A 72,089-nucleotide genomic window follows, 5' to 3' on the forward strand; every position below is an offset into this window, starting at 1 on the left:
GGTTAAGAAAGTTTCCAGATTCAGCATCATTGACAAAGCAGATTTTAAAAAATTGGAATTGAATGTTTCCATAGGCTACATGGATTACCTTGGGAAAAAAAGGGGGAGGAGGGGAAAAAAACTATCGACTGGTGGTCAAGAGGACTGGATTTGGATCCTCACTCCATCTGTAATGTGACCTTACTCAAGTTACTGGACTTCTCTGAGCCAGTTCCACAGTATAAAATGGAGGTAACAGCACTTTTGCTGTTATATTATTGTAGGATTAAAAGAGATTATGCCTGAAAAGCACTGTAAGAGCGTCTGGACACAATAAGTGCTAAATAAATGTAAGCTATTAATAAGAAATTAGAATTGAAATATTGCGTCAAGATGTTATTCTGCATAATTTGAGAGAGTAAAGACTCTTGGATCTTGTCCTGTCTCTGTCAAGCGCTAGCTCTAAGAGCCTGCAGAAATCACTTCACTGGAGCAGTAGCTAGAAAGACTTGTATCATCAGCAAGTCCTGCCTCATTGGCTTCGAGGTGGATAAAAACCCTATGGTACAAACTGGGGAGGCTGAGGCCAAGGTCAAGTTCCAGGACAAGTGTGGGTGGCACAGTGATGAGTGAGGGGTCCACTTCACGAGAACATGCAAGAGCAGGCGGCTGTGGAAGAGTGCGTGATGTTCTGTGCCTCCAGGCCCGAATCACCCCATTCCCACCTCCAACGAAGCAAAGCCAGCCATGTGGGAACCCTGGGCACAGAGAAAGGAGTAAGTGTTAAGGAGGGGGTCCGGAAGGGGCAGGAGAACGACAAGAGAGAACAGAAGCAGGGGCATCACAGGAGGGGCAGGGCCTGCATCGTTGTTAGGAGTTCACGCTCTGACAACACAAACCTAAAAATTAGTCTCAGCCTCACCACTTAAGAGCTATAAGGAGCAAGTCTGTTAACTTCTCTGAGCCTCCATTTTTTTAAGTATAAAATGAGGATAATAGTACTACCCACCTCAAAGGTTTGGGATGATGATTAAATGAGGTCACGTGTATAAAGAAGGAAGCAGGGTACTGACTATGTGGTAAATGCTCAGTAAATGGTACCCATTACTATCCATCATAAGCATCTGCAACACAGCAATAATATACATCCTTCCTGTAGGTTTAATGCCTGGGGTCAAGGAATTTCATGTGAATTTCAGATCAACCAAGGACTGAGTCTCTTTTGGACACCAAGATCATGGGAAGCCTTTGTTATTATCGTTGCAAAAGCCTAGTCATTCTCCTTAGCAACAAAACGGGAAAGAACAGGTATTAGAAGCTGGCTTAAAAAAACACTATCATTTAGGATTCATCAGAACTAGTTGAAATGCAGGAAAAGGCAAGATAATCTCCAGTGCAGTAAAAAGACTGTAAGAAATTTAATGTCTGATATGAGCAGGATGAGAGACCTCATGGCACCAGGCTGTACTAGGGGCTAGTACATACACCATGTAAAAACGATAAACTCATAAAACAGGGCTGAGAAAGAACAAGCAGTTGATTTTGGGGTGGAATGGGATTACAGGTGACTTTTAGATTACTTAGTTATTTTTTCCAAAATCAGGTATTTTTGAAACCCCTGTAAGATCAAGGGGAAAGCATGTACGATGGCCTACCAGCTTCAGGCACAGCGAGAGATGAGTTAGGGCAGTGATTTCCAAACTTTTTTTTTAGCTGCACAACCTTTTTTGTAAACAAAATCTTATTGAGACCCCAATCTAGAAATCAGAGAAAAATACTGCTTTCATTGAGTCAGTTCATTTCTATGTTCAATTTTAATCCTTGGGCCACTTAGGTCTGTCAATGAGAGAACAAATAACTACACAGGTTGAACACACATTTGAGTGAAGACATTTTATTGTATTTTTAATGGTTAAAGATATTTTTAGAAGATGAAATTCCAATTAAAAGCTTACAGAAGCCTAGTGTTTCTTGGAAGATAGTTCAGAAACATCAAGAGGATTATGAAAACTGGCGCTAGCCAACTGCCAGGTGCTTGTCCACACAGACCCAAAGCTGGCCGTGGACTCATGCAGAAGTCATTTATTTGTGTTCATGTAAAGTGAGGAAGAACATGGGCAGAGGACACCCCAGTATCTTCTAATGACCAAACCAAACTAACAAACTAAGAGCGGCACGGAGAAGAGGCAAGCCTGTGGACACTGTGACAAAGGCCACATCTGTGAAAAGCTCCCCAGGTCCCAAATAAAAGGAGAAAACAAGTAGGTGGTACCTAGGCAGGCCTGGACTTGGGGGGAGGAGACCCAGACACAGGCTGGGAACATCCATTCAGGGTCGCTCACTGGAGGGCTTCGGGAAGGAAAATAAGGCAGGCGGTTTTCTTGTTGGGTGAGGCTAAGCGGATGGTAAAGGAAGGCAGAGAGTAACTGGGGTTGACACAGCGAGATGCAGAGAAAGGAAAGGGAAAGGCGGCCACGGAGAAAATGGCCCGCTCTACAGTCATAGAAAAGAGCCGTGTCAGAATGTAGGATAGGAAAAGGCAAAGAGAAGTCGCTGATAGGGGAGGTGCAGAGAGGCAGGCCAAGAGGATGCATGAAGAGCAGAGAGAACAGCCAAGAACTTCAGGCAAGTGCAGAAAGAACAAGGCGGAGGGTGAGAGGTTCAACGGGCACTTTGAAGACCTACATACACACAAAGACAGAGCATGGCCAGTCTTGGAATAGAACACAAACGGCCCAAGGAAACAGGAGGCCGGAACTACAGCCTATAGAACTTGGGAAAGGAAATGAGAATCAGAGTTGACTGGATTTGTAGAGTGTCTTGGTGTGACCGAGTGTTGAAAAATCATTTGCCAGGGGGAGGGAGACTCTGGCTGCTTGGTGGTAAAGAACGCATAATAAGCCCTTTTATAGTAATCTGTGAGGATCAAGTGAATGTGTATATAAATAAAAGGTCCTAGGCAAACACACCACAGTATGACCAGAAAAGCAAGAGGAAGTCCTATTCTCATCTGGGCTGCAGGAATTCAGGAGGAAGAGTGGTCTGACTTATTGGGGATGGTCTAATGACAGCCTTTAGGAAAGAAGGAATGAGGAAAGGCAGAATTTATGAAAGCTATGTGGTCCTGAGAAGGAAATGAATGCCCTTGGTTTGAATTACAGGTTTGGGCTTTTAATGTCCTGCCCTTGGATCCAGCACTGTTGCTGGTTGGCGAGCTGCAGAGAGCTGTCTTCTGTGTGCCAGGCTCTTTACTTCCATTCTCCTGTTTAGAACTCAAAGCAGCCCTGTGAGAAAATATTCTGGGACACAGATTAGGAAACCAAAGCTTGGACGGGCAAGTGAATGATCCAAATCCCACAGCTGCTAACACGGAACGAGGGTGCAAGCCCTGGCCTGGTGGCCTCATGCTCGCCTCTCCGCATGCAGCTGGTTCGCCAGGTCCCAGACGCACAGCGCCCTGACACACGCCCTCCGTCCTCTGGGCCCCTGGGGGCTGGCCCCCCAGTGGCAGTAATCTCTCCTTCTTTGGAGGGTATTTTGTTTTATGAAGATCTTTAGTCCCTTCTGGTGAAGACTAAATTAGAGGAGATAATCATAACTTGAAAAGTGTAAAAAGCTTCTTCCACCACTACACAAATAAGGCAGAGAAAATTATGATGTGTTCAGGTTTCTTGGACAGGAAAATACTTTTGTTTTATGTCCTGCCCAAGCCTCTCCCTAGACCAGAATCTCCCTGTGGTCAGGGGCTATCTTGTACAAATCTTGCATACACTGTATCTAGCACAACGTCATACACATCATTATCAGCTAACACAAATTAATATTTATCAGATGAAGGCCTAAAGCAACAATATTCAAGAAGCCAGAGCATTTCAGTTATGCAAAATAAGTTCTAGTGATCTACTGCATGGCAGAGCACCCATAGTTAATACTGCATAGTAACTTAAGAATTTGCTAAGAGGGTAAATCTTATGTTGTGTTCTCATCACCAAAAAAGTGGTAAGAATAATAAAAATCTAAAGAAGGTGGGAGGAACCTTTTGGAGGTGATGGATACGTTTACAGCACAGATTGTGGTGATGGTTTCACAGATGTGTACTTATCTCCAAACTCATCAAGTTGTATACATTAAATATGTACAGCTTTTTCTGTCAATCACATCTTTTTACAAATTTATTTTTAGGTAACCTTTTTTTGGTGAGGAAGATTGGCCCTGAGCTAACATCTGTTGGAATCTTCCTTTTTTTCCCTCCTCCCCAAAGCCCCAGTACCTTGTTGTGTATCCTAGTTGTAAGTCATTCTAGTTCTTCCACGTGGGATGCTGCCACACCATGGCTTGATGACCAGTGTGTAGGTCTGCGCCCAGGATCCAAACCAGCACACTCCAGGTGTCCGAAGCAGAGCACACAAACTTAACCACTCGGCCAAGGGGCCAGCCCCCAATCACATCTTAACAAAGTGCTTTAAAACAAATAAAAATTTTAAAAAGCCAGAGCACAAGTGTTTATCACATAGAGAAACTATATTTTTCAAAAGTAGAACTTCATCACTTCTAACACAGGTGATTTTCCAAATTTCATGTATAACACTTTCCAAGGAAATAAAATACTATAGAGGGAGGTGAAACCAAGGCCACGTGGAATCTGAAGACGCAGGGAGGTGTCTTGGCTTCTCCTCAGCTGTCTGAAGTCGCCACAGCAGTGCTGCGGAGCCCTCGCCTGGATAAACTGATGACCTCTGTTCGGCCCTATGTTCCTAAAAACTTTATGGGAAGGTCACCAATAAACTAAGCATGTAAATGCTCCACCATCTAGTTAAAAAACAGTAAACTGCTACTGGAGCTGACTTACATATTTTCTGCAAAACACATTTATTTACCTTTCCTTCTAATAAAATACACCCAGCAATAAATTAAAGGCAGTAAAAGTATCCATGGCTTGCTATTAAAACTTGATATGTTTTAACGACAATTTTTAGTGTACTGTTTTTGGATGGATCAGGTATGATTTGAAAATAAGCACCCAGTGAGGACACGATTGAGATTGGCAGTAAGGTACAAACAGTAATTTGTCCTCAGTACAGTGTCTGTACTCAGAGAATTAAATGCCTCCCCTGAAAGCTCAGATTGCACTTTAAAATGGTCGATAGACTTCTACCCATGAGTCACTTGTATAAAAATGCCACCATAAAACACATTAGTCTCCTTGGTTTTTTTTTTTTAAGTTTAAACCACAGTCTAGTGAGTTTAGCTAGCACACTCTTACATAAATGCTGCAGCAGAGGGGGAAAACGTCTCCGGAATTTCAGGGATTTTTTTCCTTTCTTTTTTGTTAAGGAAAACCTCTCCGGAGGGTATCCAACTACTTCTTGAAGACATAATCATATGTAAAGAAAAGTGACCCGGATAAAGGAGGAATTAAAAAAAATCCTTAGTCACTCTTTAAATTTATTCTTCAATTTAAGCCAATCCTCTTTTATGGGGGGCTCCTAGCAATTAGCTGGCAATCTTCTTCTGGAAGTGCAAAGGATTAAAGCAGGAGAAGGAACAAAGGCCCCAATTTGCTCCACTCTCCCGTCAGTCCTCCTTTCTTAACAAATCAGACTTCATTTCCTGTGGGCCTCCTTCCCCACCTAATCTTCTTTCTCCCACCCGTGGTCCCTTAGGGGAAGGGTCCGTGAAGGTAACGTTAGGGAATGCCACCTAGACAAAACCCCTCGGAGCACACAGAACTTCAAACGTGCCTTCAGAAACTAGAGAGTAGGTGTCATTTTCTCTTTTTGGAATTCTGAGCAAACTGCAAGTTTTTTTGATCATCAGGTCTTTAAAAAATTGTTGCAGTGCGTAATAAGCCACCCAAGTTAGGCTTTCCAGAAGTTTCGACACACTCCTTCCTCTCTCAGGGACTACTTAGGACAGTGCTCCCAGAAGGTCACATTGAAGGGAGCACAGCCTGGGAATGGCACACGTGACATCTGTCGAACTTACTGTTCCATCTGCAACTGACATGGGCCACATGCAAACCTCTCAAGCTCTTGAGGACTTTAAGGGGCCTGCTAATCCACTCCTCCTTTTCCTCTACCCTTTTAAACCATTCCAAACAGAGGAGGGTCTACTCTCTTTTTTAATGACCTCTAAGGAAGAGTCCACAATAACTCTTAGCCAAATATTCAGGAATTAATTTCCCTATGGTCTTTTCCCATTGCTCTGCATACACACTCTTTCCCATAGTTCTGCCATAAAGAAGAGGAAAATATGGTAACCGTGAGCTTTGAGAAGACCAACATGAAGACAAAATAATTCTTTTTTTTTTTGAAGAAGAAGATCAGCCTTGAGCTAACATCTGCTGCCAATCCTCCTCTTTTTGCTGAGGAAGACTGGCCCTGAGCTAACATCTGTGCCCATCTTCCTCTACTTTATAGGCGGGATGCCTACCACAGCATGGCTTGCCAAGCGGTACCATGTCCTCACCCAGGATCAGAGCCGGAGAACCCCAGGCCACCGAAGTGGAACGTGCGCACTTAACCGCTACACCACCGGGCCGGCCCCCAAGACAAAATAATTCTTAATTTTACCCAACAATCAATGCCATGAAAATATTCCAATGAAAGAGTAACTTGTAATTTTAAGTGTAGGTATACACGCTCTGCAGTTTCTCCTATTCGCCCTTCTTGGATGGAGAGTGAAGATTCGAGCTGAGTGCTTACTCATTACCCTTATTTGGAAGCTCTGAGGAACCACGGCAGGAACCCAATCTGCCCCCTGTAATTCTACAGGATGGATGCTGGAAAAACATAAAAAGTTTGATTTCTATACCTAAATCCAGGGAACGGATAAATCACACAAGGGCTTAGGGCCAAAAACAGGTGGGAGACCTAGCGCAAATTAAACCCCATTTCACACACACACAGCCTTGGGGACAACATACAATATAATGACCCAAACACAGCTTTTCCCGTCCCCATGACCACGGGGACACAGATCTAGGGCTTGAGAGTCACTAAGACCTAGAAAAAAATGAACTGCTAACTTTGCTTCTTTAGGCCACTAGTGCCCACTTTTTTAAAACAACTATATACTACCAAATGATGCCACTAATAAAGAGGCTGGTGAAATTAGTGATCCATCCAGCAGCTCGATCAATAAATTATCTGCCATCCCAGTTAAAGCATGCACTGGAATAAATCATGGACGCAAAAATCTTCAATGTTGACAACCAGAGAAAAAAATAACATACCAAATTGAGAGGAATGACATCTAAACCCAGCGACTGCCAAATACAACCTGTGAAATGTTCTGTCAAAATAAAGATGTGGAGTCAGGAAGCAGATGGTGAAATTCTTTCTAAAACCTCACTTAAGGGAACATTTTAGGCATTTCTGACCGTTGTGCAAAAGAAAAGAAGGATGTTTCATCAAGTGTAACTCTAGCTGAGTTATGATAATAGGTTGCTCCAATCCTCCCCACTTGGCTCAGGAAGTAACCGGCTTAAACAGGGGAAGCCGCTCTCAGCGGGGGACGTGAATGCAAACCCTAACGACGCAACGTGAAAACTCTCTGCAGCTCTGGAAGGATTTCAGGAAAGAGCTGGGCTGGGTTTTACAGTCAGAAGGCAGCACTTCCTTAGTTCCAGTTTAGCCGATAATGCTTGGTGTCAAGAAGTCACCTTCTTTATTTGAGAGATTTCTTTTAGGTTTTTGACCCATTTTCTTGTTTCCCAGGCTGTATACAGCACTCACGAACCTTCTAGACAACTAATGAATAAGCGTGAATACTGTTGTCTTCTCATAGCTCCAGCACTAATCTTTGTAACACTTAAAGGAAATAACTCTTCTGGGTTTGGGGTCTATAAACCTGCAATCACACAAATGATAAAAACTAACCACCCTGGGAGCAGGAGGAACAACACACGAGGCAGGGCTGGGAGATGCATCTCAGTTTCTGACCTGGGTGAAATCCTGCAGAAATGCAAAAAGATCTTCCACATTTCATGCAGTCTACACTCTCAGGTTTAAGAGCTTTTAAGTTTACATCTCACTAATTCTCCAACTGACCAACTTAGGAATTACAACTCTCAAAGTCAGAAAATAGTGCTTTTCGGTAAAGAAAGAAAAGATACGTAAGTAAAAACAGGCATCAACCCAAAACTTGTGTAATATATCTATTCTACAAGTGACAAATTCTGAGAATAACTGGGGGGGCTGAGGGGATCAAAATGCCACGCAGTAGAGGGACTATTTCAGATTTTACAGGCAGCGACACTGTCCTCGGGAGCACAGCTCTCTCTATTCAGACTTCCCACGAGAGCAGGTCTTTCTGTAGGCCACATAGCTTGGGCGATACAACGAACTGGAATATAAAATAGCCTCTTTTTAGAATGGAGATGATACAAAATCAGTTTCTGTCCCTATCTTTTCCTCCTGAAAACCGTTTACTCTCAATCTAAACTTACCCTTTGGGAATTCCTGGCGTATTTCTTTGACGTGTCCTCCACTTTAGTACCAGCCTCCAAAGACCCAATATTCAGAGGCTACCCGTCAAAGAGCACTTTTTGTGGGTGCTCTAAATGAGTACAACACATCTGCAACGGTGTACAGGAATTTGCAAACAGGAAAGTTAAACCACGAGCACCTCAGTATTGGTGTAACAGATGCTCTCACTCAATCTACCCTACAGTCTACAAATACTATTTAGGCTTAAAAATATGCAAAAGAAGATTTTTAAAAATGCACAAACCATCTACGGAAACATATTGTGCATTTTTGTTGTGCCCTTCATCATCCCTTCAATCATCTTCGGAAAGCCTGAAAGGCAAAAATCTACATAGCTGAAAGACACCACCAGAACCTGAAAACTGTTCAACTACACCTTGCACATGGCTGACCTGGACGCATCACTGAGGTTTTGCCAAGAACCAGACTCAGGTGGTAAGAACCATACTTACTTTTTCATAAAATATTCCCTCATACTTTACATTAACGTCCAGTTCTACGTGTATTCTTGGCATGTTTTAAGCTAAAATTTGATTACTGGTGTTTACTGGACTCAGAGCCGGGTGATTTTTCACTATCCACTATGCCAACCCTCAAGAAGGCCGGAGAGCAGGAAGAGGTGGGAGGCTGGAGTCAGAGCCGAGGCCAGAGCTCCCCTCGTGGGGTATATTTTTGTTACTTCTCACCCCAGAACCTCGCCACCTCAGGTGACCACTTAAACTAAACTGTCACTTCCACATAAACGATATAGCGAAGTGGAGTACATCACACTGAACAAGAAACAAACGAAAATAGAGTATCATTTACTTCACTAAAAATCTTGTTCTTTCTTTGAAACTCTAAACAAAATTGATCTCATTAGCAAAGGTATTCATTCTTATTTTTTAACAGGTAAATTTTAATAACAGCTTTTATTCCCACACAAAGCAATCTAACTTTCTCAAAAACAGAAATGGCTGCACAGAACCCTTTAAATGTAGTTTGTATCATTCCAAATAGTAACAAGAAGTAAGAGACATGGGGGACCTCTGTGGTCATGGGTGACCCTAGCTGTCCCTTAGCCGAGGGTCAAAGCCAGTTTACTCCCTAACCTTAGGCAAATAACAGTAGTTCCTCAGGATCCCCGTTCAAATAATTTGTTTTAAAGACCTACCCTTTGGCTGAACGGGTTATTCTTAGCTAACAACCATTGCCAATCTTCCTCTATCTTATGTGTGGGATGCAGCCACGGCTTGATGAGTGGTATGTAGGTCCGCGCCTGGGATGCAAACCACCGAACTCTGGGCTGCCAAAGCTGAGTGCACGAACTGAACCACTACGCCACCGGGCTGGCCTCCTGAAAGGGTTATTACAATGAAGAGGAGACAGAAAAGAATGAGACAAAAATGAAAACTAACAGTATAGCACGAACATTTCCACCGTAAATAGTAAGGACTCTAGGCGACACATGGTACCAAGTTTATGTATCTGAAAAGACTTTAATTTTTAGGACATTTAAAAGAAAATCCTCCTCCTAAGTACTTTTAAAGCATATCAAACTATAGGTTTACATTTGACAAAGTCTTACGGACCACCAGATATGTAGAAATAGGAATTCCAAATATTTCGGTTCTCTGAATATACAAAACCAAATAAGGCACAAGGACCTAGAGAATAAACAAAGCAAGTCTACAGTGCTTGAGTTCATGTGATTTGGGGCCATTCTATTTTGTCCTGTAGGATGATTTAAATAGCTCTGTTACAGATATCTACATTTATTCAGCTTGTTAGAGATCCAGTAATTCTGAAACTTATAACATTATATATATAGGCTATAAACTTTTCCAAACTCTAGTGTTGGTATAATCTAATTCAAAATTTAAAAATCTTCAAAAAGACTTTCATAAAACCCTCTGCTTACCTACTGCAAAATATAACTTTAAAACAAGACGATACTATACTATTACTTATAATAATCAATAAACTAGTTAGAATAATCATTGTAATGTCACGCTAGGAGGCTCTCCATTTTCCTGTTTGGCTTTCAAACAACCTTCACTTCTGTGCATCACACAATGACACCCCTAAACAGACGTCCTAAGCTGATCCTGGATGTTCAAATGCAGCAGAAAAATGAACATTTGCAGCCATCATAACATGCTAGTGCTGGTGTGTGTAGTTGTCTGACCATCTTGCTGCATTTTTTTCTTTATGTTTTATTTGAGTAAGTGGAAGAGGGAAACAATCAAATGGCTGATATTATAAGAACTACTAGTCTCTACATTTAACACAACTGAGATAAGAATAGAAATCAGGAGGAATGAAGACATCTTTCGCCTCAACTGGGTGCTCACAGGACTTAAACTATTTGGCTGTGCTCAACTGAGAAAAAAGGCAAATGCAGAGAATGCGCAGAAAATATTGGAAATAAATTATCTAAGACTATGTCTAAAACACGAAGCGTAATTGGGAATTCCAGAATGATTTAAGATCTCTACAACTCCTCCCTATTTTAGCCCATTATCTTTTGCAGAACCAATTTTCACATGTATTTTTAGGAATGTATTGAGTATGATATGAAAGAAGAAAACTTCCTGTGCTAAAAAAGAAGAAAAAATTGGCCTAAGACCAATTTTTTATATTTCCTGAATAATTCTGTATGAATCTGTTTGAATGAAGATCAGAAAAAATTGCCTTAGCAATCAACAGATGCAAACCAAGAAATTAAACACTGATCTACAGCAAAAGTTGCTACACAAGAGACGTTTATTAATGTTCTGTTGTATTTACAGTTTTAACATAGCAAACCAAGGTGAATTACCACTTGGCAGAAAGCACATCATCCTACATTTATAACACATCAGTTTCTGCTAACACATTGTAAAAGCAAGTAATACAGTATGTTAGGGATCATCTCAAAAGTTCCATGCTAATTCTTTCTTTGCTCCTAGTACCTAATCCCCTCTCTACTCCCAGCCCTGGGCCTAATCATCAGGAGACAAAAGAAAAAGAAAAAAAGAGGTAGGGACTCTAATCACACAGAAAGTGTCAAGAATTGCATTTTAATAATTAAGGTGCATTTGTCCTTGTCCTTTCTATTTTATACAGTGACAACACCTCTGCAATCCCTTAGGTACACAACACAGAACAACAAGGTACTGCAAAATTTAGAATACAGACTATAAAAAATCAATGATTATTATTGACCAATTAAGAACACATTCTTGACCACACTTTAAATGTACTTTGCACTACGACTTTGCTTCCAGGTGTTCACAGTACAACTGAATAAATTTCTAGATTAATTTTAACAGCAAATATGGATTATGTGCAGAAATGCAATCATAACGAAAGTTTTAACTTTTGAGAAAATCCCTTTAAAATGGCCAGCATTATACATATCTTACACTAAAATATTTAATTCCAAATTCATTTTGAGATGGAGGATGAATAAAGCAAGACTGCCCCCTACTGACTACGGGGACAAGGCTCATGCTATTAAAATGACTACAAACAATAGATAAGGCATTATTAATACATCACAGACTTGATTGCGAGAGCTTTTACAAACATTAACCACTAATGATTCAATGATTACAGAATTCTGCATTAACTATTAAAATTTTACACCTAGGAACAAATAGAAAGAAATGATCTTTTTCAACAGTACTTTATTTTTTTAAAGCAGGTGATTATTCCTCTGTTCTGCATCTTGATTCACTTCCTGCAGGTGTTCTCTTGCTTCTTGAGAGAGAATTCATAAACGCAGGAAGGCCTTTGCCAGAAAACATCTGCCAGAGAAGGATATTGAATATTGAAACTTGAGTTAGCTTGTTATTTTGGCTGAGAGGAGGATGTAGTCACAAAAGGAGGCAGGATGTTTGGAGACACAAGAAGTACATTTTAACATAGCTTTAAGATTACTATACACTGACATCATAGTATTCAATAAACATTAAAATTTCAGCTCTTAAAGTTATCAAAGACTCTAGAACTAGAAAGAACTTGAAGGCTTTCTCTAAAACCCATGAGGTCAGGGGTTTCTCTCTCCAAACTTCTAACAAAAGAACCCTGCAAGTAGCACTTCCTTCACCCCACACTTAACCTCGACAGCAATGACTGAAACTAGGGGACAAAGACACAGGAGAATCCAGGCACAGCGGTAATCTTCCTAATACACCTAAAGCTACTGTTTACCCTGCCAGTTCTGCCCAATCTCATGCAAGGAAGACTTCCAATAAGGATGCCATGACGTCATGCTATACTTAGAGCACGGCAAACTAAAAAATGACCGTAAACTCATAGCTATCACAAATACTTTTTTTAATCAATTAGAAAAAACGTCAGTGTATTTTTGGGCATGTATCTCTGAAAAAAACCAAAAGATATATGAAGCCCCAAAGCTAATTTTTAAAAAGAAATCTATATGACTGAAATAAATGCTCTTAAAATAATGTCTACACATTTTGTTAAATGCAGTTTTCATCTAACACTTTGAGGCATTTCTGTGTTAGTATAATAAATTGTTTTGGTTCTCATGGAAACAATGGGAAAAGGTACAAGCAACTCCCTATATTAATGCTAAAAGAAACACTAAAGAGATCTATTAATCACTTAAATATTTACTGAGAAAGTACTGTGCAGCACCGTGCACCAAGCGAGAGCTGGATGGGCTCACATATAGGCCCTTAGCTTACTTTTCCATCTTTCCAAACTACTGTAAAAGCCACAAGCAGCCCTTTTATATCTTTTCTGATTAGACTACTGTATAAATCTTTAAAAGGCTGACAAAATGCAGAGAAGCTACAACACTGGAGGAAATCAACAATCTTTTTAAACTGTTACTATTTGCCCAAACTCCAGATTCAGTTGGTGTTTTGATTTGAAGTAAACCAATGATATGGACACAAGAGCAACTTTTCTTTACATTGAGAGACCTCAAAATGTGCAGGAACAAAGACACAAGAATAAAGCAACTCCCAAAGTCAAGTAGAAGCAAAAAGAAAATGGGTAGACTGATATCGAATGGAGGTTAATGGATGAAAACTGATGTAATAATTACTATCATGTCAAAACACTAGAGATGCGAGAACATATGATACAGTCCAGATAACTACCTGGTCACTTCCCTTAGTTCATGCTGCTTCCACAGAGGTAAATCAGCTTTAATAGGTCCCTGCAAGTCAGAGCCACTCAACAAACATTAAAAATCCATTAACAGGACCTAGATAGGTTACTAATGAGTGATCTCAATTACCTTATAAACTCCAAATGAAAAAGATTGCTAGAGTGGCACTCACCGCTCTCTGTCTAAGACCTGGAGGCCTGATCAGATCAACTTGACTCACAAGTTGTTACAAAAACAATGATGGAACACGAACTGGAGGACAGACAGGTTTTAGGGACTGTGGACATCATTACTAAACTGTAGATAAGACTGCTTCAGAAACAAAAGGAATCCAACAGCCTAGAGATTGTTTAATTTCAAGAGGAAGACAATCATTATTTTTGGACATTATGTGAATATTTTAGGAAAAATTCCATGGAAACATTTCTGTCTTGCTACTTTATAACACAGTCCAACATATCAAACTTTAACTTGAGATGAATTTCCTTTAATAAAATAACAGAAGTATTAAGGAGGAGGGGGAAACTTATAAAAAAGGAGAAATGAAAGAATTTATCATCACACGAAAAAACAAAATATCTGATGCCTAATAGGCATAGCTCACCAGGTGACAGCAATCACTCATTAGGAAGGGCTCTATCACATTAATGCCAGGGCTTACAGACGCTCTCTCCTCCTATTTGAGACGTGGTTAAAATAACAGAATTTAAGATCTATTATGCTTCCTATGTTCAAGTGCTCTTGGAGTAGCAGTAACATACCAGTTAACTGTGTGACCACCTTTCAGCTACTGTAGCAAGCCCCTCAATTACCTGGTGGCATCATAGGAAGTCGTAGTCCATAAAAATTTATTTTCCAGTTAACTGGCAAATAAGAAAAACTATGAACACTTTCCATTTTTGCCCTTTTCAGATAAAGATATTTCTAAAAGGTATCTTTTCTTTTTAAACAACACAGAAGGAACATTTTATTTTTCTGCTTCCTCACAGTCAGGCACCCCTGATGCCCCTGTGCCCGCCTCCAGCAGTTCCTTCTGGCTTTTCTCGCTACGGGGTAGGAAACTAGATTTCCTTTCCTAAGCTTAAATGAGCTCCAAAAGAGAATCTCGGAGCTGCTGCTGTTACCGCAGTGCATGAGCTTAGTTCAGCTTTTGTAACGTCTACTTTGGCTGATTACAAAGAGGCTTTCTGGGGTCATTTCAAGGTTGGTTTGTTTGTGTACACTACATTTTGAGTAGCCTGAATAGAAAAGTGACTATTTTTATACCTTTCTCCAGTAAAATGCCAGATCTTAGTACAGCATGGGAATTAAGTTATTTTTCTGTCATAGCAAGTTATTTAAAAAATACCCTACCTGTGTCTTTCTGGCAAAAAGTAAGCCTACAGCTGGCTTTTCCCTAGTGATATTTCCATTAAATAAAGTAAGAGGTCACAATGAAAGAAAATAAAACCTTCACACTTTACATGATGGTTTTCTGGCACATCTTCAGACTAAATTAAACTGTATTTCCTCCGAACTAAAGAAAAAGACATCCTACATTTGGATCTGGATGGACAGTTCTTACCCTGTCAACGGACAAAAGAAATTCTGTCCCACAGGATATTACGGCTTTCCAGGTTCCCTCTGGGGATACTGAAAATCAGTAAGGAAGTCATTAGGATTCTAAATGCTGCTCCAAGTCCCCAAACCCTTAATTTGGAGCTCTGAGTTCTCTGGACACGTCAGGAACAATTTCAAATCAAGGAGAATGTCAAAGTCAGACAGGAAAGCAAAGCAATCCTACTCTGCCCTCCAACGGGAATGCTCACAGACCTCTAAGTTCCTGACAACTCCTGAAGCATGATAAGCTTCTGACTCCAAAATACAGAGAACAGCAGGCCTATAACCTCCCTTCACAGCTCCAACAGCGTTATTACCGACGACTGCCTATTTCAGATCAGAACCCTTATGATGCTTTGTTTTAGAATACTCCCATAAAACAGTCCAGAAATTTCAGAAAATAAAAAAAAACAACAAATTTTATAAAGAAAAAACCCTCAATAACGTCCCTAACGATACAGGAAAACTGAGAAGTTCAGGCTTTCTCTCAACCTGGTTATTTGTTATGTTCTAGAAGCAAGATGAAGGTGTGCGATTCCAAATAAAGATCGAAATTTCCTTCTAAGGGAAGAAGGAAGGGAACAGACAGAGGCATGATCTCAGTCCACTTAGAAATTCAAAGCTATCATTAGACCAAACCTACAGAATCTATTATTTAAAAAGAAAGAAAGAAAGAAATCTGTCCCCTGAGGACACTCTGGGCGCTGATGGATTAGGGGAACTCTGTCTTGACCTCAGGGCCCTCAGTAAGAAGGAGAACGGCCCCCGCTAAAGAATTATCTTGAGTCTTTGGTAGGTAAGGGTTAAACCTAAGGCTAGGAAGTAACTATAAATTATAACCAGTCAAGGAGGGGAAAGAAAAGAGATGACAATGGTAATTACATAAAACTGCACAGAACACCCGATAAGCCTCTTCAAGTCAGGATGTTCACAAAGAGACACCACAGGGCCTAGGACAGTAGTGTCAATGTCCATCCATGTTCAGACTTTGTAACCTAATTCAGATTCAGGACATGCCACCCACTTTTAAACATGCAATAAAACATTCCCTTTCTTAAAAAAAATATTATAAACACAGGTGGTATGCTTAATGACTAAAATTTTCTTTCAAATAAAAGTATATACTCCCTTGAAGAAACTGACTTTAGCCAACACAAGCGTAAGTTTTTTATATGCTTTAACTTTCATAAGACATGCCTTCAGAATATACTCCACCATGCAAGTACATGAGCTTATCTATCATTATAAGCTTGTTACTTACATAAGCACATTTAATTATACATGTAAAGTGCTTAATACAGTATGTAATACATGGAAAAGTTGACAAATGTTATCATTATACCATGCTTGAAAAAAATTGTTACATCCAAGAAGTTCTCATCATATTACTCTGTTGCCTGAAAACTTTCAATGCTGTCCCACCACCTGGCAAATTAAATATGGTGGATACTTTCTTTTCTAGAAGCAAACATCCTGAGACCACCACGAATCTTCAAAATTGGGAACTCCACTCGTAGCATACGATTCCCTATATAAACTATGATAACCCAACAAAGAATACAGAACAAATTGACGTTCATATAGCCTGAGACCTGCACTGAGCCAACATGTCACTGGGTTTAAAGGGCTGCTCTATGAATTCCTTGGTTCCACTGCAAATGGGCTTAGTACTCAAGACATCTGAGAACACTGTCCCAAGCTGGCTTTCCAGCCTCCACCCTCAACACCCCCTTGTGCTACAATCACACTGCTGTCCCTTGAGGGAGCTCCACCCCTCCCTGCTTCTATTTCTGCTCTTCACTTTGCTTCCGCTGATCCTGAAATTCTTCCCCACTCTATGCAACTTCCACTAGTAGAAATTCTACCTTTCATTTAAGGATTCTATCAACTGCTACACCCCTTACAAAGCCTTTCCTGGGGCCTTCAACTGGGCTGGCCCCTAGATGTCGCTCAAGGCCCCCCTCCACAATCCACCCTTCCTCAACAGTCTTAAGGAACAAAGAGTAAGGTCCAAGAAGGCCTATTAGATCTTGCAGGGGGGCTTCTCTCTGGTGTCCTCTTTCCTAAGATTCCCCATCTCTTCCTTTTAGCGGCCACTAATGTAAGACGCAGTCAGCCTCTGGGGAAAACCATGAGTGAATCAAAGAGGAGCCTGAGCAGGGCTTAGTCCTCCTGTGCTGGGCTCGGGAAAAGGCCTCCTCTCCTCTTCCTTTCCTTGGGCTTGACCCTCCTCACCGCGAGAGGGGGAACATCAGGCTGTGAACTGAAGAAAGGCAGCAGGAAAGCCTCCTCGACTAATTTTAAGAGCTAGAGGCCTTGGTGGGCGTGTTGGGAGCTGGGTAAAAGGAGTTCCTAACACATCCCATGGTCTCTCCCAGCCCCGGGGTTTAGGGGCGGCACACAGTTAGAGCTGAGCAATCAGGCCTGAAAGGCTTTCTCGATACCATCCTCTGGAACTGGTATGACAGTAAGCAGAGGCTTCAGGATTCAAGATTCAAAGACTGAAGACCACGAGTCCCAGCCAAATATCCTAGCTACTTGATGACTACTAAGACGCTGACTCTTCTCCATTGTCAGAATCTGAGATAACGTTTTCTCCTATGGCAGTTTTTCTAACTTACCTTTTTCAACAGCTTTTTGTAGAAACATCCCTTACTAAACTAGAAACTACTACAAGGCAAGGACTGTGGCCTCCTTACCTCCTCTATACCCCCTACCACAGGGGGTATACCCTACTCTAAACCTCAAGAGAAATCTATAATGTATCACATGATGACACTGGGACTAGAAGAAAGTTTTTTTTCTTTAATACCTTTAATAAATAAAGAGAACTCTGGTCCTGGGGAGATTTGAGAAAGTTTCTGGCATCTTCCGAACTTTTGCATAATTGATAAATCCTCTGAGAAACAGGAGAAAGCCTAATTCAAAAAAGAAAAGTCAAGAATGAACTCATAATTTCCATATTAAGTCCCCTCCCCAGACATACCCCTCGATAGCGCTATTTCATTGTTTTTCTGCTAAAAGCTATCAAATCGTGAGCAAGTTCCCCAAAATTTCCAAAGGATTTCCACACCACACTTTCCATTTCTCAATGAGAAGACGTAATCTCAAGAGCCAAATAAAAGTCTCCTTTGCGCATTCAGAATCTAATTGGTCTAAAAAGGAAACAAAAAATAAGATGGGGCCAAACATTTACATTTGGAAGTCCTACTGAGAAGCATTATCAAAACCCACCTTCTGAGTTCCGAAAAAGTATTCCTAGATAATTAACTCCCGAAAGAAGAGGTTATAAACTGTTCTTCTCAAGTAAAAAAAATTCCATCCTTTCTTGCCATAGGATTTTCTTTCTCTGTCGATAACATATAATGCTGTCCACTAGATGTCAGGATCCCCTTACCTATACAGCAATTCTTATCTTCTCAACTCTACTCTTTTTCTGTATTTTTTTTTTTTTTTTTTTGCTGAGGAAAATTCACCCTGAGCTAACGTATAGCCAATGTTCCTCTTTTTGCATGTGAGCCACTGCAACAGCAAGGTCACTGACAGACGAGTGGTATAGGTCTGTGCCTGGGAACTGAACCCAGGCCACTGGTGCAGTGTGTGTCGAACTCAACCACTAGGCCACCGGGGCTGGGCCTTCTATTTCTCTATTCTTAAAAAATATATACAAATAGGGTACTTCGCCATTTATTTACCAGGCAGTAAAGGAGTAAGAATGATTTTGTATGGCCACACCAGAATTTATATGTTCACAGAAGTCTGCACCTCGTGGAGGAGTCAGCGGGAAAGCGATGGGCCCCCTCCAATGGCAACTCAGACGCTCCTGGCCCTTCTCCTTCAGAGACAGATGGTCCCTGAGTCTTAGACACATTTTTTTTTAACACCTTTATGGAGATATAATTTACACACCATAAAGTTCACCCGTTTAATGTGTATAATTCACTGGCTTCTAGTATAGTTATGAAGTTGTACAACCAAAGCCATAATCTAATTTTAGAATGTTTTTATCACCCCTAAAAAAATCTGTACTCATAAGCAGTCACTCCCCATTCGCCTGCTCGCTCCCTTCCTCCCCTCAGCCCTAGGCAACCACTTTATTTTGGATACATTTTAAAATACACTCAGTGGTGAAAAACTCTTTTTACTCAGAATTGAATTTGGCAATAACCAAGAGTCATAAGGACTGAGCTCAGTGAACACCATTCTGTTTGGCACCAAAAGCAACAAGTGACTACAGAGCAAGGGTCACCCCCTCAAATGCTGGGTGGGGGGCTCCTAGTGAACTGGAGAGCATATAACCTGTCTGGAGGAGACACCTACAACTCAGCTCCAGTCAAACAGTGGGTGCCAATTTTGCTAGATATTCCAATTTTTAAGAAAAGTAAAAAAAAATTCAGATGTTTAAGTGAAAACTCTTGATTTTAAAATGATAGCAACTAATAAAAAAACTTCTGAAAATCACTGTGGAACAAACAAACCACAACACGCTAGATGCAGCTTATGAGCTGCCAGCTCAAGAGCTCTGTGTAGACCTGGCCCACACAGGAAAAACTCCAAAAAAATTGGTTCTCTCTGTAAGAGAAGCACGAAAAATGACCCAAACATTGGATCCAAATGCACTAAGTACATCCAAAGTCACCATTTTTTGTCTACTAGTAAGCAGTAAGATAGCAAGAATGATCAATTATAAAGTAGTATAAATTCATCTCCCATGAAACCTTAATATAGGAAGGAAATCGGTCCATTAAATTTCTTTAGGGGCTGGCCCCGTGGCCGAGTGGTTAAGTTCGCGCGCTCCGCTGCAGGCGGCCCAGTGTTTCGTTGGTTCGAATCCTGGGCGCGGACATGGCACTGCTCATCAAACCACGCTGAGGCAGCGTCCCACATGCCACACCTAGAAGGACCCACAACGAAGAATATACAACTATGTACTGGGGGGCTTTGGGGAGAAAAAGGAAAAAATAAAATCTTTAAAAAAAATAAATAAATAAGTGCTATCTTTAAAAAAAATTTCTTTAAACTTTCGATACAGTCAAAAATCAACCTCAAAATATGTTTAATGGCCCTTCTTTGGTCCATTCAGGATTTGTGTGGACTTCAGACTTGAGGAACAAGGGGGAGTCAACCTTTCTCTTAAAGATGCAGTTTGCAGAATAAGCAAGCCAAGGAACCATTCCTCCAAAATAACTCTCCTTAGGTCATTTTTATTATTAAGCTTCTTGGTAATCAAGGGAGGGGGGAAAAATCACTATTTCTCTTTCCTTGGAATTCCAATGACTCTTAGTAGAGTAGATGTTATTGGGGAGATAGGGGGTGACGTGATGGGTGACTTGTATTTTCTAAGTAAAACTCAGCAATGTGTGGCTCTGTCAACCCAGGGGAAGCAGGTAGGTCCTGAATGTGTTAGGCGGCTGTTGGGCATGGGCTCTACGCTGTGCTAGCCAGACCTATCAGCAGCACTGCCACCACGGATTTTAATTAAGGAGGGAACAAGAAGGCCCAAAACAGGAGATAGGACAAAGTGATGTCACAGAAGCACAGTGAGGCAACTACGCCATCTTTAGCGGCCACAGGATGGCCCTGCTGTTGTTCTGTAGAAATGACAGCAGTGATGGTGGTCTGTTATTCTATCATATATATTTTTTTCACAAAGAATGAAGAAGTCAACAGTATTCACCTCAGTGTTCTTTGCTTTAAAATGTCTTGGGAGAAAATATTTTGAAATAAATGTTTAGAGTAAAAAATATAATCTTAAGACCAACAACCTGAAATGCCTGGTATGTTTAAAAAAAAAGGTCTCCTCATCACAAAATAATATTCTTATTCTCATCAACCGTGAACTAAAGAATTCTGGAAACCTAAAAGCAGTTCTTCCAGAAGCTATGTCTAGCAAGGCTATACATTTTCTGTTTACTACTGACAGATCCAACTGAAGATGGACCACGCACACTCATGAGCAATTCAACTGGATGCAATATGCCTATAAGCAATTTGAGGTTGAGGTCTACATACCCTTTGTGGCAATAACTCACAAGGGGAAAAAACCCACAGACTATAATGCCTACCACCACTAAAGGACATTTTATTAACAGGCATGTTATTCTGATGGTGACAATCTTTAAGAGAGAAATATTTTTTAAATTATACTTATTGATAATATATTACTGTATAGTAAGTGATATGAGGGTTTACTAAAAGTAATTTTTTAAGTTAATTTTTATTGAGATTATGATAGTTTACAACCTTGTGAAATTTTAGTTGTACATTATTATTTGTCAGTTGTGTTGTAGGTGCACCACTTCACCCTTTGTGCCCACCCCTCCAGCCCCCTTTCCCCTGGTAGCCACTAATCTGTTCTCTTTGTCTACATGTTTAAATTCCTCATATGAGTGGAGTCATACAGAGATTGTCCTTCTCCATCTGGCTTATTTCACGTAACATAATTCCCTCAAGGTCCATCCATGTTGATGTGAATGGGATGATTTTATTCTTTTTTATGGCTGAGTAGTATTCCATTGTACATATATACCTTATCTTCTTTATCCAATCATCAGTTGACGGGCACTTAGATTGCTTCCACATCTTGGCTATTGTAAATAATGCTGCAATGAACATAGGAGTGCATGGGACTTCTGGAATTGCTGACTTCAAGCTCTTTGGATAGATACCTAGTAGTGGGATAGCTGGCTCATAGGGTATTTCTATTGTTAATTTTTTGAGAAATCCCCATACTGTTTTCCATAGTGGCTGCACCAGTTTGCATTCCCACCAGCAGTGTATGAGAATTCCTTTTTCTCCACAACGTCTCCAACATCTGTCACTTTTTGTTTGGGTTATTTTTGCCATTCTAAAGGGTGTAAGGTGATATCTTAGTGTAGTTTTGATTTGCATTTCCCTGATGATCAGTGATGATGAATATCTTTTCATGTGCCTATTAAAAGTAATTTTATTTCTAAAATTTAATATAATCTTTTCTCTCCTTTGTCTATCTTAAAAGCACTTACCTAAAACCAGGAACACCCACCAGAGCCAGTACTGACCATCAAAATATCCAGGGAAATAGGTAGAAAACTGAAAAATAAAGCAAAACATTTTATAGCAGCTTAGCAGGCACAATTTCACATTTTAACTTAAGGGCACACGAAACACAAGACTTGGTTACGCTAATACTGTCATTTAGCTCTTACAATAATTTTTAAAATAAGCAAAAGTATTTTATATATTACTGATTTGAAATGGTTACCATATATGTAAATATATTTCCTTTCATGCAAAAGCAATGTTGAAATATCGACCTTCCAGACTCCCTGTTTTGAAAGTGCTCACATCTGTTTTTTTTTAAATCTTTTTTTTGCACACATAATATCTGCCCTTCTAGAAATAGGTTTTGATGAGACTTTTACTTTGCTTACCCAGGACCAAAACAAACTATTTAACCTCCTTTCTAAGGAGCCCTCACATTCTCCTGCTCCTCCAGCCATGCCTTGACCTCGAAGCTTTAGCACATGCATCATGACAATCCCATTCCTTTGCCAGGGACTGACACGTTATTCTGACCAATGGGAACTGCGGGCTGCTGAGAAGGTTTCCCTGCTCTTAAAGAGAAAAGGAAGGGAAGAGATAGTTCCCCTTCTTCTGTTGAGCACTGCTGTGTTTATGATGTGATGTCTGAAACTGCCACAGCCATCTTAACCCTGAGGGAGGAGCAGCCAGACCTGCATGCTGAGCAGGAGTGTCAGTTTTCCCTGATGATGTCAATGAAACACTGATTTAACTAACCTCCCACCATGGCAGGCCTTGTTTTCTTGGGAAATAAATTTTCCCCACTGTTTTCTGAGCCATTTTGAGCTAGGTTTTCTGCTACTTGCAGACAAAGCCATCCTAGGGTACTGATACAAGTTGATTTATTCAATTCAGTTTAAAAATTTAGTTAAAAGTTTAGTAAAAAAAAGATTGGTAACTAATTTTATCTGTTTTCTATTGGGGGCTTTGGTGTCCAAGAGATTAACATAATTTAAACATTAAAATATAGTATTTTAGGGGCTGGCCCTGTGGCGTGGTGGTTGAGTTCAGTACATTCACTTCAGTGGCCCAGGTGTGGACCTACACTACTTGTGAGCCGTGCTGTGGCAGCAACCCACATGCAAAGTGGAGGAAGATAGGCACAGATGTTAGCTCAGGGCTAATCTTCCTCAAGCAAAAAAAGAGGAAGAGTAGCAACAGATGTTAGCTCAGGGCTAATCATCCTCAGCAAAAAAATAAAAAATAAACATATATAGTATTTTATTTCTTAACAAAATAACAATTAAGACTTAGAGAAGGAATGAAAAGCCTCTTTAGAGCTTGGGTTCTTAACCTAAAGTCCATGTTTTAAATGAGTGTATACCAGCCATCTGGGGAAAAAGCCCGTAACTTTTATCAGTCTCAAAGGAACTTGGAATCTTAAAAATGTTAACAACTGCTTTAGAATAAATATGTTTGAAAAACCCCAGGGGTTAGTCAACAGGCATTAATTAATTAATAATGCCAATTTATGATGAATACATTGGTTTTATCTATAAAGTTGACAACAGCAATAAAGATCTGAAATCAGAGAACACTTTGTTAAGAGACTAGATTTTTTACAATTTTAAATTACTTCACGCAATTCTAACTAATTGGTAATTCCCAAATCACTAAAGATCTCTAATTTAGAGATAAGGCCCCCTAACAGAGTAGCACCTGTTAATCAGTTTTGACTCCCCAAACATTTTGGCATAACCAGTGATGCTACTGATAACCAATCCTGGACAGGAGGAGAGAAGAGAAGGAGGAAGGAGGGAGAAGCCAGAAGTAAGGAGGGAAGAAGACAGACTAAAGCTTTAGCAGAATTAATGAGATAAATGCCTGCTTTTGATAAGCCACCAAAGAGGTGACAGCCTTCCTTTTATTATAAAAATAACTAATTTCAGAACATACACATATATCATCCTATTATATACATTAAGAACAGAGAAAGCAGCTGGTGAGCAATCTGCAGGACAGACGCCAGTGGGCCACAAATATTCACTACAAAGCTTGTGCGCGTGAGCCAAGTGCAACTGATTGAGGTTCAGCTTCATAAAACCAGTAAAAAGACAAACCAAAAACAATTTTAAAGGTTGAGATAGTGCAAAAAAAGCAAATGAGATAAAATCAAATATTTGAAGTTACTCTACTTGTTACCTCTCTATGGAGTCTATCTTTTCTGGTGTGCAACTTACCCTGACAATCAGGATCCACTTAATTAGAGAGAGACCAAATCCTGAAATGGCCCCATACCTTCCTGCAGCTGAGGTGGTCAGGCAAAAAGACAGGAAAAACCCGATCCAGTTAAAGAGGAATGCCACTGTAAAAGCAGAGAGGGAGAAAGCGTCAGTCGTGTCCTGTTCCCAAGGAGCAAGAGTGCCCTCTACCTTTGCTTCTGCTTAAACGGCTTTTCCAGGGATGAAAGACAGCCCAGCCTGCCATTGGGAATCCTCACCCCACCTCCACAAAACATCTATCCTTCCGTCTTCCTCCCAAAAGCAAACAAGAAAACATCCTCTCTGTCAGGTGTCACACTGTTACATCTACTCCTATTCACTTTCAAAAATGCCTTAGCATCCACCAAACTGTATACTTATGACTTGTGCCCTTTACTGTGTGTGTTACACTTCAGCAAATAAATGCCTTGAACATTAAATTAGTGCCCCCAAATAATCTGATTCAAGTCATTCATCCTCCTGCTTCTATAAAGTTTGACAGCTTATATAACATCATCTCTAAAAGTGTTGCACTTCCTTCATATCTTTTTAACACAGCAAGTAAAAGAAATGGTTGCTTACTTCTAAGTGAGGCACATGGAAAGATAAATGAAAAATAACATCAAGTAGGAAAAAAATCAGGCTGACTTTAATCCATTAGAATATAAAAGTTTGCAAGACGGAATTCATCAGACAAAGGCATTTAATTCCTGTCCTCAGGTCAGGTACGAGTAGAAGCAACGCTAAGGGGCCCTGCAGGCCTGAAAGATGAGGCTTAGCTCACGTAAAAACGCAGCATCCCCATAACTGCTTTAATTATATTTTCCGCAGATATTCACAGAAATAGAACATGAAGAGAAAGGACGTTAAGATAAAAGTGTACTAAGCTCTGAATATCTCAGTAAAAGGGATCAAACAAATAGAATGTATTAAAATATTAGCTCAAATAGTTATTTTAATTCAGTCAGATTCACCCATAATCCAAAGCATTCTGGGTTGTGGAAAATGGCTCTGCTATGTGTAAATACTTACTGAAAAAAGTTAACATGAAAATCCCATCGTTTCCTATCCTCAGCTGGTCAGCATCATCAAAATCATCCCGACCCACAAAATCCTCATCCTAAATGAAAGGAAAAACAGTAAGGTAAATCACAATGTACTATTTCTAGGCAAAGGAAAGATATCAAAAAAAAAAGAGAAAGAGGGGCTGGTCCCATGGCCTAGCGGTTAAGTTTGCGGGCTCTGCTTCGGCGGCCCAGGGTTTCGCCGGTTCGGATCCTGGGCGTGGACACGGCACCACTCATCAGGCCACGTTGAGGTGGCACCCCACATGCCACAACTAGAAGGACCCACAACTAAAAATATACAACCATGTACCGGGGAGATTTAGGGAAGAAAAAGCAGGAAAAAAAAAAGAAAAAGATTGGCAACAGTTATTAGCTCACGTGCCAATCTTTAAAAAAAAGAGAAAAAAAGAGAAAGGGACAAAAGTGAGAACCAGGAGAAGATGTACTGCTTTGGCTCAATTCAAAATGTAGCATTAAGGCTCAGGATGTGCTAAAAATTTCATTTTGTCTTATAAGTAAAAGACATAATTAGAGAAAAAAACAAATCTTTCTCCTATCTCCATAGTTTTCTAAACAAAAGGAATTTTTCATATTATAACCAAGTTCTTTAACGAAACACTTCAAAAATTAGGAAGTTCACAAAACACTACTCACTCTTTCTTTTTTGTACCTAAAAAAAGGATCTTTTGTATCTTTTATTGCTAAAGAAAAGAAAAAGGAAGGGCCGGCCCCGTGGTCAAGTGGTTAAGTTCGAGCACTCTGCTTTGGCGGCCCAGGGTTTCGCAGGTTCAGATCCTGGACACGGACATGGCACCGCTCATCAGGCCACACTGAGGCGGCATCCCACATGCTACAACTAGAAGGACTCACAACTAAAAATACGCAACTGTGTACCAAGGAGCTTTGGGGAGAAAAAGGGAAAAAAATAAAATCTTTAAAAAAAAAAAAAGAAAGAAAGAAAAAGAAGAACATTTATTTACACATGCGGCTGAAGTTCTAGTAATCCATATCAGTAATCTAGGGCCTATTTAGGGCTCAGAATGTTAGTAATCCAGGGCTTATTAAGGAGATAGCTCAAGTGCTTTATGAAACTGACATGGGGAAAAAAGGACAGCATGGCCACACATGAAGAGTCTACAGGGCTGCCCACTGCCCAGCTCCATAACCATTGTTTACACTGGTATACGTCTGAAACAACCCCACCTCTAACCTTATTGGCGGATAGCATCCCTTCCATCCTAACTTGAAAACATAACATTGCAAGTCTAGAAGGAATATGATCTTGACACCAACTTATGTAGCCTACCTTTTCAACAGACGTAGGTATGTGTCAAGAAATTGAAAAATAAATGAATATACGCTTCAAAGTAAAAGTAGTAGACTTGTACACAGTCCAATGAGGGTTCCTCAAATGAAAAAAAAAACCCAAGGGGCTGGCCCCATGGCATAGTGGTTAACCTCGGCGTGCTCTACTTTGGTGGCCCAGGTTCAGTTCCTGGGCACAGTCCGACACCACTTGTTGGTGGTCATGCTGTGGCAGCAATTCACATAAAAAATGGAGGAAGACTGGCACAGATGTTAGCTCAGGGCAAATCTTCCTCAGAAAAACAAAAACAAAAACAAAAACTTTAGGGAAAATAAAACTTGCCCTACACAGAAAAGAGGCTGGAAAATCCCTAAGGAGCTGTTCCCAGTAGTTCCCCTGGGGAATGGGAACTAGAGAAAGGGGAAGTGTCAGTGGCAGCCTGCATTTCTGAATTAACACATTTCATCTATTGCTTGAAATTTTTATAACAATGTGTTTGTGATCTATTTTTTAAAAAACAAAATACCTAGTATTCTAACTTCATACCAGCAAGATAAAAAAGGCGTTGCCAAATTAGAAAGTAATTCTGTGTTTTGCATAAGTACTCAAAGATATACTACAAAAATACATGGAAGTAATTTCAAACAATATTGCAAATGCCTTCTAATAGTTCTTCCTGTCACTGGTGTCTCTACTACCGGGATTCCTCCTACAAATTGTTGCCAAGTTAATGTTTCTAAAACACACACCAGTCTTACCACACACCCGGCTCTAAACCTCTGAAGGATTCTGTGACCTACACCCAAGTCTAAATGCCTCAGCCTAGCATTCAGAAGATTCTACAACCTACAGTTCTGGTCACAAACTCTTTGCTCAAGCAAAACCAACTACTGCATGCAAAGAACCTGCTCTGCACCTGGCTGAATTCATGCCTACTTTGTGGGCTTTTCCCTCTAGAATGTTCTTATGCATCAAAACCTGGGGCCCATTTCAAATCCCATCTTCTCCACAATCACACAGTAAGAAGTCACAGTTCTTAATACTCACTGCTCTTCTGCTGCTCCTGAGATATGGGTATTTGTGGGCCTTTTCTCCAGTGCGATTTTAAGCTCTTGTACGGCAGGAAGATTGCCTTATACAAAGCTTTCTACCTATCCACTGCAAAATACACAGCACATTGTATAACAAAGTGCTCTACACATTTGCTAATAACAGAACCATGTAAGAGGTTCCTAGATATGCACACTTGTCAAATAAAAGTATTCTAAAGAGTTCTGTGATTAACCAGAACTAACCTCCTGGTCTATTTCCATGGGACAGTTACCATATATTCCAATAGGTTTACAGAGTACAGACAGTCTGCACTTTGGAGCCTAGAATATCTGGGTTTGACTCTCACCTATGCTACTTATTGGCTATATGACTTGGGGCAAATTACTTAATCTTTCTGGGCCTCAATTTTTGCATCTATAAAATGGGGATAACATAATCTCTACCTTGCGAGGTTATTGTGAGGACTGGAAACATTATTTAAAATATAGAAAAGCACCAAGCACAGTACCAAGCATGTCATTTGCTCCCAATACATGGTAATTATATTAAGACTGTTTGCCCTTAGACAATAAGCTCCATGAGGATTCTTAGCTTCTCCCTGGCCACTTACAGGGACTGAACGCATATCACCATGTAGCATGAGCCTAGTCTGAGCTTATAAACTATTATTTCTGCCAAGCAGTGGCTTTAGGAGCTCCACTCCGCATTGGAGGTGTGGTCTGTAAACAGTCCACTACCCTAAAGCCTGAACTTCTGGGGCCTGTGCCACTGCACTATGCAGACTGAGCTTCTATTCTTGTTCTTATCTTTCACTCTGGTTTCCTGCCAGAACTAGTGCCTGGAACCCTGATCGCCCCACATTCCTGGGGACTGGATCCGGTTCCCTATTCTCTCAACGTCTGGCCCAAGGCCCTACCTGCATCAGCTTCAACCTGGATGAATATTTATGAAACCACATCTATATCACTTACAGGTCTCACATCAAGAACCAAGAGTGCCCAAAAGTCTCCATCTGGCTTTCATCACCCCCATTCCCACTCCCATGAATCAGCATCAGGCCAGATGGGATCTGAATTCACTCTGCCCCCCAGATGGCATGATCTGGACTGCTGTGGCACAGGGTTCATCAAGGTGATTGCTGGGGCCCTTTTATGAGTTTAAGTCTTAGAAGGTGCACTTATTGACTCTCTCCATAGGTTTCTCTAGCAGCTATCTACCTAAGACCAAAATAGTAAGTGTGCAGAATGAAGGCAAAGTCAGTGTGTCTCCTAAATCAGCTCCTGCTCCAAGATGTTTCAGCCATGCCAGGAGACCTGAGAAAGTGGTGGGATAGTAGAGACAGAGGGAAAATGAGCTGGCTTGACTAGTGATTTTCTGTTCATTTGGAACTTTTACCCTATCATTTTCAGGAAGAGGTGAGTTTACTATCCCAAAAGAAAATGTACTTGTTTTTTAAAATTAGCTGTACTTTCACTAACCAATATAATCATAAATAATAAATCAAAAGTGGATAATGAAAAAGAACTTAATTCCCATAAAGCAGCCATTAAGTAACACGATAAACCGGACTTACTCTTCCAGGAACCAAAGGGATAGTAGCTTCAGCCTTGGTTCTCTCGGCTTCATCATAAGTGGGCAGTGTTGTGGCCACATTGTAAGATGGGGGCTTTGGAAACCCAGACTCATCTTTGTAGTCAAAATATGCTGCAGAATAAAAAGGCAGTCACAGACATCTGATGATTAGCTGAACGGAGGAAGACGAGGATTTCCACTAACTCTGGCAAACAAAAACCGGCCATCCCTTTAATTGTACATACAGAATAACTGAATCAAAAGGTTTACTGATGACTATGAGATGGGCAGTGATTTTCAAAGTGATCCACTTTTCAATTATTTAAATTCCAGGCTCACTTTGCGCCCCCTTCCAAGTGCTTTGAACACTTTTTCCCACTGTTATGTGGTGTGTTCATATTAACATAAGGAAATGTTCATATTGACATAAGGAAAACATTTAAGCTAAAAGGACTTCACGTATGTGTTTGTCAATCTGTACCATGGTTTCCTCTCATTAAAAACATAAAAAAATAAAATTCATTTCTCACAGGTTTGTTTTAGCACTTTGATTCTTTCACGTTATTTTTACTATATATTATTTTCTACGCTGTGCCTAAGGTAACTAATTCAGTTACAGAACCATTATTTATCTGTATTAAATCTTTCATTTCCTCTTTTTAACATTGCACTTCATTTCATTGACCTTTATTACAAAAGATTCAATAGTTATTATTAGAAAAGATCTATTTACAAATAAATTAAATTTCTAAGCAATTTTTGGAAAAACAAGAATTGTGAAAAAATTCCTGTAGTTCATCAAGATTAACATTTTTCTTTCTTCTTTCCCTCTTTGGTTAATTGTAATTAACTTCCAAAATTTTTACCATAATATATTCTCAAAATTATCAATCAATACTATTCACTTCATTAACAGAAAAAAGGAGAGTACTTCTACTGTCTTGATATGGGCACAAAAAGCAGTTGATAAAATTCAACAACTACTAAAAATAAAAACACTTAGCAAATTAAGAATGAAAGAAAACTTTCTTAATCTGATCACAAGTCCTAGGAAAAACCTAGAATAAACATAATTAATTTTAAATTATTAAAAGCTTTCTCCAAGATTAGAGAATTAGCTGAAAATGCCCACTATCACCACTTCTAATCAAACATTATCTTAGAGGTCCTATTAGTTGGTACAATATGTCAAAAAGAAAAAGAAATATAAGGATTGGGAAAGAAGAAATAATTGTCCTTAATCATGGATGACATGACTGTATATGTAGAAAATCCAAAAGTATCTATAAAGCTATTAGAATTACTATATGAATTTAGCAAAGTCTCTGGATACACAGTTAATGCAAGCTATCAACTGTATTTCCACATGCCAGCAACAAATAAAAATGAACTTATATATGGACTATTTACAAGAGCACCAAATTATACTGAATATATAATAAATATATACATATAAATCTAATTTTACATTATAAATCTAATTACTCTACATATAAACCTAATAAAAGATGTACAAGACCTATAAAATGAAAATTATAAAATATTATTGAGAGAAATTAAAGAAGACCTGAATATACGGAGGGATATATCATGTTTATAGACTGGAAGATGCAATATTATAAAGAGGTTAATTCTCTTCAAACTCACCCACAGATTCAGTGCAATCTCAACTAACATTCCAGCAGTGTTTTTGTTTGTTTTGTTCCATTTTATAGAAATTGGCAAGCTGATTCTAAAATGAATATGGCAATGCAAAAGGCCAAGAAGAACTAAAGGAACCTTGAACAACAAAAAGGCTAAGCGACCTACACCACCAGAAGTCAAGATCATGAAGCTCTAGACCAAACAACAGAACACTGAGTCCAGAACGTCTCCACACATACACGGGCACCTGATTTATGACACTGCAGTGCAGAAAAAATGGTCTTTTCAATAAATGGTGCTGGACCAAAAGGATATCCTTATGGAAAAACAAATTATCTTGACCACTACCTGACACTACACAGAACAAACAGCTCCAGGTGGAATACAGATCTAAATGGGAAAAATAAAATGTCAAAGCTTTTAGAAGAAAATACAGGAAAATGTGTCATCGAAACGAAAGCTGCGACTTAATGCAATTTAAGAAACTTCTGGGATTTTTTTCCATGTCAAAATAACTATTTAACATATGGATACACATATACATACATACATATACATTATAAAAATTCGATATATAATTCCCTTTAAATCAAACCTTACCAAGAAGGCATATTACAAATTGAAATGCACAGTTTGAATTAGCCTGTTGTCAAAGTAATTCTGAATACATGAATAAAACTGACAGCTACTACTTTAAGACCAGGAAAATCAAGAACATTTTTATTTCTCTACTTCAAAAGATTTTTCAAAAATGGGATCCATCAATATAGATATCTCATATAATTTAAGTTTCCATGAGAAGTTTAATGTGACAGTCTTTTCAAGTTTATTTAGTATATTTAAAACAAAAAAATTCAATATTTTTAAATGTACGCACCACAAATTAAAATAACCATAGGTAAAGTGAATACACAAAACAATGATTTGTGCTTTTTTCTCCCCACCGTTTCTAACCATTTTTCTCATAAATGAACTAACAGGTACACACAGTCAACATTTATGTAAAGAAATAAACAATGTTAATTTAACAAAGGGGAGAAGTGCCATTTTAGAGGTTTACTTAAAAAAGAAAGGTAAAGTAAAAATGGAAAACCCCAGTTCATAAATAATCAAAAATTAATGTTCGTGAGTAACTTACAATCTCTAAAAACATACTTCCCTGACACCTCATTTATGTGGAACTCAGAAAGCTCAGCAGAAACCCAGAAAGTTAAGGGTTTTTTTCATTTTTTTTTTTAAGGCCTCTGTGTAGTCAGATGAAATACCACAAAACCCAAAGTCTTTATTTAAGAGAGAGTTCTTCAGGCCTTATCCTAGAAACTGTGTATGTTTACTTTATACCCAATCTTAAGAAGTTCTGTTATTTGCTGTTGAGGTCCACAGCAAGATTAACAAAAACAAAAGAGAAAGAGGTAAAGGGACCTCAGGCCGACAGCAATGCCATCTGACGACCAGGGGGGAATTTAATTCTTGCAGCAAAAAGTTCTACAAATCTCAATGAATAAAAGCATCACTGTACTACAGAACGAAATATCTACCAGAGAAGGTTTCTGATTGTAATCCCTAAATCGTAAAGAAAAATTTAAACAAAGAACATGAGGTATAAATGAATAAGGTAGCGAGAAGCTGTTGGAGAAAGATTTCTATCTAAAATGATTAAGTTTCTATAATTACAGAAAGTAGAAACTCAAATATTCAGAAAAAATTAACTTCTAATGAATCTGGAAAGCTAAATTAAAGGGTTTTACCCTTAATAAAACGGGAATCCAACTTATTACTAATCAGTGGGGGTTTCCACTGGATGTAGTAAATGGAAGAGCAGAACGGACAGTCTGGGCAGGAGTGAGTGAAGAGAGCCTAGCACCGTGATTCTTCTCCAAGTCCTGGTCTTCTAGTCTGAACCTGATTCCACGAGGCACACTAGACTTCTTCCAAAACCTTAATTTAGCACTGTTAGTTTCAGATGCTTACAAATAAAAGAATCTTAACTAATACAAGGAGACAGGGTTCAGAATTTGAAGCCAGAGTGGAGGTGAGAACAGAGGTGAGGACCTATGTTCCTCCTAATTAGAACGGCAGTGTTAGGAGCACAGAGATTATCAATGGATTTAACCTCACACCAAACAACAGCTGCCTGGAGTGCTATATTGAAAAGGATTCTAAGGCTGCATTTGGGATGAATGCTGTCTTCAACTGTCTATCTACCCTGGTGTGGGTTGGGTTTAGTGGTGGCACCATGGGCCATGTACTTGCCACTCTGCCACAGTTCTGTTTTAGACAACATGGAAGAGGTTCCATCAAAACTCATCAACTTTCAGCAATTAAAGCAGAACTGATTATCAGGAGGCTCTAGTCCTTAACTACTAAGATTTTCTTTCTTCTCCTCCATCCCTTCTACAAATTTACGCAAAAATTAAAAAGAGAATCTGGCATACATGAGAAGACAAAAGGTTAATTAAGGAGGGTTTAAACTACGAGGAACGTTTAAACTATGAGGAACAGGCTGAAAGAGCTGGGAGACTTCTAGTTTCTTTATTAAGAATTTACTAGCATAAAAGAAATCTACCATACTATAGTACCAAGTCATAGGCACTAGAATTATAAAGAGGAAGACAGCTAATGAAAAAACTACAAAAAGAACAAAAATCAGGTGATCACCTGGTTTCTGAATTTCTACTTCCTTTATATGAAGAGTGTGTTGGAGTAAAATTGAGTTCCATAAAAAAGCCACACTGAAATGGGGTTTTATCTGTTTTTAGAATAGTAAGGCGTTTTTTCAGTTCAAGTTACAAAATAAAAATAACGTGAAAGACTTCTTAAGGAAAGCTGAGGCAAAGGCGAATACCAATAAACACTTACTAGACGAAAGTTTACAGCTCAGTGCATTTCAAGAGTTGAGCAGCCACCTGGTCCTGTGACCTACCTGCGCTCTCCGCAGAGATGCTGCTGTACGGTGGAGGAGCGTCGCCGGTGGCCTGCTCCGGCTCTCCTGGCTCTTCCTCATTCTGCAACTAAACAAACATTTCACACTTTAATGCAAGTATAAAGCCAATTAGAGAGAGAAAAACCTGAAAATTGGAATAGCCTTTCTGGAAAGCTACTGGGCAAAGTGTTTCAAAAGCCTTAAAATGTGGAAATCCTTTAGAGTATTCTACTCCCAGGAATTTATCCTAAGGAAATAATCAGACAAAGAGCAAAAAAGGTAGATATAAATGCCATTGCAGCAAAAATCACAATCTAAGTTCCAATCATACAGATTTATTAAATAAACTGCAGTTCATCTCACAAAGGACTACTAAGCAGCCATAAAAATGAAACTGAAGAAAATTTGACGACTTCGATTAATGTTTATGCTGTACTGTTACATGAAAAGAACAAAATTTACCAAACAGTACACATCATATAATTTGGTTTTGAAAGACAGATATGTGATGGAAAGAAGATCTAGAATGACAGACATCTACAGTTTACACTGTTTATCTCTAGATGATATGATGATAGGGGAATTTTCCCTTTTCGTTGTTGATACGTATGTTCTAATTTTTCGTAAGGAAGATTTATCATGTATAATTTTTAAGTGAGAAAAATAATCTAATAATAATCTGTTAAGACAAAGACAAATCACAGCAAAGCAAGGTTTACCATCATCTTCAGTTTGCACACAGAAATTAAATCTTAAATAATAGAGACATTTACAAAAACATAAAATTCTACCTAATTCTACATGTAACCTCTGTCAGTACAACCTCTCCTTCGCTATCTCGGCAACTTTCTTGCTGGTCAGATCTACAGCTCCAGTTACTTTAAATAACTCACACTGAAAGTGCATCTTCCTGCCACTGCCGGTCTGGATAGTCTACCCAACTCATCTTCACAGAACAAAGACATCTGACTTAATTTTTCCAGTGTGACTACAGACTACAGCTCATTTAGAAGATGAACTGGCTGAGAATGGGAGTCAATCTGCAAAGCAATAAAAGAACACTTATCGGTATAACTGACTTGGGGGTGTGGGTCCCGGCTGTGTACCATCATGATACACAGAGCCAACTGAGCCACCTGTAAAATACACACCCCTCTAAACCAACTACTACAAAGAACTCTATCTTGAATTGATACAGAAAAGCAGAGAGCCTGACCTGTGGTAACATGAAATAGAGCTCCCTAATTCATTTAATTTTAACCAACTGTCTCAGTCTCCAATTCCTATGCTACAATATTGGAAGTCAACAAAACGTTTCTGATTAATGCTGCAAAGCATTCCATTTCAAACAAATTCTTATGCCAAATTTTCATCAACACTACCATCTGGGCACATTTCTTTGAACCCTAGTAATCTAATGTTAAACTTAAGGCACTCCCAAAATAACTGTATTATAACTAAGATGAATTTTCCTTTTAAAGGCAGGCATATGGTCAAAACAGCTACAGGGAAGCCAAATGTTCCTGGGACCCCAAATCAGTGAATTATTTAAATAGAGTTCCTGGGGTCGTGGTGCACTTGGAATACTTTTAACATTATCTGAAGCTCTAGACAGGGTATTCTCAGCCTGCTCCCACCTAACCTCTTGTTTCCTGGGAACGTCTTGAAAAGAAGCAAAAAAGCAGCAAAAACAGAGGCCAACAAGGACTTTTCAAGAATGCCGCCTTAATACACCGTAGCCAGTACTGTTCTTTATTTAAACCTAGCTTGCCATTTTTTGACCCATTTTACATTTCCTGAGCTTAGTCAAATAATCACGTTACCTCTACATAATTTAGGTTTTAGAAGGAAGCATGGCAATTCTAAGAAATACAGAAGTCCAAAGAATAAAGAGGTCTTATACACCCGTATCTATAAGATAGACTGCCTGTCTCCTAGCAACCTGGAAATGTGAAATTTGATCATCCCACGCCAGGGTAACAGATAACAGAGCAAAGAAATTCCAGTCGTCTCAGAAACCCACATTTTCTCTTCAGTGAAGAAAAAAGAAACACTTCCAGGTGAACTTCTTTTGCTCCATTAAAATTCACCACTTTAGAATCATGTACTAATATTATTTCCAACTGAAAACAAAAACAAAACAAAAAAACACCCACTCTGACTGTGGAGGCTCCATAAACTGGGATGATCCCAGGACCTCAGTACAGACTTCCCAATTCTGGCTTGCTTTCTGTAACACTGGTGACAAGTTTAGGCTCCATCAAGAAAGGTGCTTAAAATAAACTACCACAACGTGGGAGGAAAAGAGGCAATCGCCTTCAAAAAGTATTTAGTGACCACCATCTGTGTGAATAACGACTTGCTAAACAACAGAATCCCTAAGTATACATCTTTTACACCCTGGGGGCATCTACAGCCATTAATTTGGCTCTGCCAGTCAAACAAGTCGCAGCCACTAACAAGGGGGGATGTATGCACCAGAACTCATCTATAAGGCTATGAAACTGGTTACTCGGTTTCAAAATGTATTTTTAAGGTCCCCTTTTCTGTCCTTGGGAACCCTTCCTGGCAGCCCTCCCTCCACATCCCTGGCCTCAGGGATCTGTGGGCTCTCTCCTGAGGTTCTCTCAGAGAATAAACTGTCACTTCGGGGCTGGTGTTAGAAAGACGCCCAGACTCTTCTATCAACTGGTCACTGGGAGCCCAAGTCCAATCCACCTGTCACAGAGCCCCGGTTGTAAGGGACACTGTCAGAGGCTGGTGTGAGAAGTGGTGGGACCCTCCACTCCCTCCCTGCACAGTGCCACTGGGAGGGGGGGATCCTTTGATTGTGTATTTGTGACAGATGATAAATACCTGTTGGAGACTGGAATCTTCTCTGTCATATAATTTTTTTTAACAATTATGATCAATTTTTCTTATCTCCAAATGAGATTTAAGTGGTATTTTTTCCAAATAGGATTATACAATTAACTATGGCTGCCATTATAAAGTATTGAGTTTAGTACAAAACTACTTATAACTACCTATGTCTCCATCACGGAGATAGGAATAATCATCTGAAAATTTATGTGGCCTTTCTCTTTACCACACGCCAGGCTGTGCGCTCACTTCCCCTTTCCCGATTATCTGTGCTCTGCTCTACACTCTAACAACCCTGTCACGGCTCCCCAGGAGAACCCTTGAACTCTCCATGTTCTCTAGATATATCACAACCTGCTGTGCTACCTCTTGGCCTTGATCACCCTCAATTTATTTTTTTAATATTCACCCACAAATAGGTGTTAATAATGTTTTGTCCTCTAGGTTGAGCCTCTGAAATGTAGCACGTCTAAAACAAACGGTGTTTTCCTTCATACCACATTCCTCTGTACCCTATCTGCACTGTTGCTATCAGAAATAATAAGATACAACATTTTAGCTAAACAACAGTTTACAGAATCTCCCATAAAGAAATCACACATGGCTCTAGTGCTAACAGAAGCAAACCTGAATTTCACAAGTTTAAAGACACTTATACGCTACAGGTTTAAATCCTTATTTGAGTTCCAACCCCAGCCAGGTGGCTTCCTCACTGCCCTTCCCTAAGTAGTTCTAAAGACGATCTTCCATTTAGAAAGGAGCTGTTCGTCAGCAATAGCAGAGCCAGGGCTAGGATTAGGGCTACGTAAGGGACAACATTTACAACTGTACCCATCGATGGTGGTACCTAAAGGCACTTGAAAGTCATTCTTGCATTTCTTCTATTTACTAAGAATGGGAGAACAACAAAAAAACCCTACTAAACAACAAAGAGAAAAACAAAAAAACCCCACAAATCCTTATACGTGAGGTTTCAAAATAAACCTCACAATTCACACAAACACAACAAGCATGTGGAAAATAATGCTGAACAATCCAATAAATCCATAAAGTTACAAGTATTTGCACCACTCATTATTTTTTTCTTGGTTGACTCCTATTTAAACAGCAAGAAAATTCTTGTAAGTTTTAAATCTTTTTTTTAAGTTATTAACTATAACTCTCAGAAAATCCTGGATCAATGTCTAAACTCTAGCTTTAAAAGTTATTTACCCCTTCTAATTTCAGAGTTATTTTCTAAAACTTTTATCTTAAAATGCAATTTTTAAACCTCTCATTACCCAACCCACTACTTCTGCATACTCTTTAAATCCTACCAAATGAGACAGTATAATTACCAGAAAGTAAACAAGCACATTTCTTTAGGTAAACAACTGAGTATGCTATTTTACTGTTTTTCAGAAACAGCCAAAGTTAGTGAGGACTGTAAACTTTCTATTGTATATAGATTGTAGATTTTTAATTGTATATTGTATATTGACTGTAAACAGTAGTATTCTAACATCACCAAATTCTTTACCTTCAAGAATAGTTCTCTATCAAATTGTTATTAACTAGGGGATGGCTTTTAAAACAAGGTAAATAATTCCAACAAAGAGAAACTTAATAAAAAGACAATCTGATTTAAAAATGAGCAAAGAATTTTAACAGACATTTCTCCAAAGAAGATATACAAATGACCAGTACACAGAAGATACTCAACATGATTAGTCATCAGAGAAATTCAAATCAAAACCATGAGATACCACTCAATGGTATGGCCATCAAAAAATAAAAAAGGAAAATAAATGTTGTTCAGTATGTGGAGAAATTGGAACGCTCATACACTGCTGGTGGGAATGTAACGTGGTGCAGCCACTGTAAAAAAACAGCTTGGCAGTTGCACAAAACAAAAGTTAAACACAGAGTTATAAAAAGACCCAGCAATTCCACTCCTAGGTATATATACCCAAGAGAACTGAAAACATATTTTCACAGAAAAACTTGTACAGCAAAACTGTTTACAACAGCATTATTTGCAGCAGCCAAAATGCTCATCAACTGATGAACAGATAAACAAAATACGGTATATCCATCCCATCCACAAAAAGGATGAAGTACTAATACATGCCGTAACACAGACGAACCTTGAAAACATGATGCTAAGCAAAAGAAGCCAGTCACAAAGACCACATAATGCATCATTCCATTTATATAAAACGTCCGGAAAAGGCAAATCCCAGAGAGACAGCAGAGGTTGCCAGGCGCTAGGGAAGGGAACACAGTGGAGCGACTGGCTGCGAATGGGTCCAGGTTTCTTTTGGGGTCATAAAAATGTTCTGGAATTAGATAGTGGCAATGGTTGCAAAACCTTGTACTGAATTGTACACTTGAAAAGGGTGAATTTTAAGCTATGTGAATTACATATTAAAAAAAGAGTATTTTCTAATTTTGAAAACACAAACATATATAATTTTATTTAAAAGTAAATTTTATTTAAAACAAAACAAAATTAACTACTCCAAATCATTATTCTCTTGCTAAACCAAATGTCTACGTCCCTTAACGGGAGGAAATGGGTCCTGATCTCATCAATGTCCCCAGAACTTGACACAGAAAACATATTTGTGAATGGATGAAAATAATGAAGAAAAATAACACAGTGAATTGCAAACTAATCATAAGGAAAAAAATCCTTAATATTTTCCTTTCCTGAAGAGAAACCTATTAGAATCAAGAAATCAAAAGACAGTTTGGTTAACAACCTATTTTAAGAGCTAAACAGGAACGTCATTAATTTATTTTTTTCTACTTCAAGAGTTCACCTAAAGATAACTTTAAACACAAACTACCAGGGGCCGGCTCTGTGGCCGAGTGGTTGGGTTCACGCGCTCTGCTGTGGCGGCCCAGGGTTCGGATCCTGGGCACCGACATGGCGCCGCTCATCAGGCCATGTTGAGGCGGCGTCCCACATCCCACAGCTAGAAGGACCTGCAACTAAGATATACAACTGTGTACAGAGCGGGTTTGGGGAGATAAAGCAGAAAAAAAACCCACAAACCACCAGATTTAGACTATCCCAAACAATCTCTCTCATGTCAAAAGGAAAAGATAAATGCAAATCCTCTTAATACCAAAACAAAAACACAAAAATCAAAATTCACCAAAGCAAAAGAAAAGCACAGTAATCAGAATAATGCTTTAAAAAGTCAATGCAATAACAGATGAAAAGAACAATGTGCATGTGCACATGTGCATGTGTATGTACATATATATATATTTAGGATACATACAGCATACATACATCTATGTCTCCTAAAATCCTAACTTGTAAAACAATATACAAAAGAACGCAACTCTTTTAAATCAGTCTAATGCACTTATTGTTAAACTACATGCCTATCCATCAATATATTTAGTTTGATTTGTACAACTTTTCTGAAAAACAGCTGTACTGCACAAAGAGTACTTAAAATGTAAATACTATTAATGTAGATATATAACCTACAGGAGTAGAATCAAATACAAACATGCTGTGATTCAAGTTTTCCATTCTCTCCATTGGCTTTTCTTCTGCCGTAGCCCACAATAACCTTCCTCATGGACAGTCAGAAATCTGAACATTTCACTCAATGAAATTTTACCAGGCACTATTACAAGCCAGGATCACATCAATTTTTGACTATTTTTCCCTTAATGTTCCTGAAAGCACACTTCCATTTCATTAATTTACTAGAAAGAGTGGTTATTATGTTAAGCTATAATGATACTATTCAGGCTGATAATTTGGGATGTTAAAAGTCAATTTGATGAGATTTGTTAAATGATGCTTTATGTACAATTATTAAAATCAACATTTGTCAACAAGGACAAAATAACTTTTTCATTAAATCTATTGACAGAAACCCTATTCCTGTATACCATTATACTGAAATACCAAAGGAAGGAGTTTCTTAGGTACAGTAACTGTTTTCTTCTGGGCTCTACTTGCTTTTTATATGTCAATACTCTCTACTCTGTGGTTAGTTCAGTGTTTGGGTCATAATAGGAGTTGGCATATCTTTACCAGCAATTTCCTGCAGAAGTAGTATATATCCATTTTACTGTTGTTCAAAAGTGGACTACTGATTTCTTTCTTTAAGGTTAGCTTTTTTTGTGTCCAAGGACATGAAGATGTTCACTCACATTTGCTTTTCAAATTAAGAACTTTTACTCATTCAAAAGACACCGTTAAGAGGATGAAAAAACAACCCAGAGTGGGAGAAGATATTATCTTTCAGGTAAAGGACTCATATCCAGAATATATAAAGAACTTCTAAAAATTACTAAGAAAAAGGAAACCATTCAAGTGAAAAATGGGCAAAAGACTTGAATAGACACTTCACAAAAGAAGATATCCAAATGGCCAATAAACTTATAAAAAGGTACTCCATTTCATTAGTCATTGCAGAAATGCAAATTAAAACCACAGGCGATGGTTAAAATTAAAAAACAGAAAATATCGAAAGTGGTTGAAGGTATCTAACAATCAGAACTCTCAAACTGGGATATAAATTTGTACAACCAACTTAGAAAACAGTTTGGCAGTATCTACTAAAGATGAATTTATACGTACACTACGACCCAGCAATGCTGCTCTCATCATATATCCAACAGAAACACATGTTCACCAAAGACATACCAGGATGTTCAAAGTAACACTATTCATAAAATTGAAAACTGTTCAAGTGCCCATCAACCACAGAAGAATGGGTAAGTAAACTGTCATATCTTCATACAATGGAATACTATACAGCCATGTGAATGAACCAACTATCACAACACACAGCAGCATGGGTGATCTCACAAACATAATGTTGAGCAAAAGAAGCCAGGTAAAGAGCATTTACTGTATGATTATATTTATATAAAAATCAAAACCAGGCAAACCTAATATGTCAGTGAGTGGTTACCCTGGGGAGGGGGCAACTGGAAGGGCACCTGAAGGGAGCTTTTAGAGTGCTGGTAGTGCTGTTTCTTGATCTGGGCACTAGTTTAGATGTGTGTGTTCAGTTGTGCATTTATGATTTGTGCATGTTTCTGTGTGTAAATCATACTTCACTAACACTTCAGGAAGGGGACGAAAGGAGATGGCAGAGGATTCATGTGTCGACTGCAAGCCCTCTGTAGAGACCTTTGCATGGTGTATCGCTGTATTCACCCCAGCACCGACTAGTGAGTGGCCCACTGTGGATACCTGCGTAGCGCAGTTGATTAAAGCAGGAAAGGGGGTGCAGCTTTACCAGAAACCTACCTGAAGAAACGGCAGCTCATCTTAATGCCATCTTAACTTACCAGTTCACATTTATCTCAAGTATTCCTATTACTTTTTACATATCACCAAATAAATGTTCAGGCTAGGCTTGCAGCCACTTGCAGATGATTGCCATATCTGTGGAAGGGACAGTGCTGATGGCTCCTTGAGCGATCAGCAGCAGGTGGCATCCCAATCCCTACTTAGCACAAGGAGCACATAAACCATGGAGAGAACCAAGGAGAACCGGGCTCTACAGAGCAATGAAGGCAAGAGCAGCTCTCTCCCCTTGCTGGTCTAACAGCAAGGAGGCGGGGCAACAAAGAACTTCAAAAAAGACTGGTAGGACCTGGGTTGTAAACTCACAGGTGTTTGGTTTATTTTCATGCTTCATAAGGTACATATTCCTTTTGTATGTATTACATGTATTCCTTTTGCATGTACACAATATTTCATAATAAAAAGAACATTATGATTCTATAGTTACCAACGTTAAAAAGAAATGGTAACAAAAGTATAAGAAACACAAAGGAGAAACAGACATCTCAACCTTTCTCTCTTTAGAAACAAGAAACAATGTTTAGTATTCAACCTATAACACTGAGCATAGTGTACTGGGTACAAATCAGTGTTCAATAAATGTTTGTGGCACATTATGAAGGAAAATTGGTACTTTAGCACACTGTAATTCCTAGAAAGTTTTTTCTTCTAACAACAACCAATTGGCACATCTAAAACATCGAATATTCTATATTAAAAAGACAGAAAAGTTAAAAGTACAGACATTGAAAGTGACAGAACCATGCCTAGAACCCAGGGACGTGTGCTGACCGCAGCCTGCTTGCTGTGCTGGCCCCAGGAGTACCAGAGCACTCTCTTAGGCTGGGAAGTTCCAACAGTTATGCCTGCTTATTATTATATGATGCTGCTGCTGCTGCCTGGAGTAGAGCACACTAGGGCAGAGATTATGGATAGGAAAAGGGATTCTATTCCAGAGTCTGCCCTAACTTCGGCTGATCATGAGGTCGCATTCTCCCACAAGAACAATGAGAGCAGACAGATGCATTAAGCATTTCATATCTTTTCTTCCACCCCATCATCACAGAATGTTTTGTTACGTAAGTGTTTAACTGTTAGAATAATTTCACACCATTCAACAAACATGTCAGGCCATGACCGGTGTGGGATCTAAGGACACAACAGTGAATGTGATTGGTGACTGGTGTTTTTGACCTAAGTCTGAAGTTTAGCAAAGAAAAGACAATCAAAAGAAGTAATTATAATTATGATGTTCCAGTTAAAGAGTAAACACACACATTTGCCTCTTATGCCTTCCAAAAATGTTAGTAAAGTTTTATCAATTTAAGGCAAAAACTACAAAGACAAGCAACAGGAGAGGAAGCAGCAATAAAATCCTGAAAGCTAGAAGCAGGATGACAAGTGGTAACTAACACGGAAGACTTAAGAAAATTGAATTCTAAACCAGAAAGCAGAAAAGCAATCTGTCTTGCACTATACCCCAAGAAGGCTCAAGGACTGGCGATACGAAGTACCAGTGGATGTAGGGGTAAAATGAGATTTAAAAGCAGAAAGAATGGTTGCGGATGCAGTTAAACACACACAGCTCCCAGGATCTCCATTAGAAGACTAGAGGTTTATTCTTTGAAGAGAGTAAAGCAGAGATCTGGGTTGGAGACAGAGTTTACGAGAAAAGGTAGCACATCAGAAAAGAGTGGTTAAGTGAGAGATTTATATACTAAATGTTGAGCTCTCCCAGTCTTCTTACCCCAATTAGCTCCCAGAATACTAGCAGCCAGGCCTATTCCATGGGAAAACTGACCAGCCCAAGAGAAAAGACCTAAAGGCACTGTCACTCAAAGAAACAGCCTAGTCAGGTCACACTGTGGTGAGGCATCGGCGAGAAGCTCCATCAAGCACACTGAGCTTCTGAACTGCTTTCCTGATGATGCACACTTTAACCAAGCAGGTAAAGACCACCATGCATCCACCGGAAATTTCTAACATAAAAGATCATAAGCAAAGACCAAAAAGAGCAAAGCAAAAGACCAAAGCAAAGAGAACAAATGCAATGCAGAGGAAACAACTAAGCAGGAAGATGAAAACTTAAAAAAAAAAAAAAAAAGAAAAAAACCTTTCAATAATCTAAGAAAAATAAGAGGAAAAATATAGAACCATAAAACAAGGACAGCATGCTATAAAAAGGGGGAGCAATTAAAGAGTGTTTAAAAATTAAAAATGATAATTAAAATTTTATCAAAGAGTTGGATATAAAATTGAGAAAATCTCATAGACAGTAGAGAAAAAGACATAGATGAAAAATATGAGGTTAAAAACATTTTAAAGAATCAGCATAAGAGGTCCAAGATCCAAAGAGAGAAAAAAAAAAATCAAAGCAGAGACAAATCAAACAAATACTTTTTTAAACTTCCCAGAACTGACAGACATGAGCTTCTAGACTGAAAGTGCCTGGCACAATGGATGAAAACAGATCTACACTAAAGGACAACACAGTGAAATTTAAGAACACTGGGGACCAAAAGAAGCCCCTAAAAGCTTCCAGAGAGAGAGACAAGAGAGACAGAGAAAGTAGGCCACATCTAAGGAGTCAGACATCACAAATGGCTTCAGGTTTCCTAATAGCAACAGTGGAACCCAGAAAGCAACGGAACAAATGCCTTCAAAATTCTAAAGGAAAATGTTTCCAACCCAGAAGTCTAAGTAAGTGTGAAGATTAAATTTTAAAAAAGGTTAACCTCCCATACATTCTTCCTCAGAAAGACACTGGAGGGTGTGTTCTATGAAAACGAGGCAGTAAACCAAGAGAGAAGGATGTGAATCAAGGAAAGGGGCTTCAATTAGAAAGACTGGGAAAGGAAATCCCCAGGATGACAACTCAACAGCAGACCTTGAGAGCAAGCTTGCAGAACAGGTCAAAAGGCCAGGAAAGATCCCCTCCACACCCCTCCCTCCCAACCTCACTCCCCAAACTGAAATCAGTAAAATACATGATGTGCTTGAACATATCAAAAAACTATTAGGATTATTAGGTAAGAATCTGAGGATGAATCTGTGCTATTAACAATTTATGATATGTACATAGAAAATTAAGCAAACAAAAAAACATCATTAACTTTAGGGAAAATAAAGTACCACTGGGACAAGGAAAAGTAACCACAGGATACTACATAGCTATGAACAGTGTTTACTATTTTCAACTACCGTAAATGCTGAACTAAGCACATTATGGATACAACTATGTAGAAAAATGGAGAGACAGGAAGTGGGAGTACACGCAGTCGTGGGAGGGTGGTGAAGGAGAGCTAAATCCTTACATCCCATGGTGGTAAGTCAGTTCTAAAAATGCTGAAAACTGAAAATTCAAGAAGTAGCACACTGTGAATGTTATTTAACTACAAGAATAATAGCAAAACACCAAAAAGAAAACCAAAACAGCTGAAAGCGCTAAAGAGCAGGCAAGCAGGCAGGAGACTGCTGCTTTTGGTAATAAGTCAATAAGATCTATTTGACTCTAACCTACATGCATGTATAACTTTGACAGAAAAACTAATTAAGAAGTAAATAAAAAAAAAAGATCAAAGTACATCATGAAAGGGGAATCTCACTGTGCTCAGGGGAACCTGACCTAATTGGGGAGGGGAGACGTACTCAAACTCCCTCAGGACAGATGACCTACACTAAGATGGGGACTGGGAGGGAAGGAGCATTCCAGGCACAGGAAACAGAGTGAGGGGAGGCCTCCAGGCCAGAGAGGGTGATGCCCTCCAGGAAGTGAAAGAAGTTCCCCATGGAAATAACAAATCACGAGAGTCCACTCCTGCCCCCAAGTCCTCGTCCCCCCATCTATATGTCACCCAGCCTTCAAGGCCAGGCTCAAGTTTAACCTTCTCAGAAGCTTCCTGGAAGTCTCTGGAACCAGCTGATGTCTCCCATCTCAAAATAACGCCTTTTATCAACTATCTCATTCTCTTAATTATCTACCATTTCATTCTCTGAATTAACATAATTAACATTGTATCAACACCATTAATACATTCTCATGGATTGAAGTCACTCAACAGGTATTTAGTGAATACTTACTATATGCATAAAATTGTGCTGGGTACTAAAAGTAAGCGAAGCAAGAAAAAAAGGAAGGGAGGGAAGGGGGAAAAGAAAACAAACAAGCAGCAGTCCACAGGTGCTCAGCAAACTCTTAATAGAAAGGCCTGTGGCACATCCTTTTGCATTTCAAAGTATTTAAACACCCAAGCCGGCACTTCATAAACACCTCTTATTAATTAAATTACAAATGGCTCATAAGGTGAAAGTCTTGGTGGACAGTAACTTTTTTTAAAACCAAAATACAAATTTTGAAGGAAAAAAACCCAACAGTGTACTCTATACACATTCTAAGATAAGTATAAAAAGTAACATTTTGTAATAATGACAACAGCACAGAGGGATTTTTAAAAATATTTTTCTTCTCAATTACAAAATTTGTAAGTTTGCAAAGAGAAAACTTGGCAAAAATATAGAGAATTAAATAAAAATCATCATAATTCCATACTTCCAGACTTTTGGGTGAATGTGAATACTCTTATAACCTTTTTCACTCATTACATGGTGGAAATTTTCCTCATCATTAAATATTCTTTTGCAGTAACACTGTAGTATTTGAAAGTCAGTCTATATTTTTAAAAGGGAAAAAAAGTTCATTTCTCAGAAATAACTACAACATTAACTAGGACAGCTAAATAATAATTAAAACAACCTGCTAAGAGAAATACAAAATCAGTGTTAGAAGGTATACCCCACTAATTGTTGAGATCCTCTTGAACACAATTACAGATTCTCACCTAAATATTTTCACTGAAACATGAAGTCTTAAAGCAGCATTTGGATTACATTAAACCTATCTGATATACAGAAAATAAAAGATATTTTAACCTTCCAAACAATAATAGATGTTAATATTATAAGGCAATGATGACCTTTCATGCTCAACATCATTTGTTTTTTCTCCCCCTTCTACTCAGCTGGTCATTTTGGCCAAAGCCGAATGGTCAGAGACGGCTGTAAAGCTCACAAGATTACCTAAATGTGCCCACCTCAACTAACTCAGTCACTTAACATGAAGCTGAACCAATGTGTTTAAGAGAATTCATGCTGCCTACCTTCAAATGCAGGACTGAGGAGAACTGATTCTAAGCACATTTTAAAACATGATATCTGAAAATGAAATTCAGTCACACAAGGACAAAAGTGTGGAAAACAATCCCACATCAGCCATCAATCATATACAGGATCCTCAAGCCTGCAGATAACCCTCAGATCATACTTCTTATGCTGTCTCTACAGTAACTGAACAGATTTTTCTAAAGTTCTGAAAATGCAATTACTAAAAGCAGTGAATAAGAATACCAGAAATCAAAGAGCCACCTTCTTTAAAAAAACTAAAAAACTCTTAACTTACTATTTTCTTGCTTTTAAGAGATTGATTTTATTGTGAACCTAAAATTGCTCTAAAAAATAAAGTTCATTTTAACAATTTAAAAATTATTACGTTTCCTGATTTTCATTAATTTTTTGCCGAGATACACAATGTTTAAAGCTGCTCAGCAGGGAAAGACACAAACAGAATGTTTTCTACTGCAAAATTACAAAACAGTATTCTGTAATCATCAGTGACTCATTCTTTTAAAATATACTATTAAGGAGATATTTTCTATATTTTTAAAGCACACTTTTTTTATCTTTCAGCATAAACTCACCATCTGTATTTACTGACATCACTTCTAAAAATAATTATACATCATGAAAGAAATGTGCTAAATCATCAGTAGAATGATCCTCTTTGGATCAAAGCCACCAGCTTCTACATACAAAAACAATCAGTTATAAAGCTGGAAGGAGTCAAAACGATCTAGTCCAATTACTTGATTTTACAAAAGACGGAAACAGGCTGGAAGGAGGTTAAAGTCCTCACCCACAGTCACACAACTACTTACTTCATGACAGAAGCTGGGTAATTACTGATCAGATGTTTTAATAAAGTCCCTTTACGTTCTCCTGAATCAGTCTCTACCTAGCACCCGAGGTGAACCTTTCAGGCACTGAAGTCTATGTTACATGCTTCGAAAACTGCTTATTAACACAAAGTTATACAAAAGGTTTGGATGCTATAACATAAATCTGCTAAAATGAAAGCTTCACTATATTTCTGATGACCTGGTCTATAAAATTGCATCTAAACTTAATGAGGACAAAATTAATTAAAAATAATTTAATAACAAAGTAAAGAGCAAAGTAAGCACTGAATTCTATAGAGATAAGGACTGTGGTAGCTAAGGAGACTTGGGTTTTACCTGCAGCACTCTCAATTTTTATAGGACTGTATTCATTGTTAATCAAACCTTAATGTTTAAGGCGAATCTGGGCAATAAATACATGGCTGTTATTTTATACTATTCCTGCAACTTTCCGTAAATTTGAAATTATTCCAAATGAAAGTTCTTTTAAAGGAATTTTAAAACAAGGAAAACATGATCATTAACAGAAAATTTGGAAAATAAAAAGGAGAAATCACTCCTACCATTTTTCTTAAAAAGTATGTTTAAAAGAAAAAAAAAAACGCCATGCATTTGTCAAAACCTAGAGAACTTTACAGCACAAAGAGTGAAATTGAACATACACAAAATTTTTTTTAAATTTAGGTGGCTGGCGGTTCCCAGGATGGTATGCGGAATGTAACAAAACAATTCTAACTACATTATAAAAGTATGACACAACCCCACTGAAGAGGCTGGGGAGCAAAGGTGCTGATCTGAGTACCTGAGTAACTATGGAAATGAGTAGAGACTATAAGACTAAAGGCAAAAGAAATGGTACAACGCCCTGCCCTCTAGTAGATAAAACCGTTCCCACAGGGATGCGGGTTAACAACTCTGACAGCTGTATATTAGATATATGTGTATAGTCCACACGTGTATATTAGAATTGAAGAATTAACTAAGTGGACGGCGGGTGGTGGAGCCAGGTTTTCACTGCTGGAGTGCAAGTTTACAGATAAGCAGGGGGAGGAGGCTAGAGTGATCCATGCAGTAACAGATTAGAGTGGGTTAGTCTAGTACAGATACAGATGGTTACATATGGACATGTTTACATATACACGTACACATAAACATTTCTTTACTCTGTCAGCTCAGAAGGCCTAGAAGCGATGACACCCTAGCGGCAATGAGCACAATCTTGGTTCCAATATCACTCTCCAATAAAAGCAAGCAGGGCTCCTTGGAGAAACGGCTGATTCTAGGACAGCAGAGGAAATATACATGAGCCTGGAGCCAAAAAGTAAGGAAGTGCTTTAAAAAACCCACAATGATGGAACTATGTCAAAGGGACACAGGTGCCAACTGAAACGGTTCCCAAGGGCCAAAACTGGAACAATCTGAGCAACAAAATAAAGCAGGATAGGATTATAAGCCGAAGAATAAATGAATTCATACTGATATCACTGAATAAATAAATTAATGGAGAAGAGACAAGTGTCCCATGCAGAAAAATTCCAGGTAACTTACATAAATACTCTGCCCGCAATGAGATGGTGAAGCATAACGCCCCTATCCCTAAGTGTGGACTGCACACAGTGACTTCCTTCCAAAGACGACAGTATGAAAAGAGGGGGCCAGGCAGGAGGGAGTAACTTCCCAGTAGAGAAACCTCACAAACACTACTTCAGCCAGGTGATCGGGGTCAACTCCGCAGTGATAAGCCAAGTTGAAAGTACGTATTCTTGATACGATGTGATGAAAATGGCACTTTACTTCTGTTTCTTCCTCCCCCCAAACCCACAACCCCAATCTAATCATGAGAAAAGGATCAGACAAATCTCAGCTGAGGGACATTCTACAAATACCTGACCAATACTCCTCAAAACTGTCAAGGTCTTCAAAAACAAGGAAAATTTGAGAAACTGTCACAGCCAAGAGGAGGCTAAGGAGACAAGATGACAGAATGTAATGAGGAAACCTGTACGGAATCCTGGAACAGAAAAAAGACATTGGGTTAAAAACTGAAAATCTGAATAAAGTACAGACTTTAGTAAAGAAAAATGTATCAATACTGGTTCATTAATGTCATAAATGTATCATACTAACCTAAGATGTTAACAGGGGTAACTGGGTTTGGGGTAAATGGAAAATGTACTCTCTTCTCAATGTTTCTAAACATCTAAAAATGTTACAAAACAAAAAGTTTATTTAAAAATGTTAAAAATCTAAATTTTTTTTTAAAAAAAAGCAAAGGAAAAATAAGAAAGAAAGCCTGAAGAACGCACACCAAAATTGAGAATTAATTACACCTCTGGGGAGAGATTAGAAAGGAAGGAAAATGGGGGCCAGCCAGGTGGCGCAGCGGCTAAGTTCGCACGTTCCACTTATCGGTGGCCCAGGGTTCGCCGGTTCGGATCCCGGGTGTGGACATGGCACCACGTGGCACACCATGCTGTGGTAGGCGTCCCACATATAAAGTAGAGGAAGACAGGCAAGGATGTTAGCTCAGGGCCAGGCTTCCTCAGCAAAAAGAGGAGGATTGGCAGTAGTTAGCTCAGGGCTAATCTTCCTTAAAAAAAAAAAAAAAAAAAGAAGGGAAGGAAAATCAAGTTTTCCTTTACAAAGTTACTGTGTGACTCTAGTCAAAGAACATATCTGTGTACTACTGTGTAACAAGAAATTTTAATTTTAAATGACACATTTAAGCATTGAATGATAAATAAAATGAAACTGTTATTAAACAGAAACTACTCCCCCTAAACGTTTGTAATTCTATTCATAAATGATCCAATCTCCAGAAAGACCGCCAAATCATATTCAAGCCTCTGATTAAACTGATATTACTGCAATACACAAATTTAAAAGAAAAACTGTCAAAGATTATACTACATTGCTGGGGGGGGGCTAAGAAATATACATGTGAGAGGAACTGCTTTAATCAGTAAGAAAATATTTCACTAGAAATGTTCTTAAACTTGATCAGTATTTAGAGCTAATATTTAGAACTTTTAATGTAAATTGTGTTATTCAGAAAAAATGAGTCAGCCTAATTTAACAGTAGGATGTGCTAAGTGACATCTGATAACACTGGTTTCATTATTGCTCTTGGTGACAGCAACAAGACACAGGGCACCTCTATCTACACAGCCACCAGAAGCAATTACAACTGGAGCATGTAGAGCTCAGCAAATTTGATACATGGTATTTACCAATTGCCTAGCATACTGGTAAAAATGACATGAGAAACAAGATAAGACCATCAAGCTGATTTTCAGCATTAATCTCTAATTAAAGTGTTAAAACTGCTTTATCTAAATGGGCAGCATCTACTATTACAAGAATATGGTTCCACTAACAGCTGGATTTGTTCAAACACAATACAAGAATAAATTATTAAGAAACCAAAGTAATTATTTTAAAGGCCTAAGAACAAATAAATCAGAAGATGTCACCTGAATCTCTTCAAGACTTCCTTTTTTTTAATTAATAAAAATAGAAAATCACTCACGGTAGGATTTATTTTATAATATAATCTAATGTAAAGTAATGTAATATAATTGGTGTCTAGGATATAGTAATTTCAAGTTATGTGCAGGCAAACCAGTGTGGCATCAGTTCAGACGCCAGGGTTTTCTAGAGCACCTCAACCGGCCCTTGGTCTCTATTCACACCTGATTCCAGGGCAAAGAGAATGATTAAACCAATCAAATCTCCCCAAACACGTGGTCACCTGTAGCACTAGGCAAGCAAATAAGCATGGATCAACAGGAATCCATCACTGCTACAAAAACAACACAAAGTATACACAGTTCACCAAGAGTGAGCTAAATACCAAGGACAGTTGCAGATACGCAGTTCCTGACACTCACAAATCCTGTTTCCATATTCATAACTGATCACAAAAGCACTCTCATGGTATAATTCTCATGTAATAATAACTGCTTAAAGCATCATACCATTATCTTTTCGAGTTACACACAGAAACATTTACAGATGAAATGATATTTCTAAGATATGCTTCAAAATAATGGTGGGGAGTATACATGAAACAAGAGTAGCCATTTGTTGACAACTGCTGAAGCTTAGTGATGGGTACATAAAGTTTATTACACTATATTTCTGTGTATGTTTAAAATTTTCATAGCAAAAAGTTGACAATGTAAATAAATATTATTAAGAAATTACTCTACTCTGGGGCTGGCCCCGTGGCCGAGTGGTTAAGTTCACGTGCTCCGCTGCAGGCGGCCCAGTGTTTCGTTGGTTCGAATGCTGGGCGTGGAAATGGCACTGCTCATTAAACCACGCTGAGGCGGCGTCCCACATGCCACAACTAGAAGGACCCACAACGAGGAATATACAACTATGTACTGGGGGGCTTTGGGGAAAAAAGGAAAAAAATTTAAAAAAAAAATTACTCTACTCCTACAACTCAGCAACAAAAAGCAAACAATCCAATTCAAAAATGGGCCAAAGACTTGAATATACATTTCTCCAAAGAAGACACAAAAATGTCCAATAAGCACATAAAAAGATGCTCAATATCACTAATCATTAGGGAAATGCAAACCAAAACCACAATGCAATACCACTTCACATCCATCAGGATGATTTTATTAAAAAAAAAAACAAAAAACCCAGAAAATAACAAGTGTTGATGAGGATGTGAAAAAACTGGAACCCTTATGCATTGCTGGTAAGAATGTAAAATGGTGCGTTGCTATGGAAAACAGTATGGCAGTTCCTCAAAAAATTAAAAATAGCATTACCATATGAACCAGAAATTCCATTTCTGGGTATACACCCAAAAGAACCAAAAATGAGGACTCAAAAGCTACTTGTACACCCATGTTCACAGCAGCACTATTCACAATGGCCAAAAGGTGGAAGCGCCCCTTGTGTTCATCTATAGATGAATGGATAAACAAAATATGGTGTACACATACAATGGAATACTGTTGTATTAAAACAGAAGGAAATTCTGACACATGATACAATATGGATGAACCTTGAGGACATCATGCTAAGTGAAATAAGCCAGTCACAAAAAGACAAATACTGTATGATTCCACTTATATGAGGTACCTAGAGCAGTTAAATTCATAGACAGAAAGTAGAATGGTGGCTGTCAGGGGCTGAGGAAGGAGGAAATAGGCAGTTACTGTTTTATGGGTATGGAGTTTCAGTTAGGGAAGATGAAAAAGTTCTGGAAACGGATGGCGGTGATGGCTGCCCAACAATGTGAATGTACTTAATGCCCCTGAACTTACTGTACACTTAAAAATGGATAAAATGATAATATATTTGGTAAATATATAATGGTAAAATGGTACTGTTTTTACGATAATTTTTAAACATTTTTTTTTAAGTAATTCTACCCATCTACTCAAAATTTTTATGAAAGTTTTCCTTGATCATTGGCCATACAGGCCACAAATACAGCAAAATAATCTTAAAATCTTGCCTTAACGTTATTTTTTCTTCTTTAAAGATTGGCACCTGAGCTAACATCTTTTTTTCTTCTTCCTCCCTCTTCTCCCCAAAGCCCCCCAGTACACAGTTGCATACTCTAGTTGTGGGTCCTTCACGGCTGTGCCATGTGGGAGGCCGCCTCAGCATGGCCTGATGAGCGGTGCCACGTCTGTGCCCAGGATCTGAACCTGCAAAATCCTGGGCGGCGGAAGTGGAGTGAGCGAACTTAACCACTCGGCCATGGGGCCAGCCTCTTGACATAACATTCTGAGGGGCATTCCACGATATAATTATAATGACTTTTAAAACTAAAAACATAAAACCACATGCCCCCTCCTCAAGGATTGTGACTTCATCTAATACCTGAACATGAATATGGTTTAACCTGCCAGAGACGAAATTCTTTCCCTGATCTATCAAAGTCTTCCTCCACAATTCTGAGAGCTCACCCAAAAAGGCGTCATTCCCAAAGCTGTTCTACACTGTCGTCAGACTACAATACAAACTTATTAGCGATGCTCACAAGTGGGCAACTTCTGTAGCAGGCAACGCGTCAAGTCTAAAGCTAAACACACTGCAGTCTTCTTTTAAGCCTATGTGGCAGTGTCATTGTTGCCCACTTATATTGGACTCAAATTCAAATACCTCAAAACATTTCAGGAAATACTTGGCAAAATTCATGATACAGGTAAAAATCCATTCCAGTGAGGCAAGAACTGATGAACAGGAATCAATGTCCTCAGAGAGAGCAACACGTTAACAAGCTTCTCAACACTGGGCCTACCTGGACCTTTCTGAAACAGTGCTTCCGACTGTTTGGACACACGATCTGTTTCAAAATGCAAAAAAGGAGAAAAAAAATAAAGCCACAGGGAACCTGAGCCCAGCCTTTCTATGTAGTCCGATGTGATGCTAAATTCAAGTTGTGCACATATTGCACTACCAATAAAAAGACCATAAAGGCAAAAATATGTTTGCATTTATGAATGAATCATACAGTTTTCCGTTACATTTACTTTGCTAGAGGACCAGCTCAGTTTGATTAACCAGATCAAACAGAAGTCAGAATCGCCTTTGGTGACAACCAAGGAGTATCATGCTGCTATGAAGTTGCCTGGACAATTCACCAACATCCTATATTTCAAAAGCCTTTTAAATATGTATATTCTCTGACCAAGCATTTCCATATCTAGAAATTTTTACTGAGGAAATAACTGATGATGTATGTAAAAGAAACTTCAGTGAATGAAAAAAATTATAAATATCCTTAGTGACCAACAATGGGCAACTGATTAAATTATGGTTCAGTCATACAATTACATGCTATGCAGACGTTAAAATATGAAACCATCTTATTTTATAGCTGTATTGTGTACCTTTGTACATACAGTGCATGAATATACCTTATGCAAATCCGTTAATGAACATGTGTCTGAGAACGCGACATACACGGGCACATGTGGGTCTGTAAACACACACATGTGCTCATATGCACAAAGTGCGTGCAAGTACAATCAAGCGCCCCTAGAATTGTACATGTGTACAAAGATGTGCCTATACATGTATGTATGGGTGCATAAACAAATACCTATGCACGTGTATATATCTGCCAATGCATATGCCTATATTTGGACCATGAGCCTGCGTTTTAAGCAGGTGAGTGTGTATTTATCCTTGTAATCACTACTTAGAAGCTATGACCTTGAGCAAGTTACTGAGCCTCTTGGAGAGTTGATTTTGTCATCTATACAGTAATACCAAACCCTGCCTCATAGGGGTTCTGCAAGGATTAAGCAAAATAATGGATGTAAAGCACTTAGTATCCCGATCGGTGCATAGTAAATGCTCAATCAATATTAGGTTTCCTTATCTGTACACATTATACTGATCTATACTTGTGTATATTTACATAGCTATAAGTCTACAAGGATATACATTAAAATATTAACTCTGGTTATCTATGGGTGATAGGTGTTGTAGTGCTTTTTAGGGGTTTTTTTAGCTTTCATATTTTGCAATTTTCCTGGGAAGATTATTTCTTCAAAATAATGATTTAAAAAAAAAAAAGATGGCCTGTCCCTCATACATCTCCATTCTGAATATTTAAAGCTGTTAAATACTACACCAAGGAATACATAATTTTGATACTCGACCAAATTTTTTGTATTCTAGCAGTATGTCAGCATTACCTAATAGCTCAAGAAGATGGCAGTACAAAGAAAAGCCACAGCTTTTTGCTTGTTTGCCTTATCCAAGGCAGGATGAAAAGAATGAATTAGATCACACTACGGGGTACCTGTGATTTGCAAACACCTTGGTGACAGTTCACTGGCACCTGTCATTCGTATTTCATTAAAGCAGGGAGGAACCCAGAGCCTTGCCCAAGGTCATACAAAAAAGCATGTGCCAGACCCCAGGCTGTGAGAGATCTAACGACTAGACTGCATAGCGACAACTTGGGCGTGTTTATGAAACCCAAAAGCTAAATTCTTAACAGAGTCATTTCAAGAGTCCGGCCGGCCGGAGGAGGGAGGAAATTACAACACAGCTGATGACAGGAAAACAAACCAGTACCTGGGCGCACCAGGGTTAATCTAGATGTTTTAATCGTATTGGCTTTCCTTACTTCTAAAATATAAAACTGTAGATCACGTATGATACGACATTTAATTTCGTATAAGGACGATTGACATTTGCACGCAAATTATACTGAAAGCATTTTGAAACACGGCAAAACCTAAGCAGTTACTTGCGGTTCCAACGTTGACTGATTCCAATGTTGATCACTAACTACCCGGCTCAATTCCCACAATTACGATGTGGGACATTAAATACCCGTAACAATCTTGCACAATGTCCCTCCGAATTTCCGAGGGAAACCGGCTACAGACAGTGGCGAGCGAAACAAGCAGCTCTTTTCCCTAGGGCCTCAATTTATAAATCATAGCCGAGATAATGACCCCACCGTTCCCTATACATTTCCTGCCCAGCCATGTTATTAAATCCCTTTAAACGTCATTCTCAAGCTTTAAAACACACCCAGGCACACGCCCTGCAGCCTTCAACGGAACTCGACATTTTGGGGCAGCACCACTGTTAAAGATCGCCTTTTCCGAATTTACTGCAAACCGCGGTCTCCAGTCTCTCGCCTCATTTGTGACTTTTGTCTGAAATGGGAGGCGGGGCGGATGGGTTCCGACAAACAGACCAGGCTCTGAAACCCTGAGTAATTGCATCTCGCTGCGGGGAGCTGTCGGCGGCAGCAGCAGCGATTGTAATCTTTTCTCTCCGCCCAGTTTCCTTTTCCATTTCATGCTTGCCTTTTTTTTTTTTTTTTTTCCCTTTCCAGTAACATCAAACCAAAGACGGAAAAAGGATAAACGAATGCCCCCAGGTCGACGCCGACTGAGGGTCGCGGTTCTGACTCGGGGACCCGCCCGCCGCGGGAAACGCAGGAACGCGGTCGGGGGAGGCTTCGCGGCCGCCCGGTCCCGCCCCGGGTCGCGGAGGGCTGGGCCCGGCCCGCGGCGGCCTCGAGTCGCAGCCCGGGGCCCGCCCGGCCCGCCCAGGCCCAGCGCGGCCTGCCGAGCCGCGGCGTCGAGTGGGCCGCAGGCTGGGCCGGAAAGGCCTGAGGCGGCCGGCGGGGAGGGCCGGGGGCCGGGGCAGGACTCGGCGCGGCTCACCTGCTGGTACCGGCTGCCGCAGGCCGGCTCCACCGCCGCCAGCGCCGCCAACGCCAACGCCATGGCGCAGCCGGCCGCAGGGAAGGAGGGCGGGCGAGCGAGCGCGAGGGACGCGGCGCCGCGGCCTGAGAGCGCTGGGAGCCGCGGGGGACGCGCCTCGGTGGGTCTCGTTGGCCGCCGCCGCTGCCAGGCGAGCCGCTCTCCTCGGGCTGTGAGCGCCGCCGCCGCGGAGGCTCCTACACGGCCCCTGGGGAGGAGGCGGGCACGCCGACGACGCCGCTGCGCCGCCGCCCCGCCCCCGACTCACACCGCCCGCCCGGCCGCCGCCCTCGCCCCGCGCCGCCGCCGCCGGGGTGGGACCCGCGCCGCCCCTCCTCCCGCGCCCCCAAGGCCGGGGCGCCGGACTCCGTTCCGCGAGTGACGAGCTCCCCACAGGCCACCGCACAGAGGGCGACGCTGGCCACGCGCTTCTGGTCCCAAGCCCTGAGCTTGCCCTCCGTGTTCTCATCTAAACCTCGTCACACACTCTGACACTGCGGCCCCGGCCCCACTGGCGAGGTCGTTGAGAAGGAGGCTGCCGGTCCTGACAGCAGAGGTCTCATCCCTGGTGCCTGGCTGCAGTCTCGGTTCTCATCCACTCCTTTCTCATCTTCCTGAGAGATCAGGGGTCAGTCAACGACAGGGCAGAGGCCAAATGCGGTCCAGTGACCGTGCACAGTATATGAAATTCACATTTCAGGGTTCATAAATTGCTTTATTGGAACACAGCTGCTCCCGTTTCTTTAGTATGGCCCGCAAACTCTAAATCACTGGCTGTCTTAGCCCTTTACAGAAAAAAATTTGCTGACCCTAAATCCTCGAGAACTCCTTACATCTCAAAGCCTATGTAAGGTGGCTAATAATAGCAGCCTCAGTTTTATGCAGTCCTTGACTATTTTAACAGCCTCATCTGTGGGTACAGACACGATAGTTCCTGAACCAAAGCTCCCTGAGAAGGTGACATGAAAGGCCAAACTTCAAAGATTTAGCCATTGCTAAGAGCTTTCCAGGTAGCAGGAACCTGTGCAAAGGCGCTGAGGGAAGAGCTTGCGTCTGGAAGAATTGAAAGCAGGCAGGCTTAACTGCCAAATAGGAGATAATTATCAATGTTTCACAATGCCTCAAGATGTTAAATATTTTACCCAAGAAGATAGAGCTGGCAAGGGGTAATGCTGGTATGTAGGCCCATTAGGCCAGCTTTCTTTTTTTTTTTTAATGTTGGAATTTTGATTATAAGAGTAATAAACATGAAAATCTCAAGATAGGTAAAGTCTTCTTTGTAGAATTAACCCAAAATTTTAAGACATTTGGTAGGACCCTTGCACCTTTATATAGGTGACAGTAAGGACTTAATCTTTACTTGCATACTTTATGTGTGGCTTAAATTCTCAGGCACTCCATCAGTAATTTCCAACATTTGTTCGAAAATTTTATCAAACACATTTCCCTAGACATTTTATGAAATGGAATGGAATGAAGCAATGCAACCGAAATATAATACTGTCCAGAAGCCATGTGACTTCATAATATACAACTTCACTTAGCTTGATAACTTCATCCATTCCCCTTAAAGTCAGGATCAAGGGAAAAAGAATCAGTCAACAAGAGTTCAAATTCACATAAGCATCAACCACAATAGTGTAAATTTCCCACTAAAACTGGAAAAATATAGATGAAATTTTTTCATTTAAATTTTTATAAATTTTCTGATGCATATGAATTTTCAAGTTAATTAGACTGCTATGACCTTATTTTTTAGAAAATTCATTCTATGGGCTCAAGAAAATATTTAAAATTGTATTTTCTTTTAAGCACTGCTGTTTTTTTAAAGGTCTCATTTCTAAAATAAAGTTGGGTAAACTGTCCAGTTTTCCTAGGATAGTATGTTATTTAGTTTACCCTACTTATTCAGTCAGGAATGTCTATTGATTCACCTAGAAAGGGGGTACAAGAGAACATTTTTAAAAGAACGATCATTTTAGAAGTTTTATTCAACAGATGCTCTAAATTAACTACATTCAGAAAATATCTTTAAACAAAAGAAAACTGCCACTTTAACTAGCATCTCTCACACACAAACTACCAAAGATGTGTTCATGTTCCGTTAACTATGAAGCAAAATCATTAAAATATTACAGCTCTAAACACAGAAGACTAGAAATCAAATAATATGCATGCACGTAAGCCCATTAGGCCAGCTTTCTTAACCATTATCATGCAACTAAATTATAAACTTTGTGGAGATGAGAGTATTTGTCTTTTAAATATTTTGATATCTCCCATAGCATCCAGCACAGCATAGCTATCGAGCAGGCATTTGAGATCTGCTGTTTCCTTCTATCACACCCAGCCATCTGGACTTGTTTCTACCCACATGTCCAACATAGGAAAAAACTTAATCTTGGAAGCTTGTTGCAATTCCCATTTCTTCTTGATTGCCTTTCCAAGTTGGTAGGCTAGGGTTGGCATTAATATGATTATTGTTTTAGCTTCTAATTTTCAAGTTTAGTTCACTACATATTTTAAAGCATAGCTGTGCTTTGAACCTACCCTGAGGTTTCTATATATAGGAGCCAACTGTAATCAATGAAAATTCTAGGTATTCATCTTCCTCACTTTGAGTTCTCGACCAGTATCCAAACTCCTACATGTCTGTCCCTATTTCCAAGCGCTAACTTCACATATTTACCCTCTGGGAGAGTGAACAAACCCAGCAACATGCTAATATGGGAGTCTCAAAGTGGTAGGTTCCTTACTGTGTCCCTCAGTCGTTTTTAATCCAGAAAAACAACCTTTAAATGTAATAAGGTACAGTGAATCATTCCAAACATAATGTCCTACCTTATGGTCTTACATAAGGGGAAAAAAGTCTAATTTGAAAATTTTTTAGATCTCATCAATGGAAAGCAGAAAGCCAGACTTCTTTGCCCAGAATTTCTAAACTTACACGTAAGAAGGAATAAAAAAGATTTCTGTGCTTCCGCATATGGCTATAGGCGCAACAGCTGCCATCTTTATGCGTGTCTGCAGCACGGCGGCTTTTGTGGAAAAGAAGTTGCTACTCTTCCCATTTACTTCTTTCCTAAATTACTTTCTCCCTCAATAGCTGTACATCCCCTGCATGTGACATAAATATTTATCATAATATAAACACAGGGCTTTCTCACAGGAATATTTGCTCTCGAAACAAAAAAAGGTGATCTCCAGCTTCCAATCTCTCTTTCCTCTTCCTTTTCTGATATCTTGAACCAAAATGTTTTGTGTTAACAGAAAAGACTTGGTCTTCTCTTTCTCTGAGTTCCCCAAAGCCTTTAATAAGTAAATTGAGATAATTTATGTTGATTCAATGGATGGGTAAATTGGGGAATTGAGAAATTGAGTCACCGCTGTATAAGGTCTCCAGTTGGCAAGCAAATTGTACAGGGAAGGGGAAAACTCTGAATTTCTGACTCATGGATCCATGGCTGCTGCAAGCCAAGCAGACAGAGAAGATAATCCAAGGCCATAAAAATTGCACTCTGGCTTCATCTCAAGATGTTGTCAAGAGAGTTTCCACAGAGAAAGTTATTAATTTAAGATTGCTGCACTTAGAAACTTATTTCCCCACAGAATAACAGTAATACTTTCCATGTGCAATACTTTTTATGTGAATTGCTGACTCTGAATCATCCATCCTGAGAGAGAAGAGAAATATCATGGACAAGTAAGAGCACAGCTCACGTCTGTTTCCCGTTCCCCCCGCAATTTAGATAAAAATCTCCTACAGGATAGATGTGGTCTTTTCTCTTTCACATCCACCGGACGCCTATCCTAAGCAGTGCCGAGCTCAGTGAGTAACCAAGAAGGGTTTGTTCAATTCAAAACAAAGCTTCGTTGGTCTAAAGTCTCATTTCAGGTCTTAAATGTCTCCAGCTAATCTTTATAGGGCTCCAACTGAAACATGCAGTTGGTGACAGATGTTAGGTCAGGGGAGAGTCTTCCTCAGCAAAAAAAAAAAAAAAAAAAAAAAGTAAACACAATTCTTAACTCTCAGGTCATACAAAAACAACTGTGGGCTGGATTTGGCCTCCAGGCAGCAGTTCGCCAACCCCTAGCTTCATAGCAGGACAAAAAAAGTTTATATGTTAAGAGCTTGAGTAGGAAGTTTAAACCCCAGAGTAATGCAAAGGGCCTAATGCAGAGGGAAGGGAGAGAGGAGGGTGGGAATCTATAAAACATCTTAAAATATAAATAGCTTGTGCAAAAAAGTAAGTCAGAGGAAAAGGATTTGTCAAGCAGGAATCCAACATGAGACTCCTGACTCCTTGGTTTACCTTCTTGACACTGGGACACAAGTGATTCATTTATTCAACAAATATTAATTTAGCACCAATATGGGCAAGCACTGTGGCTTTCTGCCCAAAACCTGAAACTATGAAAGAATAGTTTCTCATTTATTTTCCAAAATGAAATTCAGAAATGCTAAGGGTGGTTATTTACTTATTTTAGTTAACATATCATAAGTTTTGGTGTATTGTGTCTTTATTTTCATTCATCTCAAAGTATTTTCTAATTCCCCTTGTGATTTCTTGGACTCAGTGGTTATTTAACAGTGTGTGGTTTAATTTCCACATGTCTGTTCATTTCCCAAATTTCCTTCTGTTATTGATTGCTAATTTCATTCCATTGTGGTTGGAGAACATACTTTGTATTGTTTCAATTCTTTTAAATTTACTGAGGTTTGCTTTATCCCCTAGCGTATGGTCTGTCCTCGAGAATGTTCCATGTCCACTGGAGAAGAATACATATTCTGCTGTTGTTGGGTGGAGTGTTCTACAGGTATCTATTAGACCTGGTTGGCTTATAGTGTAACTCAAGCCTTCTATTTCCTTGTTGATCTTCTGTCTAGTTGTTATAGCCATTATTAAAAGTGGTTTGTTGAACCCTCCAACCACTACTGTTGAATTGTCTATTTATCCCTTGAATTATGTCAGTTTTGCTTTATATGTTTTAGTGCTTTATTATTAGGTACAGATATGTTTATAGTATTTACTTATTTTATACACTGTCTTGATCCAAAAAGGATTTAAGTGGTTACAGTATAGCAAGAAATCATAGATTAGAAGTAGATAAGAGGGGCTGGCCCGGTCGTGTAGTGGTTGAGTTTGTGCATTCTGCTTCAGCAGCCCAGGGTTCACAGCTTTGGATCCCAGGCACAGACCCACCCACCGCTCATCAAACCATGTGGCAGCATTCCACATACAAAAAGTAGAGGAAGATTGGCACAGATGTTAGCTCAGTGACGATTTTCCTCAAGCAAAAAGAGGAAGATTGGCAACAGATGTTAGCTCAGAGCCAATCTTCCTCACCAAAATAAAGAAGAAGTAGATGAGAAACAAAAAGCAAAACAAGAGTAGTAATGTGAAATAGACTTTGCCTTCGTATTTACTGTTGTCTCCATCTGAACAGAGCCTGACACACAGTAAGCCCTTTAGGATTGAAATACCATCAGGAATGAGGCTAAATTATACACGTTACAAGTGCACCATAAATTTGGCATCCAATTAAAGTGGAGACCTGATTGGTGATACAACTGATAGTGAACCTGAGCTAAACAAAACAAAAGAAGATACCAAGACCAACAGAGAATTTCTTTCAAGAGTCCTCACTAACATTTAATTGTATAGATGCTAAACTGATCCCTCTGGCCCAAAGAGAATGTACGCTGTAAGTTTTGGGAATCCCCCCTACCAGGAGTGATGCAATGGCTGGTGCACGTTTTCACTGCCACATTTGATTGTACAAATTGTGCACTGCTCCATTCCAGGGATAGCCATCCCACTGTTGTCTATGCAAATGACACCCCCCCACCCTGCATTTGGGCAATACACAACCTTTGCAACCATAGGAAGTGACCCCATAAAATCTTTGAGCAATCTCTCCTCTGACAAAGAGCTCACAATATATTTAGGGGTGTTGTGGGTAGTGAAGGAATGAGTAACAGCAAAGTGTCCACAAGGAAATTAAGTGTCTGATCTTCATTTTCAGACACAATGTACCAACCAATTGCATTAACTCAGGGCCTTAAAAACCGGAACAAAGGGAGTAGGGAAAGTGTTTAATTCTCCAACCCTCAGGCTGATTCGTGAGGTAAGAAAAGGGTTTCTCACGCTTCCCAGGCTGGGAGTTTTCTTACTGTGTTTAGGGAGTATCATAAGAAACATGTGTACACAAGGGAAATACTAAAGCTAGGAGCTCTGCATTGCCTGTGGTGTGTCAGGGGAGAAACAATATGCGCTAATTATGACACAAAAGGGAAGCCACCCACAGGGGGCCCCACTGGAAGAATGATGTTGCCTTAAACTCAGCAGCAGCTTGTGGGCATGCATGCTGGTTCCTACAGGTCTTCGGGGAACTCTGCCTGGGTGACTTAGAGCAGACCTCAGACAAAGTACAAGAGAGGATCTCTAGTTCTAAATATGATTACGAGGGGCCAGCCTGGCGGCGCAGTGGTTATGTTAGCACCTTCTGCTTTGGTGACCTAGGGTTTGCCGGTTGGGATCCCTGGTGCAGACCTACACACGGCTTGTCAACCCATGCTTGGTAGGCGTCCCACATAAAATAGAGGAAGATGGGCACGGATGTTAGCTCAGGGCCAGTCTTCCTCAGTAAAAAGAGGACGACTGGAGGCAGATGTTAGCTCAGGGCTAATCTTCCTCAAAAAAATAAATAAATAAATACTATTACGCAAAGACGAAGAAATAATACCTTAGTTTTTAAGCAGTGTTGAAATCCTGGCCAAATTATTCAGGAACTCCTTTCTAAAGTTATTCCTGTGTGGGGTTCTCCCTCATCACAATGTTTTCAGTAACTAAAGCCCAAAGATGGGGAAAGACAAGTCTCCTTCTATGCCAATTCCTTCCCTGGAGTCAGCAGGGCAATAATAAGGTAGTGGGATGAGGTGGGATGCACCCTGGGAACACAGCCTTTCCAGAGTTGATGGTGACCAAACAGGTCCCAAAACCACAGATTTCAATTTTAAATGGTATAACTGGCCACCCCCTTGGTGCCTGAAGGGAAGCTGTGTTCTTGGCTCTTGACACACCAAACAAACATCCTCTTGCCCTGTCTTGTCTTTACCTGTTAAGCCACTGTCACTCCCTAAGCAAACACGGTCAGTATGCTTAGTCTACAGGTCATCCAGAACACCAGCTTAAATTCCCACTGATGTTTTCCACTTTAAAAAGTTTTAAGGCACGTTTTTTATTGTTCACTTCCCTAACAAAGGTGCCTCTGATACAACGGCCCCGAGAACACTACTTTAATAACTCACATGTGTTAAGTACTTACTTTATGCTGGGGACTGTATATATTATTATCTCACAATAAACACATGAGATAAAGTCTATTCTATCTCTATTCTGTGGATGAGGGAACAAGTTGCATGGAGGTTAATTATCTTGACTCTGTGTGTGTGTGTCATAGAGGATTAGGGCTAAAAGGGCTTTAGAGATCATTTGGTTTGATCCTTCACTTTACAGATGAGGAAACAGCTCAGAGGTTAAGTCACGTGCCCGTGACCACACAGCCAGGAAGTGGCAGAGCTGATACCTAACACAAGGTTCCCTCCATTCTTGAACCATACAGTCTACCACTTTGGCTTAACACACATTACCCTGGCCTCCTGTTCTCCATGAGTCTGTGGCCTAGCCTTTTATGATTTGAGGATTTGTGCCATCCCCAAGTGTGCCATCATCCTGCAGTCAGATAATAACTCAGAGAAAAAGTTGAGGCCATCATGCTGTCTCTGCATCAGATTGATGAAGTCAAACTTTGTGACTCAGAACACACACAAGCTCTTCAGCCCTTAACAACTTTCCCCACAGGAAACCCGCCAGGTGCTTGGTTACCTTTTGAGTTCTTCACGCGTGGCGGAGAACACATCTAAAAATAGATCTGCCCCCAGCTCTCCCAGAAGAGGCTTGTAGCCTAGAAATGTCACTCCCTGTTCCCTTCCAAAACACAGACATCACTGCCCAGGGCATAGCCCTGTCTTCCCAACCTAGCAGCTGCCTAAGGATAAGCTTTCCTCCCACCCGGAGACCAGACTTCCTTCTTGGGGAAGGGAGAGAAGTGTCTCTTGCCAGCAGGAAAGGCCTTTCAGATGAACTTTGGCAAAAACTGCTCTTCTAAAGCAGATGGACTTCAAGGAAAAGGGTGTGGGTCTCTGGGCTAGTCTTTTACGTCCTGAAGATCAACTAAAGGGGACAGTGTATGTAAAAGTACTTTGCAAACTGCAAATACCAGGAACGGTCACGTGCCTCTACGAGTGTTCCCTGCATCTTCAAAATCGCAGTGAGCGGAAGGGATGACTCTCTAGTGATACTTCTGGTGACACAGACTTTCCAGCCGCTGAGACTCAGAGTTTTCTTGGCCTGGGCTTTCCGCGGGTATGTCCTTGTGTGCTGAGATGAGATTAGCATCACTGCAGAAAGCAGTTCTGAGGCTGGGTAAAAGGGGTGCAGTGCTAGAATGAGTCAGAATGAGTTTCAATCAGCCAAGAGAATGGAGGAGACAGGGAGAGAGCCTTGTTCAGCCGTGGGAGGACATCCCAACTGAGTCTCTGCCACCGTGTTAACCTGGAGTTGGGCTTAATACAGACGTTTGCTAGGTTCTTGCCAGGGGCAAGCAATGCTTGAGCTCAGTGGAATACCTTGTCATGTGAGAAGTGTTTTTAGTTCTTTTAATTTATCCATGGCATTCATTCATTCAGTAAATAGATATTTAATTCTTACTCCGTGGGTAGCTTTCTCTGCTTAAAAAAAAAACTCCTCCGTTCTCTGCCTACATACAAAGCCTACACACAAGGGGTATAGTTTGAAGGCAAACAGGTTTTGTTTAAATACAAAAAGTGAAAATGTGCCTATTTCCATTGCCTCCACTCCCTACCACTCTCCTGGCCCCCCACCATAAACCAGAGGTCTATTTGGGGATATTTTCTGTTCCTGGGAACCATTATGCTTCTGGAAAGCACTATTTTCAAAATGCCATCATATTCTTTCTTATAATATTTTTTACCGTATTATTGCAGTATTTGTTGGGCACTCTTGAGCATAGCTCCATGAGAGATTCTGATGGTATATAAAAGCAGTAACAGCATGAACACATATCCATTAAGAAAAGCAAGAAGTGTAAGACGTGGTGCCTGGGCTTTAGGTCCTTATCATGGGATGCACAAAGGCAGCGGGAATGCATGTGACTCATGCTCCCTATCCCGTGCCCAGGACAGGCTGCAGGAAGCCGTCACAACACTCCCACTGAGGTCACATGCAGCTAAAAATTCTTCTCCACACAGAGCTCTGAGTAGTCATGCCAGTTGTCTGGAGTTGACAGTAAAATACAATCCATCCACCTCCAATTTCCATCCATTTATTTTTGATCGAGTTCAACAGAAGTTCGGAAAGGAAGAAATGATCATAGGAGCTGGAATGATTGGGAAAGATGCCACAGGGGAGGGTAATTTTGGCTTTATCCCGAAGGATTGATCAAATTTGGGTAGAGTAGGTAAACAGAGGAGAGGAGAGAGGAAGAATATTTGCTTCAGTGAAGTTTCTTGCATTTTTTTTTAATGTAGTCAAATCTATGTCTCTTTTTTTTTGTAGTGACTTCTGGCTTTAATTTAGGAAGATCTTCCTCACCCCTAAGATCATGAAAACATTCACCTATATTTTCTTCTAGTACTTTTATGGTTTTCTTTTTTACATGAACATATTTCATCAAATTTGGTTTATTTGGGGGTAAGGAATATGGTAGGAGTCTAGCTTTTTTTTTTAATGGCTAGCTAGATCTCATACCATTTGTTGAATAATTTAAAAAGTTTCCTTTAGGGGCTGGTCCTGTGGTGCAGCAGTTAAGTTCTCATGTTCCACTTCAGCAGCCTGGGGTTCGCTGGTTCGGATCCCAGATGCAAACATATGCACTGCTTGTCAAGCCATGCTGTGGCATGCATCCCACATATAAAACAGAGGAAGATGGGCATGGATGTTAGCTCAGGGCCAGTCTTCCTCAGCAAAAAAGAGGAGGATTGGTGGCAGATGTTAGCTCAGAGCTAATCTTCCTCAAAAAAAAAAAATCTCCTTTGCAGATTAGTCGTTACCTGAGGGGAAGAGGGTGGAAAGATGGAGAAAGGCGTAAAGGGGCACAAAAGTATGGTGACAGATAAAAACTAGACTATTGGAGGTGAGCAAGTTGGCAGTCTATATGGAAACTGATATATAATAACATACACCTGAAATTACACAATGTTATAAACCAACATGACCTCAGTAAAATAATTTAAAAAATTAATTAAAAAAATAATAAAATAAAGTCTCCTTTCTCATCTACAAAATCTTCTTTGGACGTGTGCTTATTTCTGGATCCCTGATTGTTTTTTCACTCATCTATTCATGTTTGTTGTGAGTCCTGTTTTTTAGAAAACTCAATTTGCAAATCCTCAACATACAAATTAGATAAACCAAGGAGATAGGAGTAATCAGGAGGCAGATAGCAAGCTGCTCTACCGGTCCCTGAAATGATTCCGTTTTTCAAAAGCTTCAGTGTATACATATCTTTATGTAACAGCTTTGTTGACATATAACTCTCATACCATACAATTCATCCATTTAAAATATTCAGTGGTTTTCAGTAATTTACAGTGTGCCACAATCAATTTTAGAACATTTTCATCACCCCCAAAAGAAACCCTGTATCCATGAGCAGTCACTCCCCATTTCCTCCCAACCTCCTCAGCCCCAGGTAACCACTAATCTGCTTTTTGTCAGTATAGATGCCTGTTCTGGACATTTCATATACACGGAATCACACAACATGTGGCCTTTTGTGTCTGGCTTCTTTCACTTAGCACAGTGTCTTCAAAGTTTATCCATATTTTAGCATGTGTCTGCACTTAATTTCTTTTTTTAAATTGAGATAAGATTCACATAACATGAAATTAACTATTTAAAAGTGTGCAATTCAGTGGCATTTAGTACCTTCGTTATGTTGTGCAACCATCACCTCTATCTGGTTCCAAAACATTTTCATCACCCCAAAAGGAAGCTGTGCTCTCATTAAACTGTCACTCCCTATTCCCTGCCCCCTGCCCCCTGCTCCCCAGCTCCTGGCAACCATTAATCAACTTTCTGTCTCTATAGATTTGCCTATTCTGGACATTTCATATAAATAGAATCACACAATATGTAACCATTTGTGTCTGGCTTCTTTCTGTTAGCATAATGTTTTCAAGGTTCATCTATATTATAGCATATGTATCCATACTTCACTTCTCTTTATTGTTGAATATTCCATGGTATGGCTATACCACACTTTGTTTGTCCACTCATCAGTTGATGGACATTTTGGTCATTTCCGCTTTTTGGCTATTACGAATAATGCTGCTATGAACGTTCGTGTACAAGTTTTTGTGTGAACTATATATACACTTCTTTTAAAAGGAGCATTATCTTTTGCATAAACTCGTACAGTTCTTTGCAATACCAGTCCTCTGAGCCATCTTTTCAGGATGATTAAAAAGTTTATTTCCTCATAGCCTTGTTTCTTTAAAGCCAAATGTAATTTCATTTGTGGAGGCCTCAATCCTGTCAGTCTATGGTAATTTGAACCACCGTGAAGTAGATTAAGAAATTAATTAAGAAAACCGCAATCTGGTGAAGGACATGACTAGGTGGTGCTCAAAAGGATCCAGTGATGAAGACGGAGGCAGTGCTGAAGCACAACACGCAAAATCACTCACATTAGACTGTTTAAGTTCTCTTCTTTGTGAGAATAGGATCCAGGTAATTTCATTCAATTATTTATGCACTAAAGGATCAATTTTTAAACTAGTTTAAACATTTAATAGGTTTTGCCTATTAATCCTGCCATTAACAGGATTGCCACAGACAAGGTTCAATGAAAGAAATAGAAGGAGTAAGACAAAGACAGACTGAGTTTTTTAACAGACCCAACTTCCCCCAGTTCTTGAGGACAAGGACTGCATCTTTGTTTCCGGCAGGCATATCATAAATATACTGTATTTGTTAAAAAAAAAAAATGAACGAAGGTGTGTCCAGAATCACATTTCTAGCCTTTGCCCGACCCACCCACTCCAGCCTGTTGTTTACACTCCCCAGAGATCCCAGCCTCACCCAGTGCTAAGGGACAGATCATGATTTATCAAGGCAGGGTCACTGAAAGATTGTCTTTAGCATTCTGGGGAAGGGAGAGGGTAGCATCACCAGTAGAAAAATCAAACCACCTTGTTTGGTCATGCCCTTGATCTGCCCATTTTGAAAGGAGAGCAATTTCTCCATACTTTGGCATTCGTACTGAGAAACAAAAACAAACAAGAAAGAGTTTAAATACTAAATCAAATTGACTATAAGCTTCTAACCCCCCGCCCAGGGCTCCCTGACCCCTCAGTGTCATCTAATTACAGCTCTGGGAGACCCAGAACAAGCAGACTGTTCAATGCTGCTATTTTAAGCACCGAGTCCGGGTGTCCGATGCTGGCAGCAGACTTTGTGCAAGAAGCACCTTCATGGCCCAGACAGCCATGTACTCCACCAGGATCGTTGAAGACCAACCTCAGGGAAGTCGAAGGAGCCCCTTTTGGGAAAAGGCCTCTTTGCCCCTCGTTAGTTAAACCTTGGCAGACATGCCAGGCCAGAAGTGACATGGTCTAACTGTAAGCGCCTGAAAAACCCCACCGTGCTCCGAGAGACTCAGCCCCGACCTGATGCAGCAGCTGGGGTATCACTGGCTGGCTCCTGCCTATCACTTGATAACCAGTTCAGATGTCACTTCCTCAAAGGGGGCTACCCCGGCACCTCACAAAGACCTTGAGACCCTGAAGATGAAACTGCTGTCCGTCTCAGCCTGCACAGCGCCCTAGTTCTGTCTCTTTAGCCCCAGAAGCTCACTAAGGCTGAGGGGTGACAGGGCCACCATCTGAATGGGTGGTGTAATGGTCCTTTGGATTAGTTTTCACTCCGTTTTTCTCTGGTGTTAGCCCCTATTCTGATGAAATGATTGTGACTTTCACCCTGTCCCAGGGCACACAGAGCTGTGACTTGTATTTCCCAGTGTTCACTGCTAATTTCATGCACCAGCAGGTTTCGTGTTCTCTCACGTTTCCATTAAACCTTGTTCCCCCCTGGGATGTTGGAACATTGTGGGGAGCACATTGTGATGTGCCAGCACGCTGGGGGTTGTGGGGAGGACGGAACAAACCTGGGGAGAACTTGTCCCTTGGTGCCACCCAGCCACGGGAAGCTTGCTCTCCAGACTCCCCACCCACACACCCCGGGCAGCCATGGCTCACCAACCACAGCTAAGCCAGGAAATGGCCTCTGGGTTCTTCTCAACAGCACTCCAGGCAGCCACCACCAATTGAACTTAACTGGCACTACTTGGCAGTCCTGCTTGATTTATTACTATAATTGAAAAAGAAAAAATAAGTCTGTCCCCCAAACTGGATTCAGTTACACTGTTGCTCAGATTCTGTTCCCTGTCCATATAGTACTGTTTTGTGAATTTTCCCTAAACCAAAAGTCTATAAGGTGAGAGAGCCCTTGTTCTTTTAAGAAGGAAGGAAATCTCTCTGGAAACATATTTTGTTAGTTTTTTTGGTGAGGAAGATTGTCCCTGAGCTAACATCTGTGCCAATCTTCCTCTATTTTATGTGGGATGCTGCCACAGCATGGCTTGATGAGCAGCGCTAGGTCTGCACTCGGGATCCAAGATTGCAAACCCTGGGCCACTGAAGGGGAGGACGTGTGATCTTAACCACTAGGCTGCCAGCCCAGGCCCTGAAAACATGTTTTAAAAATAAGTTTTAATGTGGTTTTAAGCATGGAGAAGTACAGAGAAGAAACCATTAAATGGCCCACGTTCTCATTGCCCAGATCCTCCTGTTTATATAAATAACAATAACATTAGAATAGTAATCCATGTACAAGGTTTGAAATTTTAAACATGAAAGTATAAGTTTATAAAGTATAAATTTATAAAGTATAAAATCACTTCTGTTCCTGCTCTTCCTAATGGTAACAACTATTATTTATTGATAGTTTTTTTATCCATCCTTCCAGAAAAAGCATATGTATGTATGTATACATTCTTTTTTAAATTTATCAAAAAAAGGGAGCTGGTTCATGCTCTACGTTACGTCCCACATGTTGTTTTTTTCTTACTAAATAATACATCTTGGCATTTGTTCCTGATCCACTTCATTCATTTTATCAGTGCATGGTCTTCCAACCTATGGACGTGCCATAATTTAGTTAATCAGTACCCTATTAATGGCAAAACATCTTTTAAAGACTTCAGTGGGCCCCTTGGCAGTTCATGTGCTATACATCAGTAAGAGAGGAGGGACCCCTATTTCACTCATTCACTCAAAATCCTACAGCTCTAAAGATTATTCAGCTTGGTCCACAACATCTGGCAAATACAACTGCAAATCAAAGCATCACCACAGCTGCAGGTGGGGGTGTGGAATGAAAAAAACCCATTTGCAGTGCACCAGAGGGAAGGACCCTTGCGATGATCATAAACAATAAACACTGACAGTCCTCGAAGACTCGGTCACGTGATGGGGGTGGTATCACCCGGGGTGAAATCTATGCAGTGTTGCTTCACAAGACTTCAGATTACCAATGTCTCAGAAGA

The 72,089-nt window shown here is 39.8% G+C and overlaps 1 protein-coding gene across 1 annotated transcript; it reads right to left on the bottom strand.

Annotated features, from left to right (window-relative positions):
• Positions 1-11,195: 11,195 nt before the first annotated feature.
• Positions 11,196-57,688, bottom strand: NDFIP1 (Nedd4 family interacting protein 1). The gene is made up of 8 exons (XM_044780686.2): positions 57,360-57,688; positions 34,003-34,090; positions 29,437-29,567; positions 25,470-25,557; positions 24,417-24,541; positions 22,179-22,245; positions 17,987-18,092; positions 11,196-12,238 (listed from the first exon to the last, which is right to left on the bottom strand). Exons 1-7 carry the CDS (start codon positions 57,420-57,422, stop codon positions 17,989-17,991), a joined length of 666 nt encoding a protein of 221 aa, XP_044636621.1. The 5' UTR covers positions 57,423-57,688; the 3' UTR covers positions 11,196-12,238; positions 17,987-17,988.
• Positions 57,689-72,089: the final 14,401 nt, after the last annotated feature.

This window comes from Equus asinus, chromosome 9, assembly GCF_041296235.1.
Source record: "Equus asinus isolate D_3611 breed Donkey chromosome 9, EquAss-T2T_v2, whole genome shotgun sequence".
NCBI classification, from domain to species: Eukaryota; Metazoa; Chordata; class Mammalia; order Perissodactyla; family Equidae; genus Equus; species Equus asinus.

Bases quoted from the DNA above. Each gene is read 5' to 3' on its own strand.
- NDFIP1 (XM_044780686.2), bottom strand. From the start codon at position 57,422: ATGGCGTTGGCGTTGGCGGCGCTGGCGGCGGTGGAGCCGGCCTGCGGC. The intron at 24,542-25,469 runs GTAAGTATTTAC...CTGCTTTTACAG, and splicing joins TTTCATGTTAACTTTTTTCA to TGGCATTCCTCTTTAACTGG. The intron at 18,093-22,178 runs GTAAGTGCTTTT...TTTTTGAATTAG, and splicing joins GTGGGTGTTCCTGGTTTTAG to GCTTTCTCCTGTTTCTCAGA.